At 40.3% G+C, this 69,025-nt stretch overlaps 1 protein-coding gene across 1 annotated transcript; it reads right to left on the bottom strand.

The window, feature by feature from the left end:
- Positions 1–12,556: 12,556 nt before the first annotated feature.
- Positions 12,557–34,565, bottom strand: TGS1 (trimethylguanosine synthase 1). Its single transcript, XM_066331168.1, has 13 exons — positions 34,429–34,565; positions 33,694–33,758; positions 32,116–32,288; positions 29,406–30,258; positions 28,508–28,631; positions 27,446–27,532; positions 26,456–26,627; positions 24,645–24,993; positions 23,612–23,785; positions 22,526–22,669; positions 21,319–21,535; positions 20,040–20,118; positions 12,557–12,826 (listed from the first exon to the last, which is right to left on the bottom strand). Exons 1-13 carry the CDS (start codon positions 34,524–34,526, stop codon positions 12,710–12,712), a joined length of 2,652 nt encoding a protein of 883 aa, XP_066187265.1. The 5' UTR covers positions 34,527–34,565; the 3' UTR covers positions 12,557–12,709.
- Between the last annotated feature and the right edge of the window lie 34,460 nt (positions 34,566–69,025).

Genomic DNA, 69,025 nt, shown 5'->3' with positions numbered 1-69,025 from the left:
GGTCTGAGTTCATCACATCTACAATGTGGCCCCTAGCAGAAACCAAGGCAGGAGCAGTGTTTTGAACTCACTTTTATGATTTGGTTGTTGTTCGCTTTATTAATACATTCAATTACCTCATAAAAGATTGTATTGATTGTATGCAGTAAGTGGATCATTGATAGGTTAGGTTGGGAATCTGTCTCATAGTGTTGATGGAAACACTTGCTACAAATAGACCTGCTAGATATCAAAGAAATGTTCTAGAAAAAGGAGAACTTGTATATTTTTTCCTTGAAATAAACACACTATGTTCTAACCCTTGATATGATTAAAGGAAGAGTCCTTTTGGCTCTTCCTGCTTCTTTAGTAAAGCCACATACCAGTTCACAGCAGTGGAACGCCAGCTGGAGCAAGATGTCCTGTGTGCCAGCACACATAGGTGGCCATCAACAGGCCTGGTTCTGTCCTCCCAGAAGGACAGAAGGTTCTGAGCTCCCAGAGGGCCATTTTGTCTCTCCTCACACTGCCAGTTCCATGGAGGATGTGTTTGCTATGGGAGCAATTTAGGTTATTGCACAGAGAGTGAACCCTCTATCAGTGCTGAGAATAAGAGAGGCTTTGTAATGGGCCTGGAAGGTGAAGGCACTTGGCTGATGGCAAACATAAGGTGTGAAGTGAGCATCATAATGGATATCCACCAGCAGCTCCTTTATGTTCATACTGGAAGAAAATGAGCTGAGATGTTTCATTTGGCAATAGGAGAGAACCAAATGTCTGGGTGAGAAGGTAATCAGGGAAGTGAATGACATGCAAGTATGCTCTAGTGAGGAGCAAAACAGTTTATCTGATTAGACAGAGCTGGTTATGCCACAGTTTCTGGGCTCTACTTAACTTCCAATCATTAAAAAAGGCAGATTTAGATTTTCTCTGAGAAAATGATATTCAGCAGACAGGAAGTGGACCATAAAATATACACAGTCTCCTAAACAAGGCTTCAAAGAAAATTCAGCCATTTCTATTAGATAACGTAGCCCTTTTTCCCCCACTTTAATGCAAGTCCTTGTGGACCATTTTACAAGGTTTCATGTGGTCTGGATTTTGTTTTTTCTTTCCTTGGTTTGTCCTTCCTTTGCAATGCTCCTTCTCTAAAGGTAGAGCTCTGTCCTGTGGAATACCATAACATTTTCAGGAAAACATTTTTTTCTGGTATAATAACTTACATTTAAGCTTTATTGCATGCAGTAGTGCCATACTATTGAATGCCCCCCCTCTCTTTGCTCTGACTGACTTGCTCTACTACTTTTTTTTCTTTATAGGTCAGACTCAGATATATTTTCTAAGGCAGGTTTTAAAAGCAAGGTTTTTCTCAGCTCTACCCACTGCTCACCAGCTTTGTTTTCAGCTAGATGGGCATGCACAGCATTTTTAGGCTGCTCCAGACCGTAGCCTGGCAATGGTCAGCAGTGTCCCCTCCCAGGGCTGGGAAATGCGTGCACAACTGGCAGGAAACACGAGAGCAGCCCAGGAGAAGATAATGTGGGAGCTGTTCATTCAGGAAGCTTGAAAGAAATGTGCTCTACAGCAACATGTCATGGGACAGCTATTGCTAAGGGATTGCACTTTTATTTCGGACAAAAAGATTAATTTTTTTTGAAGGATACATCTTTTAATGGGAGAGAAACTCTAAAGAAATAACAGGAATGAGCTATGGAAAAGCCAGAGGTAGGAAAGACAGTCTTTGGGACATGGAGAGTTAAAACTTTAAGGTTGTAATTTATTTATGGAAAAGAGCTAAGATCTTTGTGGATATGGTAACCAGTCCCAGCTCCTGGAGCCATCGAGGTGGCAGAATCAAACTCAGAACTCTAATTAGTGTAACTGAAGAATGAGTGTTATTATCTGATATAAAGCAATTTTAGACCCTCCCACAGTTTAGAAATAATAGTAATAACAGTAATTGAAAACATGAACTGACAAGTCACTAACAACCCATTATATCATGGCAGTGTGGAGGCACCTTGTACCTTCACAAAGCACCTTTCTGTCGATCTCTGACACAAACACACACCCAACATTGTCTCAAGAGCTGCTGCACAGAAGATGTTAAAATATGTTACAGACCAACACCCAAATTGTGGTGTTTCTGCAAGGTCTTTTTGTTTCTGGAATAAGGTGGAACTCAGAAAAACTTATCAGTAGCTGGCTTCAAAAATATTTACTAGTTTGTCTAAGCAGGTTTGTTTCTTGGTGTAAATTAAATCAACTCTCCTGAGCTATCTGTTTTTGCTTGGATCAAGACAGATGTCTCAGCCTTCTCTTATTTGGGCTCATATGAGATAAGAAAAAAACTAAAGGACATGTGAAGCTGAAAGACAGGCCAAATTTATCACACAGAGCAGTGATTCAGTGTGTTGGACAGAGGCTCGTTGCTTAAGCTGGAAGTCTCAGGTAAGAACCCTCTCCCCAGGGAGCTGCAGCTCACCCTTGCCCACCTGTGTGCAGAGCTGAGGCAGGCCAGACAGGGGAGGAGGCACGAGTCCCATGTTGATATTTCCTCAGCCTGCCTTGAGAAGGGAAAAAAAGACAAAAAGTTTTCTGAAGAAGAAAGAAATTTAGTTAAATACAGACTGCATGCTGTAGAAAAAACAATACAAAACAAAACCAAAACCAAAACCAAAAATAAATAAAGAAAAAGCTTTCTTTTCTTCCAGTCATTCTTGTCTTCATTTCATGGAATTCCATTTTTGGGAGTAGTAGCATGATGCAACTGAGAAAACAGCTACATAAAAATTCCCCCTCCCTATTCCACATTGGCATTCAGCTGCTCTAGGATACCTTATCCTGTGGCTGACGAGGGAGAGTGACTAGCAAAGGAGGCTGGGGGCAGAAAAGGGAACATACTTGCATTCCTTGTGCTTTCTCATTTTGTAATTTTATTCTGTCTGCTGCACAGACAGGTTTATAGAGAGAGAAATGCAGCAGATTATAATCCAGACCCTAATTAGCTCCAGAACTAATGAGCTGTCAATCAGTTTGTCTTCCTTCAGCCCTTCTGTGTGCCCTGCACCAAGACCAGCTCGGCCACATCTAGGCTTGCATTTCCTGCAGATCTGTGCAACCTCAGAGGATGAGATTGATCCGGACTGTCGTCCTGAATTTTCAGTTTCTCAGAGGAGTCTGGGGAGTTGGGGTCTGCCTTTGTCAATGCTCCTCCAGCTCTGCCCAGGGCTGTGATTTGCACATTTCCATCTGTGGACAGCCCCAGTGTGCTCACTGCCATGCACACTGCAGTCATGCTGTGCTGTCTCCTTGTGCCTTTCCGGATGTCTGCCATCTGGCAGACCCCACTCCCATTTGCAGCACTCTCCGAAGAGGGTGATGGATTTGCCTGCCACCAGGCACACAAACACACACATTGTCCGGGGCTGGCTGTGTGCCCTGCTCCTCCCAGCTGAGTGCAGCCCACCCACTCCGTACATCTCAACCTGGATGCATAACCAGCTTAGTGTGCAACAACAGTTATTTCCTATTTCAAAACAGTCTTGCCATATTTGGTACTATGTCATTAATCTCTAAGAGTTGCATCATTTTTTCTGAGTTACACCCAGTAGCTCCCCTTCTACCTTGCAGCCTTGCAGCTCCAGAACTGTGTTATCCCAAGCATCCACGGGTGTAAGGACACCCAGCATCCACCAGCATTTGGGGCATCACAAGATGGAGACAAATGGGAAAGAGGAGGAGGCAGGGTGTGAGATAACCTATCTAGATAACTGTGGTGTTTACATAGCAGCATCTGGTATTTTAGGAAAACCCATGGTAGGTATGTAATTAACAGAATAATATTTATTAGCAAAATCGTCTCTGTGCCAGCACCTGTAAGGATATCTGCAGCTCTCACATGAGGTGACACATGGAGAGGAGAGGAGAGGAGAGGAGAGGAGAGGAGAGGAGAGGAGAGGAGAGGAGAGGAGAGGAGAGGAGAGGAGAGGAGAGGAGAGGAGAGGAGAGGAGAGGAGAGGAGAGGAGAGGAGAGGAGAGGAGAGGAGAGGAGAGGAGAGGAGAGGAGAGGAGAGGAGAGGAGAGGAGAGGAGAGGAGAGGAGAGGAGAGGAGAGGAGAGGAGAGGAGAGGAGAGGATTATAATTTTGGAGGCAGCCACGATTTGGGTCTTCCCTGTCCTGGGCTTCACCAGCATTACTCCAGTTCCCAGTTGCCTTTTTCTGCTTCAAACCAGCCCTCACAGCTTGGAGCAGGATGTCCTGCATCCACATTGGCCATGCCAGCAGCTGGTGGCCCTCACTTGCACAGTCCCATTTGGGACTGCTGCTCCCTAGAGAATGAGATACTGGTAGCTTGCCAGCCAGCCTGACATCAGCCACCTCAAACTGAAACAAATTTTTAGTGAAAGAAAAGTGAAATTATATTGATATGCAAAATAGAAGTGTTCAGTTGCTGCCTGTAGAGACAGACAGACACAGAAATATGGAGGACAGATAGCTAGCAGTGATTTTCTTCATTTTTTAAGATGCAGTTGGCCCTCCAGTTCTCCCAGCTAGAAAGTGTCAGGACATTGAGCTGGGTGGGGTTCAGTCACCCATAAGACACTGAATTAAGGCACTGGGCAAGGCACCTGTTATCTCTAATATCTCCAGGCTGGTAGTTTAATTTGGATCACAAACACATTTTTAAAATAATTTTGTGTTTTCCCCCCTTACTGTGAATCCGAGTGCAGCACAGTCCCTGGAGCATGCATTCTGGATTTCTGCCAGGGGAAACTTAGATCACTCCAACCATCAACACACATGTGAGCCACAGGACCAAGTTACAGCTGGTCAGTGATAAAACCTCAGAGATGTGTTGCTGTGTGGGTCTCTGCACTGGCTGTTCTCCCCTGCAGGATCCTTTCCCAGGGTGCTGCATGACCTGCTTTTATGAACCTAGCTGTAGTAACTTCTCCAGCATGGCTGAACATTGATTTTGGGATTGGAATCTGTGCTGCCCTCATAGGAAGGCAATATGACAGGGAGAAGACTGAGAATCTGCCCGTGGCTACAAGGAAGGGATTTGGGGCTCACACCATCCATAGTACCAAGTAAGCATACAACTAGAATAACCAAGTAACAGCAAGAGAAGTCATGAATTCAAAAGTTGTTACACATTTCTTATTTACTACACAATTGTTTACTTGCAGCTCTTTTGTGTTAACCCCTCCATGCCCTTGGCAAATCCATTTTATAGTGCAACCAGCAAACTGCAGCATTGCTATTTTCTCCTGTGGTCAGAAGATTAAGTTCTCACACCTCAGAAGGTAAGTGCTATCTTATAAATCCCAGACATATTTTGACCAGTTTTTAATGAAGATCTAACCAGGAAAGGACAGTGCAGGTGCCAGCCTGCCTAGATGGGGGCTGGCCACTCATTCCATTGCCTGCCTCCTTCGCCTGGCTTTTTTTCAGGACCCATGGGGAGCTTGAAGCATTTCAGGTGCTTTAAAGAGGGTACCTGGTACTACCCTGCTGCCTGTTCTGGTTACATTGGCCAGTTATTCTTTATCCCCAGCATGGGACAGCTGGCTCCCAGGCCTACCAGTTGAAGCATCTGTGGCATTTTTCTTTGAAATGCAATTTGCCTGGTGTGCTACAGGGATTGAGAGTCCTGCTGTGGCCAGCACAGAGCAGCTTGTGTGCTTACTTCCTCAGCAATAAGCTGTGGAAATTGATAGTGCTGGTGGAGATCCTAGCATTGCCACTCAGCATGTGGTCTCAAAAACATGACTTGATAGCTGTCACCAAGGTCATCTGATTCCTTTTCTTGAGTAAATGAAAAATAAAGATCCCTTCAAAGCCCAAAAGGCAACACAAAGCTCTTATTACAGATGAAGAGAGGAAAGGAAGTGGCAGTGTTTGCTTAACACAACCTGAACTCCAGCAGGAATTGGATCTTTCCTTAATTCTGCTTTATCTAAATTACTGCAAATTGCCATGGATTTTTGCCATTCCTCTTTGCTGATGATAGTCCTGCAGAGGTGCAGGGCAGCAGCACCTTTAACAAAAGCAAAAACTGTGCAGTAATCCAGATCTGCTCCCAGGCAATCCCTCGAGCACCTGCAGTAGCCTGGGCACGACAATCTGCTGCTTCTTTCTCTTTTAAAACTCATGAAACTTTTTGCAGGACTAGATAAACTGTGATCTGTAAATTCTCGCTCCTTTTATTGCTCACCCAAACAGGTGACTGCCAAGGTGGGACCCACTGCTCCTTGGAACTTCTTCTCCTGGAAGTTTTCCCAGGTCCCTAATACCTGTCACTCATCATGTCTGTCAATATGCTCTGAGCTGGCCAGATACTCACGTTCACTTCCCTCATGGTTCACAGCTGTCCAACAGCTGCCCTTTGCTGGTTCCTTTTCTGGGCTGAGTTGAGATCATGAAGCTTCTAGGCATTTTTGCATCTTCAGTGCTAGAATGGCTCTTTTTCTTTTCTTTAGCTCTCTGGACTGTTGATTTTGCCAATTGGATTCTTCTTGGCAGACTTTGATTCTGCAGCCTCTGCATCCATTTTTGAAATGCTCTTCTACCTGTAAAGCAACTAAATTATTTCTCCATTTTGAATTTTTTTCAAGAAGTGATAATAATTTGGATTAGGTCATTCTTCTCATTAACAGAGAAAATAAACATGCAAGAAGTCAGACTGTTTCCAACTTCAACTTGCTTGTACTAAATGCTTTGATCTTTTAACAAAGCTGATAAATTGGAGCAGCAGCAGGGACAAGCAGCGTGGTCAATCCAAAATGCTGAAAAGACATGTCAGCTGCTATCTCTATGCCTCAGGCCAAAACATGAGGTGAACCTGCCTACAAAGCAATTTAAAATCAGTTCCACTTTGGACAGTCTTATCTGATCTCTGAACTATTGTAATGCAACCAGGTCTTGTTTTTATGTCAGCTGTTTTATTGGGATTTTTTTTGGTTTGGATTTTTTTTCTTTTAACTGCAAGGACTACGGATTTATTTTTAGATGAAGGTTGAGTGGTTTGTTGTTTTTTTTTTTTTTTTTTTTTTTTAAAACAATGCTCTTTACAAGCTGCAGCAAAAAAAATAAATCAAAAGACTGCCAGCAAAGTCACAAAATTTGGCATTAAGAAGCAAAAAGTGCTCACAAGCAGTGTGTCTTGTAGAAGCCACAACCCAGGCACTATGGCATTCAGCTCCGTGGGGGCCCTGTGGGCCCTTCGCTCTGTCCTGCTCCCAGTACTCGGCTCACTCACTCTTTGAGCCATCAGGAGCCCCTGCATGTTGGTGTCCCACTCTGCATTACAATGACCACAAGGGTTATTCTCAAACCTGACTCTACCAGCAGCACCTCTGCCTGGCAGGGTCAAGGAATACCTTGGTGGGTAATTTCTGTGTAAGGTGTAGAACTCCCACAAGGCTCATTATTCTTGTGAAACCTGTCCTTCTGTGTCAAAACCCCCTACTAAACACTTCCTGGAGCGTGTTTCCTTCTGCAGGAGGAGCCCAGAGTTCCCCATGCAGCTGCTTCCTGGGGAACTCCAGCTTCTGTTGTGGGGACCACTTTCCAGAAGTAGAGATGTGAACTTGAGCTCCAGATAGCATTGCATCTGCTGGGAACATCCAATCCTTCTGACATCTGAGGGAATCCCGTAGACAAGCTCAGCTGCAGCCTGCACCCATGAAAAGCATTCCCACACCAGCACAGACGTTTGGCACAGGCAGTGCCCCACAGGTGACCCTCTGGGGCCATGGGCTCTGCCAGTCTGGAGTTCCCCTAAACAAAGCTGTCTGTGTTTAACCCTCCCAGGCAGACTTGCAGATTAAGTTCGCGCATACCGGGAAAGCAGAGCGTACAATTCGCTCCCCTGTTTGACATAATCATAGGCTGTCCCACTGCCTGGAACAATTTAATGAATACCTTAGGACAGGTTTTGCTGTCAGATCACAATACTACCTTTCACAAAAGCTCTTGCCACTGTTACCATCACTGTATCCAACACTGTGACAACTGAAAGACCCCCTAGAGGTCTAGGTAGGAGTGCAGTGGTGCGACAAAAGTGTTTGTTCAACCTGTACCAACCTCTGGTGACTATGCAGAGGCATATCCTCTCTGATGTTCATTCTTTGGCCGTATGCTTAGGATAAAATCCTGGGGGAAGGCATTTCATTAGTTCCAAAACTCTGAAGGTGTTCTGTAAGCCCCTGTACTCATATTTACACAGCAGCTCTGCTGCTGCCATTGCACTCCTCTAATAAACCACAGCAGTTTCACAAGGGGTTGAAGCACAGCCTTGAGAAAAAGGAAGAGAATGAGCAAAGGCACAGAGAGACAGGAGGAATTGCGCTGTCATCAGCTCAGACTGCCTCCAACAGCATAATTTTTTCCTCAGCAGCCTGAGAACTCAGAGACCCAGAGCAATGCTTTGGGTTTTCAGTAAAGCTTGTAGGGAAGCATCTTGAAACTTGCTTTGGTTTTGGAACTTTGCAAGGTGGCAGGCCAAGACCTCAGAGATGTGTGGAAAGCAAGAGCTCAGAAAATACATTTGCACAAGACTTGAAGAAGGGTCCACAAGGACCTGGCAGCAAAATGACACTCTCTGACACTGTTGTGACACATGCTAAAAGACACTGATCCTTAGGTCTTTTAGGGTCCAGGGCTGGCCCCTTAGGGACGTTGCAGGGAGTGTTTTGCAGAGCTGTGTGCACAGCTTGACTGGGAATTCCCCTGGGTGAGGAAAGCCTTGGGCAGAGCCCAGTGCTGCCAGGGCTCCCAGGTGGGCTGCTGCTCTCCCTGCCTCCACCCTGGCCAGTAGCCTTGCTCTCAGCATCAACAGGCACCATCAAAACCTTGAGAGACACCACAGGACCATGCTGAGTAGAGGTAGAAACCAAGCCCTGCAGGGGACAAGCCCTGTTTGCAGACTCCTGCCTCCTACCCACGTGTGCAGCTCAGATCTTCAGAGCCTGGGTGAATCTCCAGCCTCACTAGGTTCAGCCACCCAGCTGGCTTTACCTAATCCTATTGCTTCCTTTCAGCTACTAATGGCTTCTGCAGCCTCCCAGGTCATGTCTTTTTGGCATTTTTTATGCTTTTGGATGGTTGTTTTTGTTGTTGTTGCTGGGTGGATTTTTTTTTTTTGTATGAATTGATTTTTGTGTTTGGGAGATGTGTGTGAATCAAAAGAGCATCACTCTTACAAGTACTTCACTGGACTGTAGATATTCCTAATACTCCATCCAGATGGACCAGGCTGAACCACTCCACAGCTTCATATGACAGCTGAAACAGGACAGGGTCTGAATTAATTTCAAGCCTGGTTTTAGAGTATTTATTCCTCTGCTGATGCAACACACACTTAAAAAGGTATCTCTACTGCCTTCAGAAAGAAATCTGAAATTTCTTCACCACTGAAAAATCAGCTTTTTATAAGTATTCTGGACCCCACAAAGATATTCAAGTGGCAGGAATACTAAGATGCCTGTGTTGGAAAGGCTACACTAGAAACAGTAAATCACTAAGTGATAGGAAACCCCTCATTCTTGGTATTTGGAGATGGGAAGGTTTGTGTACAAGGGGAGGACATTTAAAGCAAAGAGTGACTATGAGACATATGAAAGCTGAGAGAGCAAACCAAGTGAAAATAACCCAATTTTCAACTGATGTGTTCAATGAGTTATTGCAAGTAATTTTTTCCTTCTGCTATTTACGGGGTTTCCCTCTGCTAAATGTTACCATGGTCACTGTGGTGTAACATTAATTTGCTTATATAACCTCTGAGTTGCACATATAGACCCAGATGTTATTTCAGCAACATTACACTTGGGGAAGCTTACCTAAAACCTGTTCATGAAAACTTCATGGAACAGTTAATTTTTTCTCTTAACAGTAAAGGGACCTCATTCAGAGAAGGGCACAGTGATGTCCTACCATGGAGAGAGTTGCTCAGCCCAGCTGATGCTCTGCTCTGGAGCCCCTGAACCTGCAATTAAGCTTCAGCCTTGCAATGCATCTAACTTCATCTTCCATCACTTCTCTTCATGCTATGCAACAGAAAAAGAAATGAATGGGCTTGATTTAACGTTGGATTTAATTAAGATGAACCTAAGGAGATTAGGGGCTCAACAGTGTACTGGAAAGTAGAACTCAGTATGCATTTAATGCACTTAGTCCTTAGAAAACAGGAATTTTTCCCGAAGCTTATTTTGTGTTTTAAAATGGGTAAAGGATCAAACTTCTCTGAGTATTTACCGTAGCAATGTAACTTCTTTGTTGCCAAATGTATCATTTACAAAATACTACCTAAATTCAGAAAGGGTATTAAAACAGTAGCCATGAGCTGTCCAAAAATTTAACAGTGTCTCAGCCCACGACAACTTTTTTCTCCAACATAAAGCAAAACAACAGTTTATAGCAAGTCATGATTGAAGCTCTCCTCCATGAAGGGTTTGTTGGTTGGAATTATTAACAAAAAACTAAAAATACTCACAGATGTATCTGAGGCTTAACAGATTGGTAGATTCAAAGCCCTGGGGAACTTCAGAACTAAACTTCTGTGCAAGTGGGAAGCAAGAGCAAACATTTATCACAGCCCAGCAGAGTGTATTCTGACTTAAAGTTGTAATTAAAAAAAAACAAACCAAACCAGAAAACCCGCTTTTGTCCTTCTTGGTTATAGAGAGGAACAGCTATGAAAAAAGATATTCTTCTGCTTTTGATACTGCATAAAAATACACATCTGATACACATCTCCATGTGCTTGCAAAGCTCAGCAGAGACCTTTGAGAAATTGTTCCATTTCACTATTAAGTTCATTATGGAGGAAGTAAAAATTCAAATGGGCAAATGTTGTACCTTTTATATTTTAGCTTCCACGCTTTGTATACTGAACAAAATCTAACTACTTTCCAGGGGGTAAAAGTAAATTCACAGGCATTTCACCGTCAGAGCTTCCTTTTATAGAAGTAGCATCAGCAAGATCTCAAAATGCTTCTAAAGTGTCTTCCTTTAAGGAGGAAAAAAGGACCAAGTAATAAGACAAGGGTATTTGTACAAGCAGCAATAAGTTAAATATAGCAAAACTTAAGTGTACAGAGTACTGTGACATATACACTATAATGAATTTATTCTTCATTCAGGCTCATGGACTTGGATTTTTGTTTGTAGCTTGTAGTGAAAATCTAACAGCATTAATGCATTCACATGCCACTGCCACAGTAGATTTAGAGCTCCTGTAGTATTAGCATTCTTGCCAAACTCCCCTACGACCTAATAGGAAACTTCTAAGAAATATTATTTCCTTAATAATTCCCTTTAAATACTGATGCAGAGCCAGCACAAAACTTCTTCCTTGCTGTAGCACTGTGGCTAAGTGCAGTGATCCAAATTAGCTAAAGTATCTCCATAAAACACTTTGCATGAAGCACAAATGCAACAATAACAGCTCAACACTTGTCTGGTTCTGGAGAGACAGCAAAGCTAGAAAAAAGCTATTTCCCAAGGGCTGTTTTACTGCACTGCAAAGTTGCACTGAGTCATAACAATCCATGCATACACCAACACTTTGGTCGCTTGAATTGTTTTGAAGAGTTGGATTTCATTCCTTAATGGGGAAAATAGATCCTCTTATTTGACTATTCTACAGTAATTCTAGTTTTCTTGGATAGCACTAATGTTTAGTGCTTAGTTTCTGCTGCCTTCAGCTGCACTCAAAGTAGAGAAGCAGCAGCATTAACTTATCTTAGAAATTATTACTCCTACACTTTTACCTCAAAAACAAGCTCAACATTGATGTTGATGAACTTAACGTACAAGTACTATCAGTGAGAGCACCACAGCTATGCCCTAGTCCTTTCTCACCTGCCTTCTCTTCTGCTTGGAGAACTGCACAAACGCCACTCTTCCCCTTCAAACTACAAGTGGGAGCAGAGAGCTCTCATCAGGAAAAGCTGGTTTATTTCTGCTCTCCCTGAAGCCTGTGTGAGGATTCCAAAGGCCTAGAAAAGATAGGGGACAGAAACGCCTCTGCTTACTGTTACAAACCTCCAGGCAGAAGGTTTCTTCTAATATCTTTGCAATGAAGAGCAAAGGCAGGGAGATAAAAAAAAAAAACCAAAATGACAATACCGAGAGGGTAGAGTCCCACCTCCAGAGACAAACACATCCATCTCTATCTTTGAGCTGCAACAAGCCAGACCACTCACTAGAATTAACGTGTGAACCATCATCCTGCAAAGAAAACCTGGAAAGGCTTCTCACTGAGCATGGAGCAAGAGAGGTAGACTGGGGTTAACCTCTCACAGTGCATCTGACCCTCCAGTTCCACCTGCTGTTCAGATGCATTTTCTTCTCAAGCACAAACAGCACCTCTTGTGCTTTTCAGGCTATTTTTCTTGACCCTCTGGGTGCTCAAAACCAGAGCAAGCACAAGAAGTAGCACATGTGAGAGTTACAAAGAAATCCTGAAACCTCACTTCCACAGGTTGGGCTCGAACCCTGCAAAAGTGCATTTTATAATGATCTTTTTTCACACATTCACAGCTTTTCTATATTTATAGCTTTGTCAAAATTATTATAAAACATTTATTGACAGTAGTAATAAACAGAACAAATTTCTGTAAACAGAAATTAAAGTGGAAAATGGTTTTAAGTAATTTTTGACCAGCCAGCTGTACAAAAGCAGCAGTCAGGGAGGCTGGGTTTGGAAGAATCCACACGGAGTTCAGGAGATGTCATGCCTTATTAGATCACCAAAATAAGCTGTTATTGTCTTCAGTTTGTTATTGAGAAAATTTTGCTCTATTTCAACTTTCCCTCCTGGCCCTGCTAAGGAAGCCACCTGAAAAACAGAACAAAATGTAAACAAATCAATGCACAGGAGAAGAGGCAAACCCCCAAGCCTTCTAATGCACAAACAATCAGAAAAAAAAGTATCTCTGCTGTTAATACTGGTGGAAAACATTCCTTGGCAGCTAATGCCTCCGATCCTCTTTATGTCTCCTTTTACTCACAGAAGCCATTTGTGGCTTGTGACTGAAAACCCCCCCCTCACCCAAATCACGAAAACGAGGACTTAGAAGCAAAGAGAAATACTCAGAACTTGACATGCTGTGCTGAGGCAAGAGATGCTAAACTCTGGTTTGCAGGGTGTTTGGCATTTGAGACACCCAGGTGTAGCAAAACAGCAAGCTGTAAGCTGTGCTTCAAAGATGTCACATCCCAAATTTTGGGGGAACAGTAAAACCAATTTTAGTAATTAGAATTAGGAAGCATAAAGGTTGTACTGAAGAGTGGCAGGGTGGAGGGGAACTACCCAAAAAAATCCAAGCCGCAAACACGCAGAGAAACTCACAAAAAAACCCAGTCACAGTTAATTGTTGGTGCTATTGCAACCAAAAAAAAAAAAAAAAGCTGTTGTATGCACTGGAGTTACAGGCAGTGCTGAGGGCAAGGCTGGAGCAGCAGTGCCTCTGCAGGCTGGGGGAGCCTGTCAGGCAGCACTGGTCCCAGCTTTGTGTTTATGATCACTGGAGTGAGAATTTCACCATTCATGCTCCGTTGGACTGAGCCCAGTGCACACCTTTAACGCTTAATGGTTACAGACAGACAACATTTCACAGCGGACTTTGCATTTTGGACTGGAGCATGCAATACTGTCCCCTCTCCTGCTCCTACTCAGGATGCCCCTGAGGGATAACAGCTTACAGGCTATCAATTCCTCATCAGGAGAGACCACACAGTCAGAAGAATAAACACCAAAACTGAACATTGTCTGTTTTTTTTCTCCTCCACTCTGGACCCTGAGGACCTGTCCTGGGTTGGGGGGGGATGTCCATGCTCCACAGCCAGTTCTGCTTTGTGCTGCCATTCTCCCAGGCTGCTGCAGGAAAATTGTTTCTATAGTTCCCCATGCAGGGGAACTTCCCAGGCAGAAATAAAGTTATCAGGGTTTACAAGCCTGCAGTAGATTTTAACTGATCTTTAAGCTGAGATGATGTTAGCAGCTGCAACTTTAGGTTCAAGCTGTGTTATTAACACTTCTAAAGCCCCTTGAGACGTGACTCTATCGTGCAGGTTTAAATATAAACATGCTGAACTTCCTCTATTTCACTGCAAGTGAAAAATCAGCCTACTATCAATAGAAAAGAACAGATTAATTTAAATTACACTTTGAACCTTTATTCACTTGTCCAGAAAACTGCCACACTTATCTAAATCAACCATTTACTTTTCTGTTTTGATGTTCTCCTTTTTAATTTTTTTGTTTTTGCAGAAAAAAAGTGTGAGCAGTTTCTTTATCCTTCAACTTCTGGTGATAGGAAAAAAAACGCTCTGCGTTCTTGTAAGAGAGGAACCTGCCACTTAAGTAGAAAACCAGAGGCTGGCTGACTTATAAATAGCACAAGAATCTGAAATTGGCAAGTGATCAGGAATGTTAATTTTACAACTTATCTGTTCTTACTTGAAATCCACAAAGCACTGTGGGATGATCCATAGTTTTTCTAGCAAGATGTTAACTTCTAATTTTTTACAAACAGAAGCTGGAATGTCCCTTCCAAAAAGCATTAAGAGGCTTTGCACTTTATAGCTGATGTCACTTAAGTATTCTAAAATATTAATTGGATTAGTCAACTTAATATAGGAATACTGAAATTAGTGTCTTGGGGTTATGCACTCCTGCTTTCTGGATATGGTTTGTGTCACTAGCATATCTAAGTATGACTAATGCATTGATACTAAACACTAGTGTTTACTAAACATTCCTCTTAGAGGACCAAGTAAAACAAGATGCCCCTACACTGATGGGTGGTGTCCACCAAGGGACAGCTGAAAATTTACATATGCTGTGTCTGGTCTCTAACTGTTAAATCCAGGATAACTATGATTTATTTCAAACAACAATTAAAGGTATTTGACAAACCTGAAGGTGAAAAAAAAAATTAAATAAACACATGGGAATAAGCCCTGCTGTGACAGATCTGGTACTGTACGCTCTTTAACCCACCCGATATTCAGAGGAGAGAAATGCAAATCCTCTGTGACAATGCTTAGCTGTAAATTGCTGGAGGCTGCAAATTTAATTACATAGGAGTTGCCAAGTTTTTCTCGGCAGGGCTCAGTCAAGCCTGACAAGTGTAGTGAGGATGGGCTGCCACACACCAAGCTTCAGAAGGGTGCTGGCCTGGCAGAGGGACACCCTCTAAAAATAACAGGAGATTGAGGAACGATGCTTTGAGAAAAACAAAGGTGCTCAGCTATTTTTAGACATACCGACAAACATCTCCTGTTTTTGCAGCGCACTACAACGGTGAATACAGAAAGACTTCTTAATTTCTTTTAAAAACTTGACTAGTTCAAAATTTCTTTGTTTTGAACTTTCCTGTGTGCATTCAATGATTCCCTGCTGGCAATTCTCCTTAACCTGGTTTATTCTTTAGCCCATTGCTTGGAGGGACAGATATTGCCTCCTTTGCTGTGCTGCTGTTCCTAGGCAGAGGTAAAAAAGGTTGCACCTTTAGTTAATACCTCCCTTCATCTCTGTCACCTCCATCCTTCCATTCAGTGACTCCCACTAAAAGAAGTCCACAGCTACAGCCACAACACATCAAAAAGTAGCCAACAGGTTTGAAAAGCAGACATCAGAAAAGATGAAAATATGAAAGGGGAAACAAACATAGCAGATTATTTCAGGAGCACAAGTTGCTTGAGGTATAAACTTCCCTTACATTCTTCAGGTGTACTTTTCAACTTGAAGGTTTTCCTATTGGTCTTCATGTGTTTTTTAGATTTTCTTAATCATACTGAAACTCTTTTAGTAAAGTAACTTTCTATCTGTGCCAGCCACAAACTAACATAACCATGGACAAAAAATTTACCATATTTTTTTCTCCCCTCCTAGAAACTTTTCTGACGTATGAGAAATACAAGCTTTTTGACTTGACATGCAGTCATACAAGGACACTGTGAATAAATTAATTTTATAGAATACTACTAAAATGAAGAATCCCCTCCCCTTGCATATAACCTAAAAGCTAAGGGGAACAAAACCCAACCCACTTGAAAAAGAAGGCAATGGCATTCTTTACACTGAACATAATAAAATAAAATGCTCTCAGGCAGCATTTTTAAAAATGTACAGGTATGCATGTGAATTATGACACTGTCGCAGTGGTGCTGCCACCCTTTAACAAGCCAGACATTTGTTTATTTTTTTCTTAACTTCACACAGGCAAACTACAATTCAGTCTGCAAGCACAATGAGCTTTAGGAAGACTGAAGTCCAGAAGTATCACTCTGGCTTGGTGCATGCTGGGGGGAACTTGTGGCTTTCTCTTTTATCAAGGACAAAGAACACACATGAGTTTAGATGCGGGCTGCTTAAAAGCTGTTATTAACACAATAGTCACAGCTGATGTGTATGCAATTACATTCACATAGAAATTATCAGCCTGCAAAACACATCAACCCACAGTCTTTTACCTGCCAACTCCCCTAATACCCAAGCATCTTAAAAATACTATCAAATCAAACTCTGTTCATTTCCTGGCCTCTCACTCCTTGCTTTGCTCATTGTTCTATTTACTCCTAAATAAAGATGACTCTGCTTGGCGAGTCCTATTTGGCTAGGTCTCCATAGCTAAAAGAGAGAATTCAAATAAATAAATGGGGTTTACTCATCTTTTACACTCCCTTCATTGAGTAGTCATTTTTAACAACTGGACCCTCACAAACAGAAAACACTGCAAACATTTTTCCATCCAGGCAGTAGTACTGCAGACAGAACAAGCCCTCTGTGTCTAACCCGAATGATTCATGGAGACGAGGTGGGAACAAAAACAAGAAAAAAAGAAAAGTACCGGCATCATGCGTATGTTTTGTAGGACTATCAAGGTTCAGAACACTGCTTAATTCTAGGCTCATAGAACCACTCTACACTAGACAAGAAACAAAAAGCCATTCCTGTATTGTGGCAGTATTTGAAATATAAGCCAGGTATGAGACATCAATATTTAGGACAGCAAAAGCTCCAACAGAACAATTTAACAAAATGAGACATAGTTACCACAAACAACAGTATGCCTGTCTTCAAAGAATGGTGATGTTTTAAACAACCACTAAGGCACAATCCAGTATCTGAGCTGCTAACCATGCACAGGCAGGGTAAGTAATAAACTCCCAATTATTTATTACTCCATCCCCCAAACCTGGCTAGGCTGATAAAGATGCTAATGTGGTTATCTGTCTCACAACAGACCAGGTCACCAACATTTCAGGCTCACCAGTTCATTGGGGGGAGCCATCATGCATCCTGACAACATTCTGACCACCAGTGAGACCAACAGTAACTGAGTACAACTTCTACAATGGGATGAAAAGCACAGATCCCACCATTAGCAAGAAGGTCCTACAGCAACAAACTGCAGGTTCCTCCTTATTTGCTGCAAATATTAACATGCAGAAGTATTTTCTGGTACAGAAAAGAGTCTGTGAAAGAGATTGGACTACCTGGAATGACTCCATTTCCCAGAGGTGAGTACACACTTCTCACTCTGCCCAATGAGGCAGAGCACAGCTAGATAAACACTTCATAAATTACACTTATCAACAGGCAGTAATAAACATACGTATTTTTCAATGTACATGCACACACATAATGATTATTCCTAGCCAGAAAGAATATTGTTAAAGATTAATTCAACCTAAAAACAGACCTGCATATATTACAAAATTTTCTGACATGTTTGTAAACAAGGAGATTTGATGCAATTCAGGGAAACATTTTTACATTTCTTGTAGAGGAACCCATGGTCTTGTACTGGTTCGCTGCTCCCTCTTGAGGTAGAAGTCCCAAAGTTCACTTCTCTTTGACCTAAATAAACTGTTGATTATTTTAAGGGAATTCAAAGAATCCCATTTCTCTCTACCAGACCTACTCTACACAGAAGTGGCCGTCCCGGCAGAAGTAGTAAGTGCTGTTTTTGCAATAAAATCATGTGGAACAAGGCTGGATATCTTGTCCACCAAGGCAACCAACACCGAGTCCTCTGACACAGCTAGGTCGAGGTCAGCTACCACACTACTTTCACTCCAGCAGCAGGATCCCAATATCCCTATCTTATGTTTGCTATCTAACAGTGATCTGATAGCCATCTTCCATAAAAATTACATATTTTCCACTAAATTTGAACCATTTTAACTAATGGTTAAACAGTATTTTTTTCACAATGTTGCTTCTAACTGCTGGGCTTTTTTTTTAAATTTAATTTTGTTTTGTTTTGCTGGAGATTCACAGCCCTGGAAGTGTAGTGGCAGTAAATCCAGAAACTTCACTCTTAAATACTGCCAGGGATTTTGGCAGGCAAACCCATAACAGCCTTCTGTGGACCACAGTATTCACCAAGGTCAGGTTTCAAACAGTCATATTTGACAAACCTTTGTCCACACAGGATTAAGACACTTCCTTAAACAGTGGGCTTGATTAACATTCTCTTTCCCCCTCTCAGATCATCAACCTTTTGGTTTTTTGTTTGTTTGTTTTTTTTTTGTTCTTATACTGCCACTATTTCTAAAGAAAGGCATAAGGAGCTGATTTCTTTTCCTGAGATTAGCCCATAGCCTGGAACACTGAACTGAACTGAACCCAGGACCTCAGCCATGAACTTTTAACAACTGAGCCATGGTTTTGAGCAACAGTTGTTACTCTGCAGCCATCTGTGTTAAGCCAAACCCATGGATGTAATCACCATCACTCAGAGCCAATTGCACCAAGATGTAGAGATGTCAGGACACCTGGCCCAATCACTCAGAAGAGAGCTCTTCTGTTGGAAAAGGTGCAGGCCTGTGAGGAATACTCCTGGATACTTTTGTGGGAACACAAAAGTGAAATGTAGATGCCTTTGGCCACTTAGAAATCCAGTGAAAAGTGCTCATGAGCAGAGGAGAAAACTCTAAGGTTACTCGTCATGGGAATGAAATATTTGATAAAATGCAGTGGTAAGACATTGTAATTAGAGAAACTACCTAAAATTAAGGTCCTTCTTTGAAGATTCATAGGCCACTTTGACATTTCACCAGCCTGAAATGCAAAAAGGAATTGAATCATCACCTGCCAAAGCGATGGTGCTGTACACAGCATGGGCTTAGAGTCTGCTAATACTCAGGCCAGGTGAATTTCAGCCTTTTTCTCAAGCCAGCTGTTTGCCACCAACAATTCCACAAGTCACCATATGGCTTGACACCCTGCCTGCTCTAAGTCAGACACAGTTTTTGGAAAAGCAGGAAAAAGTCCTGGGAAGTCCTGTGGCATCTTGCAGGTGAGAACTGCCCCCTTCTTTGCAAAAAGCTACAAGACATAATTAACATAGAAAATACACAGAGGAAACTAAACCAGACACTCAGGGGAATTGTTGGTCATGTAACTGCTTGAAAAAAACCCCTTCTATCAGAAATCTTTAGTACAGAAAACCCCACACCAGTGCTACAAATTCTGTGTTTATCACAAATCACTTCAATGCAAGCAGCCTATACGCAACCACACACTTGTGCGGACACCAACAGTACCACCAGGATGTTTGTGTCTAATCTACTCATCAGTGAGAGCAGTGACTGGAGGCTGGAATTTCCTGCCACTCCTTCATAAACTGACAGCCATGAAAGTCTAGGGCTCACTAACTTATCAGATAGTGAGAGCTGGTTAAAATATAGTGGGGTCTGATATTTTTATAATGACGTATGTGCCTTGCAATTGGCTTTGGCACTTCTACAAGAAACCCCATTCTGCTGCTTTAAGAAGAAACTGTCAAAACTATGGAAATAATCTTATAGTCCCATTTCTAAATATATCAAAATTACTGCAAACACTTAACTGTTAGTTAACTAAACACTAACACATTAATTAAGAAATCACTCAACACAAGGGTCAACTTAAAAAATCCGAAATACCCCACAATCAGCTGAACAGACTTAAAAGTCTTATGTATGTGCTTATAATACTTATGTTTTAAGTCAGCTGAGCATTTTATTCCCTACCAAGACCCCATGCAGTAACGCACCTGGTTAATATCAGCATTCCGAGGCAGAAAATACACAATATTGTTGGTGATCTTCTTGGAGAGCCTGAAAATTTCAAATGTAGAAGCCAGTAAAGGAAAAAACAAGAATGGGGAAGGAAAAGTTTCTTTGTATTCATTCATTTTGAAAGTATGCCTCAATTTAAGCTTTTATGCAATTAAATTGTAGTCATTCTTTTGAGTATGTGAGTAGGATTCTTCTCTGTCATGCAGAAACTCTATTTCAGCATTAGTGCCCTAATTGTAAAAAAAATCCCAACACTCACTTTTTATGAAAATTTAACTGAAATACAGGGAAGTATTTGAGAAATTTGAATGTAGTCTGTAGCTAATATATCTGGCCTACATTTCTTTTTAATCCATTTTGTGGAATCTCTCACACATGCATAGAAAGATTTTCTTACTCATACAAATATGGCTACATTTTAGCAAAAAAAGGGAACAAATTAAGATTATTCTGTGACAAAAGAAACCCCACACTTCATATATGACTAAACTATTATGTTAATACCTTCCCAGATGAATCAGTGCTCAGTATCACCGTTAACAAGCTAGAATGAAATTCTATATATTAATTAAAAGAGTTAATATTTAGCTTGCAATTTTCTGTGATTTCCGAAGTCACAGGCAGGTACTGTGACTAAGAACAGTTTTAGTAAGATATTTTAAGTAAGATATGCTCTTTATGAATCAATTAAAAAGTGGAATTAATGACAAGGTCATAGCTCACACAACTAGTTATTTTATATATATATATATATATACACACACACACCACATGGCTATTTGATTACTTTGGGGTACTGTAATAAAATAATTTAAAGGCGTTAAAATTGTCAAATGGATGTTTTAAGTTGCAAGCTACTCAACTCACTGACGGATTTTTTGCTTTCAGGAAAACCTCATCACTGTTGTTTTTGGTAATAAAAAATAAAAATATCTGAATGTAGGTGGGGAAGAGTACTAAACAAATAGTTTGCATCTGGAACTGCAGCTGCTGGCCATCTCATCCACAGTCAACGAGGGGAGGGGAAGGGAGGGGAAGGGAGGGGAAGGGAGGGGAAGGGAGGGGAAGGGAGGGGAAGGGAGGGGAAGGGAGGGGAAGGGAGGGGAAGGGAGGGGAAGGGAGGGGAAGGGAGGGGAAGGGAGGGGAAGGGAGGGGAAGGGAGGGGAAGGGAGGGGAAGGGAGGGGAAGGGAGGGGAAGGGAGGGGAAGGGAGGGGAAGGGAGCCCAACACAAGGTGTAACCTTGGAAAGGATATCCATCTGGGCAGATCATGGTCTGGATGTCGAAGATCTCGGCCGTGGCGTAGTCGGGCCCGCCCCAGGGCGGGCTCAGGAACACCACGTCGGCGCGCAGGCCGGCCGCCAGCGCCATGAAGTCCCCGCACAGGAAGTCGATGTGCTCGGCCACGCCGTACACCTCGGCGTTGTGCCGCGCCAGCCGCAGCTTCTCGGGGTCGATGTCGATGGCGATCACTGCCCACAAGAGATGGAAAACGCAGGGATTAACGGGAACCGGGAATGTCACACAACCATGGGGGCAGGTCACCGCGGTGAGGCTGTGACAACCCTGCACCTCGGCTCAAGGACTGGACACGGCACTGTCTGCCTAGGGTAGGAAGTCCTTCTTGCCTCAGGACAACCTCAATGAAGTCCATTAGAAACTGACTCTTCTCCTTTGTTTAAGACAAACATTTATCTGTGGCTGGACACATAGTTCTGAAAATTGAGTTTGAAAAGCCCCAACCAACACAGCCCAAGAAAGATGGATGATACAAGAATAGTACATAATCACAGAAATCTAAATTTATCCAGGAAATATAAAAAGCCAAGCGAGACGTATAAATCGGATCATAGCCTACCAAATTTAGCACAGTAGAAACTATCATTTATTTTGCTCAAACATTAGTCAGAAGAGTCAGATGAACTGATATGAGCATCTAGCAGAAAATGTTTTTATAAAAGTACTCTCAATATTTCACTACCATTTCATTAACAGGCATTAAACTAACCTGAAGTTATCATCCCTTTTTCTCTACTTGGCTCTGCAGAATCTGCAGGTGATTCCATTCAAGTGCTTTAAGTACTATTCACATGGAACCCATTTTTGAGTACACAGACTTCCAGTAACAACTGGGAAAAGCAGCAGCTTTGACAGAAGTCCACTTTTTCCAGTGATCTCCGGAGTATTTGATAGATAAGATACTATACCACACAAAAACAGTGCTGACTAGCACAACACAAATCCAACTCTGACTTAAAATAGAAAAGCAGTTTTATTGGTCCTTTTTGAAAACAGAGAGGTCATATTGTGAGTCTGATGAAGTAAAACAGCTGCTGTTGCTACAGAAGCATCAAAAAAGAAAATAAATCAACAAAACAGAGCACATATCCAAACAGCGTCAGGAAAAAGACTGAAGAAACAAAACTAATGCGCTGTATACGACCTGTATAACACCTACTTACCTCTTTTTGAGGTCAATGCAAACTGAATGGCATTTCCTCCGACCCCACAGAACGCATCCACTATGATGTCGCAGTTGAATGACTGACTGACGCGGACAGCAATATGCTCAGCTATTTTCTCAGGAGTAACAGAAAACCAGCCCTCTGCAGAGAAAGGGGAAGAAATGTATTTCTTGTTTCAAGGTCACCTAATTTAAAAACAACCAACCAACAACTCACATAAAACTGAAGGTTTAGCGTTAATACCAAAAATTTCAGCTTAGTGCATTCCACCAGGAAATACTGGCTTTGAAGACAATAAACTCTGCTCAGTCCAGAGATTTATTAAGTAAACAAAGTCTCACTGAAGCAAACTGATATGCCTCGATCTCAGTAGACATTTTGTTGACCTTGGTGCTGAGGATTCTAGTATATCAAGGAGAAATCCACAGGCACAGCTATAAAATACTTTATACATCATGATTAAGCTCTATAGCAAATAAAACTAGAAATATATTCTGTCTTATTCAACATTTTATTTTCTTCACCACAGTGTCTGGTCTGCCAATTAATCTGCAAGTTTTTGAGAGAAAGCACTATATATGGAAGGCTTATAAATCCAACAAAAAAAAAATCTGGTAATCCTAATTCCTCTTTCACCTATAAATTTATGATTTGAAGTGGTTTGCAAGTAAACATGGAAAAAAAATCGCTTTGCAAGTGACTGCTGCAAGTCAGAACAGAATGAAACTAGATCCATCAGCATACTTGGAGGTTTCATGAAATTATTTTACAAAATATAGAAATAGAAAAATATCAACGAGTTTTTGAACAAGTCCTGGCAAAGTATAATTTTGGTTGAGAAACATCTTCAGCAAATCTCAGGACTAATGCAGACAAGGATGTCCCACACTAAAAGCACTTCTCAAGTCCAAGACTTCTATTCACGTGTCTGCTGGGAGGGGAAGAAATTTATCCATGGGTGCAAACACACATTCAGCAGTGTCCCTCCTTTAAGAAAATTAGTAATAAACTGCAAGAAGGACCACAGATTTGAATACATCCTTGGATATACCACCAAATCAGCACACTTAGTGCTGAACATACCTCTGTCTAGTTTAATTCCTTCATCAAACCGAGAGAAGAGCCGGTAGCGCTGTGCCCAGTACTTGATGAGCTCTGGATCAGCAGCAATCTCAGGAGGTATAGTTCTCAGTGCATTTTTATTCCTCCTCCTTCTTTTCGTCTCCTTCTTCTTCACAGTAATTTTTTCATCTACAGCTGGAAGACACTGCAAAAGTTAACAGTCACTGTTCTTGTAGGCTAGGGAATGTAATTGGTAGGTGAGTGTTAAGATTTAAAAATGCTGCTGAATGTTCTTTATTGCTGTTTGCCAGATTATAAAGATTAAAGGCTCTAAATTAAAAAATAGCATCCTGTATTTCAAAGGATTAGTCACAGTCCTAAAAATCATCACTGTCCATCCATTATTTAAGAGCCTTAATCTTCATCTGGAGACAAACTCTATGTAATGAGCAAACAAGTGGATCAGAGACCAGTTAAATGCCCTTTTATCAGTTAAGAATAAAAACCAATCTAGACAAGAGTTTTACAGTAGGGATCTAACATAATAAAACTACTGTAGGAAGGATTAAATTATATATAAAACCCTGAAAAATCCTGTTTTCCTTTGTTTCATGTAAAACAGAAAAGTCCCTAATTCTGATTTTTTTAAATCCTAGAAAATAATTTTAGCAACACACATTCCCCAGAGCTCAACAATGTGCACTTGAACCTAAAATTTGATGTTCTGTGCAGCTACCTGATGTTTAATCACCCTCATCCTTGCAGAGAAAAAAAAAGAACATGAACTGCAAACTTGTTAGACCATTTTGAGGATAAACAATGACTGTTCATCTATAAAGAAACACTGTCACCATTAAAGACAACTGGGATTCTGGCATTCCAGACATAAGCTAATTCCACCACCACAGCTCTCAATTGCTTTTGTTACCTCTTAGACCTACTGAGTTTCACTGAATTAACAAAAGAAGTAAGTAGTGCATGACACAGTAACTTGAGAAGGCAGTTTTAAGTCCACTGCCAACTCATTTAATCAGTTTGCAGGGCACTGATTTACCTTGGCTGACGTCCTCAATCTCTGGCTGGAGATAATCAGGAATATCCAGAGGGACAAGCTGCCGCCCACCGCCATGCTCGGGCCTCTCTGCCCCCTGCTCATCGCAGCCACTCGCAGCAGCATCCTGCACCTCCCCCTCAAGCTGACTCCCTCCAGTTTCTGTGCAGGCTGCACTGGAAGACTCCTGGATTTCAGCATTCAGTGTCATACTCTGTGAGGCAGAAACGCCTTCCTGACCCTCTGAGTCGTTGCTGCTCGCAGAGAACACCTCTGCTTTACCCTCAGGGGTGGCTGTCTGGGATGTGTCTTCCTCCTCAGGTTTGCTGACCTGCTTCAGGAACATTTCCACCTGCAATTGTCAAATAGCACAGATGATCTGTTATCCAGAGCACAGCTTAAAAGCCTTACAGTTCAAAAGCACTTGACACTGCAGGCACTCTCTACCACGTGTATTTTGGAAACAGTAAAATATCCAGACTCAAAACATTGAAGAAGTCCTTAACCACGCCCCCTTTTAAAAGTACTTGGAAACAAGTTGTCTTGGGGAACTACATGCCCGCTACCTCCAAAAGAGAAACAAAAAAACAGCCAACCAACCAAAAGATCAGCAGATAAATACAGTAAATAATTCTCATATAATATCTAAATAGTCACACTTGACATAGCCCAGGTGACCAAGTCTACTACTTCACAACTACTTTTCTCTAATCTGCATCCAGAGATATACTCTGCCTCTTAGGAAAGAGTTTTTTAGCATAAACAGGTAACATTACCTTCACACATAAATTGCCTCACCTTCAAGATGTACCAAATGGTGCAGGTGGTAAAGGGTTCTGCTGCACAGCAGAGAGCTCGACATAAGCTCCTAACCAACGCACAGACACCACTCCAACTCCACAAAGGCACATGCAGATGCTCTTAACATTATTGCTGTTCTGAGTGGCTCTAGACCTGGAGTAGTTCCTTACCTGAAAGTCTGAGGAAATTTACAACTTTTTTTTTCTTTACATAATTAAAGTTGCCATCAAACTATACTGGCCCCAGGCACAAAATCAAAAACGAATCAGAAATTATAGCAGTGTGACTGGAGTTCAATAAAACATGTATGGCCACCACCAGAAAACAGTGCTTTTTACTTGGGTTTTGGGAATACCAAGCATCCCAGAAGAAGAGATGAAGAATGAAATAACATTAAAATCTGCCCCCTCAGATTTTCAAGAAGACTTAACTAAGTAAAATCCCCAGTGAACAAGTGTTTCTACTTCTTATCAATTTCTGAGTAAAAAAAAAAAAAAAAAAGGCATGATGTTATAGATGAAAATAAATGCAGGTAGAGGTATAAGCAAAACCCTTTCAAAGTTACTAAAAACATGAAGTTAAATGAAATACACTCATCTACACAAAGATCTTCTGTTACTGTTGTAATGCCAGCTTTAACAACTGGCCTCATACGCAATTTATAATCAAAGATACTTTTAGTAACAACAGAAACCTACACACACCTGTAAAGCTGTCTGCATCCAAATGTCAGGAATGACTTTCAGATAACTTGGCCATTTAAGCTCACATTCCTCTTGACAGGGTCCACCAATGCCTTTCCATAGCTATCCGAATCTAAATACTCTTACACTGGTGGAAGGCAGGGAGGAGGGGAGAAAACAAGAAAAAAAAAAAAAATAGGAGCAGTGCACTGGCATTTCAAAATGCCACCTACTCTGGGCAATTGATTTTCTTTTCATTTTCATAACACAACAACAGCTAGGGCAGCAGCTAAACCTATGAATTACAACAGTGGTAACAACGAAACATACCTTCTTCAAAGTTTTGCTTTTTTTGCATGTCATTTCAGACTCCTCTGTATAGAAGATGTGTGTGTTTTTGCTTTTCCTTGGTTTACGCATATCCAAGAATCTGGACTTCAGTTTTGCTTTTTTCTCCAAGTACTGCACACTTCGATGGGTGAAATCTGGAATTCCACCATATCTGAAAACAGACAGACAGACAGATACATACATAAGGACATTTAATTTCCAGTTTAGAAGCTTTAACATGAATGTTGATGTCTACAAAAAAGTGACTTAAATATTTTTTATTGCTCCATTTAAAATACGTCACTGAGTGCAGCTGCAAAACAACATACCTTCATGAAGATGTTAAAAATTTTTATTAGAAAATGTTTAACCTGATTAGTTTTACATGTTTTTTTCCTAATAATTGTATAACTTTAGATGAAAACAATTTCCCAGGCCAGCCTAAGAATAGGAAATGAAAAAAATATCTTGATTAGCAGAATAAAGGATTTTCTTGGTGGCTGTCAAGAATCTCCAAAATAGCTACTTTTACCTTCTGGCAAATGCAACCAAAAAAAATTCACTGGCTAACACATGGCAACACTTTGCTAGTATGGCAACATTTCACTAGTATAAAGGGACTTTTCACTCCAATAAGAAACAGTTAAAAATCATGATCTCAGCTCACAGGACTCCAAATGGAGAGGACCATTCATTATCAGAGCTTTTAAGCTCTAATTCAAGTAGCTGACCAGCCATTAAACATTTACACAACTGAAAGTACGTTACGTGTTGCGCTTCTTCAAATCACTTTTCCTTAATTATTCTCTTTAACTCTGCATCTCTCTCTCTCTAGTCCAATGATGACAGTTTTATTAAGAGCAGAGACTAACTCTGGGAATCAGCTTCAAAAGTTAAACAAAAAGGAAATGGAGATGAATGGTCTATTTCCATAATAATAAGAGAGCTGACTTGCTATGAAAAGCCCCACAGTTCCTCATAAGTAATTACTTTTGTCCTGTGCCACACTTGAAACCCAACACAGAGCAGGTTTCCTCAGGATCTTCCACTGGGTTTTCATCCACATCCAGCTCATGGCTAGGGAAAAACACAGATGACAAAGTTACTTACTGTGAAGAAACCAATCATTTTACTATAGCTACATATATATTACCTACACCACTAAAAATCTTGCCAATTGGAAACATTTAAATATGGGCTTCAAGTAAGTTCCTCCACACACTGCTGAAACCAAACCAAGCAAATAACACCACTCCATTCTTGTGCATTAATTTTTGGGTTGGGTTGGGTTTTTTACCCAATTCTATGGACAAATGCCCTTCTACTGGGGTTATAATATTCCAGCTATACTGAATGACCTCTTAAAATACTTAATGGCAAGCCCTACATGACGAAGACAGTGTTTGCTCGCCCCATTTCCAAATTACCCTAATCATCTATCATATCATCTATATTATTATCTGTTATTAATGCTGTGGCAACAGCAAAATACTGGGAAAAAAACACAAAACAAAGCTACACAATTAGCAGGTAACATTTCCACCCACTCCTTCACATTTGAGTCTGCAAATTTATTAGAGGAAGAGCCCTCTCACCACCTTTGAGACTACATTTTTAGAGAAGAAAGGTAAAAAACCTGCAACAAGGCAGATACTGTCTATTTTATGACTGCCATAGCTCTGAGCCTTTTACTGGCAGCATTCAATGCAGTTACACAAGATTATTTACTGTTGTTCTGGTATTGTCTATACTAATCAGACCTAAATAAGCAAGCTGCCCTATGCAATTTAACAATCTTGTACACTTCAGTGGCACAAGTACTATTACCTTCAACAGTCATCAAGGCAATACACCGTTTTCATAAAGCACTGGGAGAAAGGAAATATCCACTGCTTGTTGTGAGGCAAAGCAATAAGCAGTGATGGAAGACTACGTGGCTTTGTACTGACATTTTAACTCATACCCTCAATCAAAGGTATAGTTAGTATAAATCAGAAGGCTCCTGGACCTGGACTTTATGAGAAGAAAGCTAATGTAAATTTCATGACTTGCCTTCTCTTGACTTTGACATGTCTGTATTCAGGAGGCTCTTCATCCTCATCTTCATCTTGGTCATGAAGCAGCAACTGCTTTTCCTCATTTGAATTCGAATTCGAGCTACATGACTCCTGCACACCTGAAAAAAGATACATCATATTTTCCTTCTGCATAAATCAATTCCTTATCTTCCTGTCCCCAAAGCACTCCTGCAGCTAGAGCTGATTAGTGTGCCAAACACCCATTTTTACCTGTCTTTGTTTGGGAGACAACATACTAATAAAGCTTCCAGCATTACACTTTAGTGATAATAATCTTATGCAGGACCAATTTCAAATTATCTCTCCAAGAAAAATAAAATGTCTACAAGATACAAAATTTGAAACAGTCTCTTCCTTGTGTGTAAAATTTTGTTTCCATCTCATTAGCTATGCAAAGATATTCACACAGATTTAATAGGAGGAGATTTAAACACTCCTCTCATTTCTATTTTGGAAAGGAGATTTTCTTTTCACCTCTTCCATTCCAGCTCTACTGCAGGATCAAGATGGGACCACACCTGCTTCTTCTTCTCTTAGAAAGTCACCAGCAGCAGAGTCAAGTCTCAACTGCAATATCAAGACTATGATAAATAATTAAATATGCACTAACAGTGATCTCTCACCAACTTCTGTAGTACATTTGAAGATTTATGAAGTACATGTTCTGTTAAAACCATTTCTGGCAGAAGAACACATTCAATATACAGGTTAGAGATGAGAAATCATCCAAAGAAGCAGAGGCAAGAAAAAGGAATCATTCCACAAAATACCTAATTGACTTTTTAAAAATGGCATAATAAAGACATGCCCTCATTTCATACATAAAAGCACCTACAAAATTCTGATAATCAACTTTATCTGACTTGTATTACCTGACTGGTTAACGCTTTTATTTTCACAGGATGGTCTCCTTTTCCTGCTTCCTCCATCACAGGGCTCCTTCTGGCTTCCACTGTCAGATGAACTGTGTTCTTCAGGATCTTTGTGGGCTACTGTTAGAGCTGCACTGCTCTGCTCCACTTCCTCCAAATTCAGACTTAAATTACAAATACCAGAGATTATTTCACTGTGGGGCTCAGCACTTGAAGGGAGTGTTTCCTCACTTCTGGTGTTGAAGGGAGACAGCTCCAAGCTCAGCACTTCACTGTGCTCAGGTCCTGGACTAACCAAGCCCATTTCTCCTGAAAAACCAGTCTCCTGTATAACTCCATTAATTTCCACCTTGTCACCATGTGAGCTCTCAGTAGTCCATCCTTGACTTGTCCAGTACTGAAACTGTTCCCAGTAATACCAGTACAGTTCACTATAATGCTGCTCCCATTCTTCCTTAGTATCTGGATTATTCCAAGGCTCAGAGCCTGTGGTGGCGTCAGATGATGAGACCTCTTGGTGCTTTTCCAACCAACTTTGCCAAAGAAGGTCTTCTCCATACTCGTTCCAGTACTTCTCCCATTTTTCCTTAAGTTCACTGGGTAAAGCTTCACTTGCAAGGCTTTCTGAACTTTCACAGTTCCCCTCAATTATAGCCTGAGGTTTGCTGCTCATCTCACATTGTTCTGTAGGTAGGGCCAGCTCCCCAGAAACGGGCTGGATACAACCACCAGAAGCTTCGTCCTGGCATTCCTGCCCCATTTTATCCTTGTGTTTTTGCTGTAACTCTTTTTTCTTCCTCTTTTTCTTTTTCATAATCTTCACATTATTTTTATTTCTGTAATTTTCTGTTGCCTAAAAGATAATGGAAAAGTTAGAAGTCTACAATATATATACAATCTTGTCCTCTCTCCAATCACATTTCTGTTTCCATTGGAACCCTCCTTCTCAGGGCAACCCTGCTGATAGCTTTCTCCCCAAAAAGGCTGTAGAGTTTCTGGGTCTGATAGGGCCCTGCTTCATAACCTCATCTAACACATCTGAGGAAGCTGTGAGGAAGAGCTGCAAGAAAGTCTGTAGAAACACACACACACAAAAAAAGCAGAATGAGACAGACGCGGGGCTGCTGAGTTGGAAGTCATTAGTAGCTCAAACATGCAGAAGGAGATTCATCAACGAGAAATGCTGTAAAATCCTAAAGGGAAGTTTGTCAGGGATTGAAGGGCGACAAGTTTGAACTCAACAGCAAAACAGTATCTTGGAAACATCAAGGATCTGTTTTATGGGGATATGATGACTGATCCTTACTTTTACGTGGTATCTGCCTGACCAGCAAACACTGTTCAGTGTCTTATTAGGGTGGCAAATATAATGTTCAACCTCATAGAACGTTAAATCCTTGCTATCTTTGGATGCTGTACACAAAAACCCCATCATTTTGTACTCAAAAGACTCAATAAATCCTGCAGCTGAATCACTATGTGCCTTGAAGAGAGTGACCGAAAAGAGGGCAGCAATATCTTTTCCATCTCATAATAATCTGCAAGTTGGCTAACAGAAATACAAGGAAACACACCCAAACAGGTGGCTAGCCCTTTCACATGTGCAATACCATATTTCACTTGTTACAACAAACTCAGCTACTACAGTTACCGGTTGGAACAGAAGACAGAAACCTGTTCCTGAAAGGAGCACTAAGGTAACTTGTTGGTTTCACCAATTACAGCTCCACTTGTTTCAGAGGGGCATCCTGTGATGACAAAACTCATGGATAAAGGACTGCAAATGTACACCCCATCAGCTGCAATCTTTAATTTTGTTACATTGATAAAAGTGTAAGGTGGACTATAAAGAAGTTAAAACTGAAGAACTGAGATTGATCTTTCATCCACATCCCATATGTTAGTCCAAAGCACAATGCTTAGCAGTAATCTAATAAGAAAATGTGTTGTTTTCCCATTCAACTTATTTGCATATTACTACATAGCAACAAAAACTTTACATATACTTGGGGCTTGATGTTAGATTTCCTGTATGGACTATTTACAAGTTTTCAATCAAAATCACATAAAAGTTTCTCCTATTTATTTACAAATTAATCAAGTCAGAACCATGCAGGGCTCTGTACAAAAGTACTGTCTCACTGTCCAGTTGGTCTGTATTCCATAAAGTGGACATTGTGAGTATTGCACTGTCTTTTTCTCATCTGTGAAAACTTCAGGCCCCTTCTAAAGCCCAAATGCTCCCTATGGGAAGCAGAGCACCAAAGCCTCACTCCTGCCTTTTGGAACAGCCTGGCTTTATCAGCTGCAGGAAGGATTTGAAAACCTAGCTGTTTAAAGTACTATCAAAAGCTAAATGGCTAAAGCAGACAGTGTGAAAACACACGCTCAGACTGAAGTGTACTAGCTGTCCTGATGTGCAACATCAGCTTTATCACAGCTGTTTTAAATCAGATTTCTCTAGTCAAGAGAGCAGTATAGACATGGAAGTATAAAGAACATCCTTGACCTTGTTTAGTCCAACTGGCAGGGGGGTTTTACAACCCGGACAGACCAAAGTGCTGTGTGCTGTTACCAGGATGCAATGCAGGCAGCTTAAAGGCAGCTCAGACACATTTCCATGAACTGCTGTCCCAGAAATAAGTGAGGGGAGGCACTAGGTCTGGAAACACAACACAAACAGCATAAATAAAGCAAAAAAAGGATTTACCACAAAGTCCCTGTGGGCTGACTGCCCACCAAACTGAAGAGGCAATCCCATGCTCTTCATAAGCTCAGCTTCTGAGTCTAATTCAACTTCTTCCAGGTCCAGGGCATGATTAGTATCCACTTTTAATCTCACACTGGGACAATGGTTCTCCTCTTCAGATGCTTGTTCTTCTGCTGTTAACAAATTATATTCATTAATATAATCTGGTTCTGACACCTCAGTGCCACAGCATGGCACACAAAAAACAGCAGAACTGCCTCTTATGCTTTCTTTCTCATTTAAAAATCTTCTTCATAAATGGCTCAATTTCTGATTAACTATCAGCAGGAATCAAAATGTAACCTCAACAGCTAAAGCACTGGACTGGGCCTGGGTGGAAAGGAGTTAACATTCTCCATAGCAGCCTCTATGGCACTGTGTTCAGGATTTGTGGCTGAAACAGTGTGGATGGCACACTGATGATTTGGCCTCTGCTGAGCAGTACTCATACAGCCTCATAACCTGCTCTTTGCCTTACTGTGCCTCCCCCAGCAAGCTTGCACTTCCATCAAATTGTTAAGCAAAAACATATGTATATAAAATTCAAAATATTATTGAGAAAGTAGGAGCCATATAGGGATGGAAATTATGAAATCAAAAGCTCTTGACTCAGTTGATAATACTGAAAATACAAAAAGTTTTTGGCTTGGTTGTTCAGGTTATTCAGGTAATTAGTGCCAAATTATCACATAACATGAGATTTTTCAATTTTTAACTGATTATTCTCATCACAAATTACTCATACATGTACAAAAACACAGTTCACAATCTCCTCCTTCTCTCACATTGCCTCAATCTAATCTGTGCTATTAATTATCAGCTTCTATTTCTGCTCAGACTTCCTTTCAAATCAAGCTGTTATGCTGCTGCATCTAACAACACAGCGATGATAAAAACAGATACCAAAAGAATTATGTTCAGGTAGGCAACCATCCCATGAAGAATTCAGGAGATGGAGTAAGGGAATGGTGTTGAATTTGTTAAGAGAATACACCATGATAATTCCTAGATTACAAGCATGCCAAGTGAGAGACTTACTTTTCTGGTCCTCCTTATATGATTCATTGTATATATGTGAATCATAATTTTCCCCATCAGTGCTATAGCTTCTTCTCTGCTTCTGGCTCAGCAGATTAACTAGCAACAGCTAATGTCCTAGGCTGGGGTAGAGACAGCAGGAAACAAACGGCCCGGATTCACAGACCCTCCATTATGCAATCAATTTTGAATTAAGTTGAAATTATGATTTAAGATCAGGGATGCGTGATGTAATCTGTTCCATGCACTAGGTGAATATTATGTGAGGTGGTAAAGTTTATTTGGACAGGAATAAGCGCTGCACTTGGTTTCACACAAACTTCTACACCAAGATTATTGTACACTGAAAGCTATGTAAGTTCCAAGTTATTATTCACTTCTGTCGCCATAGCAAAAGTACAAAAAAACAACACAGACATAGGAACAACTTAAATAACCACACATAACTTACTTTAAGACTGCTTAAAAGTATACATTGCACAGTATACTTTATTACCTTACCTGTACTGTCATTGTCATCTTTGACATAAAATCCTTTTAATCCCAGTTTATATAATTTTCGATCTCTGTAAAAATAAAGACAGACACAAATGCAGAAAGTCACCACTGAAATAATCTTTTTTCACAGTAAAAGCAATCATTCAGTGGAAAAAACCTCCCCAGGGATGCAATAAAATCCCCACCACTGGACGTTTCAAGATGATACTGGATGGGGTACCAGGCTTTTCTAGGCTCCGCTCCCATGAAAGGCTGGACCAAGTGACCTTTCCAGGTCCCTTCCCACGCGGGCTGCCCTGTGACTCCAGACACGCGAGACGAATAAAAAGAAACAACATCTGGAAAAGGCAACACTTAAATTACAGCCTGACGGGAAAGCCCATGGGAGCGACGTTGAGGAAACGCTGCAGCTACGCAGTACAGTCCGGAATTACATTTCTGGGGCTCCTCTCGTTGAGGAACCTGCTCTCCTGAAGACGGGGAGCCTGAAGCCGGAGGAGAGCGCGGGCTCCGGCAGCGGGATCGGCGGCTGGAGGCTCCTCTCACCCTTCTCTGCTCCCCTTCCCCAGCCATAAACACGATAAACATATCGGGGGGGCTTTCGTGCACAGCCCCGCAAAACCCCGCTCCGCTTGCATCCCCCGGCCGCGGCAGCGCGGCCCTTCCCGCCCGTGTCCCGCGGGACGCTGCCCCAGCCGCGGGGACGGGCCCCCGCGGGCCGCGCCCGGCGCTACTCACTCGACGAAGGCGCGGGAGCAGAGGCACAGGATACCGCCGGCCTCCCCCGCCCGCAGCAGCAGCTCGGCCACCAGCCTCGGGCCCGGCTCCTGCACCATGGCCGCGGGCAGCTCCGCACGCCGGGCCGCCCCGCCGCCTTCCGCCGGAAGTGCCGCCCGCCCCGCCCCGCCGCCTTCCGCCGGAAGTGCCGCCCGCCCCGCCGCGGCCGCGAGGGCGGCCCGGGCCGGGGAGTGCCCGCGATTGAGGGGCGGCTCGTCGGGATACGGGCGTGATGGTGGGCTTCAGAGCGGGGGAAATAGCGGGGGAAGGGGCATCCCAGCTAAAGTCTGCGATAAAAGACGCAGCAGTCGAAATCCGGTAAAACCGAGATTGGGAAACAGAAGTGAGCGAGGCATTTTTGGAGCAGTGACTGGAGCAGAATCACAGAATGGTTTGGGTTGGAGGGGACCTTAAAATCACTTTGTGCCAATCTTTCTGCAATGGTCAGGGACACTTTCCACTAAACCAGGTTGTTCAAATCTTCATCCAGCCTGGCCTGGAGCACTTCCAGGGATGGGGCTTCCACAGCTCTGGGAAATCTCGGTGCCTCGCCACTCACCCAGTTAGGAATTAACAGCGAAACTTGGCACGGTGATAGAGTGGGGACAGCATGGGCAGAGGGAGTCAGAACGAAAACAAGGCCTGGTGAGAAAAGGGGCTTGGGAGGAGGCAGGGTGAGGCAGGAAGGTCGGAATGAGGCTGTGCAGGCAGAGGTTGGGCAGGGAGGGAGGCAACCATTGGGAAGCAGCCTTGTGTGATAGGGTACAGTGATGCAGGTAACCATGTTTTGCTCAGATACTTCTTTACTGTGGGGTCTTGCTTCAGGCAATAGCTCAAGATATAACCTGGGAAAACGCCATTGAGAGACCTGATGACTTGAGAGAGTTGGAGGATGTTTAGAATAAGAGGTTGGTTGGAGACAAGGGAAGGTACAGTGATGAGCAGACCACAGGATCCTGCCCAGTACAATCAGATCCTATTGTTTTATCTCCTGTAGAGATTTTGTATGATGGTGCACTAGGTTTGAGAGATTTCCTGCATGAAACATTGAGTGATGGACTGTTCAGTTCTATTTAAATTACTCAGTTTATCTATAAGATGCATGGAATTCATGTCTCTAAAGACCCTTACAAAGCCTACCTTGACATCACTGGGACAGGCTTTCTCAGATAAAAGTTACGGACTTTGGGATCTCTTCTTACCTGCTAGCCTGCTTCATCGCCAGTGAAAGAGTATGAGAAAGAAATGCAGCCTTCATATCTGCCCTACTTTTAGGTCCTGTCCTAGTTTCTACCAGGACAGAGTTAGATTTTTGCAGTAGTACTAAAATGGAGGATATCATTCTTAAACCACAACAGGCCCTCTGGAACGTGTGTGTTTCTGACAAGCTGAGATATTGGCTTTAGTTACCTGCATTCAATGCATGATAAGCTGTGCAATTTGTCTGCTGTGCTGTCTCATTCTGTTTGTCTCAGTGTATTTTAGGTAACAAGGCTGTACAGCCTCATGAGGGTGCAAGATGTCCTCAGGATTTATAAGACATTTCAAATAGAAAATGTGCAAAGAGGAGTTTGGAGGTAGAAGGATGTTGAGGTGTCAGGTGGGTGATTCAGGATACAATTAAGATTTTTTTTGTAAATTGATGGAATTTACAAAAAAAAATCTTAATTGTATCCTGAATCACCCACCATCTGATATAAACAAAAATATTAAATGCCAACGTTAGTCAGGGCTTGAATATGTCTATCACTACAGTAATTAAGTACTTTAGAAACACAGGGAAAAATTGCACCAGTTCTAGCATCTGTGTCGGTATAACTGAGTCTGCAATTAGGATGATATATCACCTTCATATTTGAAGAGTGAAGATGCAGTAAAATGAAAACCTTTCAACACAAACTGTTTAGCAACAGCCAAATGCTGTGCATTAAAGTTGAATTGTGAATTAAAAAATATTTTGAGAATTATGATACTCCTTAAGGAAACAATGCTACATTTTTAGTGAAATGCAGAGAATCGCACTATTGTATAAGAACGAGATGCCTCTTCTTTTATAACATTGCAGCCCAATATCCTGCAGGAGCAGCCACCATCAGGTAAGGCTAAACCTATGTGGGAATACCCCCTAATACTCTCCCATTCCCCAGCCACCTGCAGCTGATGGCATGTTTTCTGCCTGTTTAGTAAGACAGTGGATTTCTTCTCATGATACTGGTCCAGTTTACCCCACAGCTGTTACATAAGAAGGAACCTTTTCCATTTTGGACATGGTTCTCTCAGCTTCAGCTGATGCTTCCCTTACAAGAGTAAGTGAGCAATTGATCCATACTCAGCTACTGTGCTGGTGGATTTTATAGATAGCGGTCATATTCCTTATAATCTCTTCCAAGATGACAAACCCTGGCGTATCCAATGTCCTTCCTCTGGGAGCTGGGCTATACCTCTGGTTTTTTTACTCCCTTTTCTTGATGTACTACACCCTACTAGAGATAACCCCTGCTCTGATAGGGCTGACCTAGGCAGGGCAATGCGCTTGGGCTGCCATTCCTAGCACAAATAGCTTTAATATGTGACACTTAAACTAGCAGAAAGATGTGTGTGACAGAACTTGTTTCACTTTAGGTTGCATTGGCAAATAGCATGTTTAAATTAAAGTAAAATAAGCCATCCTTAAAAATTTTCCACTGATGAGATTCTACTGATTTAGAAAGTCCTATGTAATGAAATTAGTAAAAGTTTGCTATTAACAAGGAGCCTGTTTTATAGGAAGATAATGGACTGCTTCACACTGAGTTGGTACAGGGTTGGTATGTCCCTCCACTAGAACCAGACATGATTTACCTGTCGTGGATGACACCAAATCAATCTGCATTGCTGTAACCTGTTCCCCAGGCCACCTGCCCTTCCCTGCCCACCCTTGCTTTCTTCTGGTACATTCTGTTCTGAAATGCTTCTTCTCTACTCCCCCACCTCTTTCTGTTTCTTGCTCTTTGCTCTCACACACAGTCATGGAGCTGAACTTCAAAGCCATATTCTTGAACCTATCTGTTGTTATTTTTTTTATTTTTGTGTCTTAGGTAATAGTGAAGATCTCCCCTTTGCAGTGATCCTGGCTTTGCTTCTTTTATCTGTGCTTTTCAGAAGGTGACCTTGCCTCACAACTGGCTTTAAAGCTTTTCATTATTTCCTTTTTAAATCCCTTTTCAAAGCTAACTTCCGTGACAAATACTGACCAAATAATGATAATATGAAGAATATTCCCAGAATAACATCCTCAGCTATTAAAAAGAAAACAACAGCAAATACATGCAATGTTTATAAAATAGAACATATTCTCACCGTACTTCTTACCTGTTCAAGAAATTCTGAGCTCCGCCCTTACATTCACATTCCCTTACCATGTAAGAATAGTGCTGGACAAATAAGGCAGGTATTTCTAAGACAAGATGAAGCTTTTTATATGTTTATGTATGAACTCTCAGAAAAAAAGCATTCACTGTTTCTTTGAAGGAAATTATTGGATTAAATATGTATCTGAAAATAATAAAAAAATCAAATAGTTTATCAACATCTCCCTTTATAAGCAGATGATAAGATTAAAAAAATTAAGAACATTATTTAAACAGAGTAAAATTTCCTAATTTACATGTTTCTAAAGACAAGTAATTCTGTCACCTCATTGTGGTGGATAAGCTGAGAGAAATATCTGAGGATGTTTAAGTCAGTGCATTGCATTCTCTCTTAGCAGGAAAGGATAGGTAAACCTGAATTCCCTACATAAGAATCTCTAATCTCTGTAATTCACATATTGAAAGAATTGATTCAGCTGAAATATCTGGACAACTTTCTGGAATTTGTGCCCTCATTCTGGCTGATCAAAATGCCAGTTATAATTTTCTTCATACTTGAATTTTTTTCTTCCTGGTGCTCTCTACCTTTTCAGTGTTTAGCTTCACACTTATAAGAGAAAGGATGGCTTGAAGGGACATTATTCCAATGAACTGTGGACCAGAAGGTGGCAAATGGTGACATCTGTGGAACTTGTATGGAAAATCATGGCAAGCTAAGTGAGGGTTTTTTCTTTTGGCTTAAAAATAGTGTCTAATAAAGTGGAGAAGATGGAGGACATGTCACTTCACCAATTGCAGATGTACACAGAAGGACGTACAATTGGATTAAGCTTCAGACACACACTAATCGTCTCAAAAGGTATTGGCCAATGTACAAGTAACCAAATACTCAAACACTATACATCACTTGCAGAATTAGAGGTCTCACAGTAATATCTCCTTTACACTTTTTTTAGTAAAGATGAGAGTCCACTAAGCAAATGCAAATCACAAGGTCAGAGTTGTTTGACAAATGATTTTGTGACCATCTATGAGAGACCTTTGATGCTTAGATATAACTGATCTGGTGCATGAGAAAGTAATTTTATGTGGCAATATTATCTCACTGGGAATTTAACTACCATCCTCCTGAAAACTGTGTGCTTGTAATTTTTTTTTCAGCTTTTGCTTTTGTTTCAAAATACATAGAATCATTTAGGTTGGAAAAGATCACTGAGCCGAGCTATTAACCTAACACTGCCAAGCCCACCACTAAACCGTGTCCTGTGTGCCACATCTGCAAGTCGTTGAAATACCTCCAGGCATGGTGACTCAACCACTTCTCTGGGAAGCCTGTTCCAATGTTTGGCAACTCTTTTAATGAAGAAATTTTTCCTAATATGCAACCTAGACCTCCCCTGATGCAACATGAGGCCATTTCCTCATGGAGGAAATCTCAGCTTGAACATGAAGCCATCCCAGATAGATAGGGTATTATTTTTAGATGGAAGATGTGCCAAACAAATGTTTAAAATGACACAGAGCAAACATGGTATCCAGACAGGTTATTTAAGTCTTTCTTACTACACAGTGCATTTTTGATCTCCTAATTGCCTTCTTGAAGATACCTGAAGTCTCAGCCTTCTAGTAATGGGCAGAATCCTCTAATTATGCTGTACTCAGATTGTGTCATTAGCCAGATCTGTGGGAGCTGAAGGTTCTTGTAATCATTGTGGTTGCCTTAGTTGTGATGGTATTAGTATTTGCAATTATAGTGAAACAATAATACTATTAAACAGTAATTACTTCACTTTCATAGAGCAAAACATAAGTGTTTTAGAGAAAATCTACTGGAAAAAAAAATAATGAAGGGTACATCAGCCACAGCTCCACATTCTGTGTTTCTAGGACAGAATATGAATTTTAATTGCTCTTATATAGTGAAGAGCTCTGGCCTTCTTTGTTGTTGGCTTGTTTGTTTTGTTTTAGTTTTTTTTTAATATGTATGCATTTTTTGTGGGTTTGGGTTTGGTTTTTGTTTTGTTTGTTCGTTTTAGTGATGTGTTCTGGGTTTTTTTCTGCACAAAGCAGGTCAAATAAACATATGTGATATTTTACCAGAGTGGACAAATTGCCACAGAGTAGATTAGTGGTTTGATGCAACACTGGGGATTCCCACCAGTTCTGGCTGGCATCTTTAATTCCTAGATAAGAATCTTCTAGCTCACACTTAGAGGCAAAAGCTAGAAATACTACAAAGCTAACAGAAGACTTTTTAATGCTTTTGCTCAAAGCACCTTTGAATCATGTGGGAACTGTAATTAATTGGAACAATACCTATTTGGTCTTGCCAGTTATCAGTTATTAGTCACTGTTAACCTAATACTTCTGTTTCTGCCTGGTGTAGTTTAACTTTTTTTTGTATGGTAGTTAATACAGTGAAATCATAGCTGGTTCCGTAGCTCTGGCTAGATAATGGGCCAGATCACTTATTTTACAAATGGCCACTATTCATTTGCACCTTTGGAAGCACTGCTGATGTAGTTTAAGCCAAAGAAGGCCACATAACAGGACTGTCAATCCATCAGGGGCATCTTAAAAATTAGTATGAAGGTGTGTAGCTTTTATTCTTCTTCATCATAAAGCATATTGATCGTGTAATTGGATTTTTATATATATTCCTATAAGTAAGTTTTATAGTGCTTTATTGGAGCTCTGTTTTCCAATATAGCTCTGAAAATGATGACTTCATGATTCTCTTGTTGATTGTTAACTTTTACTAGGGGATTTGTGGATTTTTTGGCATTGTGTGAGAGCCCTAATCATAAACCCATTATACTTAATAACATCTACGTCTAACATCTACTGAAAAGATTGTTTCTAATCTAAAAAGTGAACAGCAACTTTGCCTGAAGAACACAAGACTTTTTATGGTTTCAGGCTGAAAAATGGTGTCAAAGAAAGACAATTCAAAAGGATATGGCCATAGGCAAGTGTTTTGAGAAACCATACATTTTCACCTCAACAGCCACCACTAACCACAAAACAAGATCCTGCTGGTTTAAGGAACTGTAGGGTAACAAAACAAACGTAATGGATCTAACCTCCCAAGAAACAGGGTGGCAAATTAAGGATGTGGCCTTGCCTATCTGCAGTAAATCAGTTTAATGTCTAGTCCTTCCATAATCAGAAGGAGGTCTTCCATACAGGGATCTTCCTCTGAAACTGAGCTTGTTCTTGCTGAGGTCCTGATCTGCAGATGCAAGGATGTTCTTGGTGGGCTGGCCCCTTGCTAGAGCTTCTTTTTAGGTTAAAAACTGTAGGTGACCAGTAGCTTTATTATTTTCTTTCTGTTAAATTAATAACAATTATATGTGTATTTATTTTATGGGACATTTGAATTATATGTTTTAAATTTATTTGCCATGTTTCATGATTAATATTTTCAATAAAATTATAGGGGATGCGTTGTTTCTCTGGAAGTAATTGTTGAAGCCTCTTATTTTGAGCTCATACTTGAGGATCCAAAAGCTTTAGCTACATTTTAATTTTCAATGCTTTTGTTGAACAGGAAACTTTTATTTAATTCTGCTCTTTTTGCATTCTCTCAGCTCAACAGTTATTTTTAATTTCTTTAGTTCTAGCATGACAAGGATGAGAAATTAGAGACTGTTCATCTAGGAGGTATTTTCCCAGGTTTAGCATGGGGGCTGCAAATTACACCAATGCATGTGAAAAGAGACTACCTACTGAGACAATTTGGAAATAAGAAATTTCCTTTCTGTAATACAAGCTCCTATTATGGTGACAACATAAAGAGAGGGATGGCACAGGAATGCACAAGACTGTAGCCAGCAACCATCTTTGCAATAATTAGATCATCAAGAAGAAGCATGTTAACCTCTAACTACATTTCTACTGGGAAATGAAATAGTCAATCATCCGAGTTAAAGACCTATTGTAACTTGAGTGCAATTCAGGGCTACTTAAGCTAATTGCTCATTGTGTTTTTAATAGCATATGACTTTTTAACACTAGGGACTGTGGCAGGCAAGACTTGCTTCACTTAAGTGGTTTAACTCAGATCAGGTCTAAGTGGTTTACTGATTTATTAACGACACATAATTAGCTGACACTCTGTGAACTTCACCTATTGGATCAATATCAACAGGCTGACAGATAAACCAGAGTGGAAAACACTTGCAGGATGTTGAAACACATCTATAAATTGCTAAGCTCCCTAATCTCCACCATTTCTAGTCCCACAGGAGCATAGTCAGGTGTGCACACTCCTCTATTAGAGGACAGGGGGTGACAAGTGCACCCCTCTCTTGTGGCCATGCACATTCTCCTGCTGGAGAGGGATTCCTGTATCTTTATGTGTACCAGTGCAGGTCTCTGCTGCCTGCCAGTCTGTGTGCTGGTGAGAAGGAACTCCGTGGGCTCCAAGCTGTGGGATCTTCTGCTCTTACACCTCATCCTGGCAGGATACAGGACACAACAGCAGCATCTTAGCCAGGGATCAAACTGCTGTGCTGAGTGCCTTCCACTCCCACATGTCACCCCACAGTCAAAAGTTTCCTTCCAGTTTTTATGCTTCTCAAGCTGATTCTTTTCTCAAAAGCCAGTTGGTAATCCCCTGGTTGCTGCTTTATCCAACGGATTCCTATTGTAAGCAAACATTGTCATTATTAATTTCCTGTTTTGGGGTAACCTTCTCTCAGGAAGTTTTGGGTGTCCTGTCTTTACATGCTGTTTCCACTCTCTTCATATAATGGGCTACTCTTCAAGACAGGTCTATCAGGAGGTTTTGTTACCTTCAAACTCAACTATATAAAATTACTATTCTAACATTTTGTGGTTTTGACAGGTGAGGAGCTTTGTGAGGGTGGAAGAAACACTAGATGGTCTATGGAGGCATCCTTGGTGACCTCTACTTCATTGCTGGTTTGCCCAGAGTGAGACGCAGGTTCTCTCACTTCATAGCTGATCATCTCTCAGTTAAAATGCCAGAGAAGTATTCTTTTTCTATGAGATTAAGTAAGAAGTATTTTAGATTAAAATATTTTTATGAAAATTACAGATAAATATATACTTACAGTAATTCTGGTAATAAAAAGTGACATAAAGGAACAAATCAAAGGGGGTGTTATCTCAGTCTCTTAAACCACCAGGGAGGCTGGCTGGGCAGGGAGGTCTTGTCAGGATCCCCAGTGCTGCTCCCCTAGACTTTGCAGCAGATGGTGCAAGAGGGCAGAGTGGAGGATGGAAGGATCTGAGCAGAAACACCCTCAACTCAGGGTGTTACCAGCCTTGAAGGGGGAACATCTCCTTGCTGGCCTCTTGGCCTCTCCCTCCTTTCTGAGGCTCAGCTTCAGGGTATGAGAGGACTCTGAGAAAGGGATGGGAATGGGAGGATTTCTGGGAAAAACAAGGGGCTGTGGCACTTAGGCACACAACAGACAGCTTCAAATGCATAAATAAGGGACTATAAAGTAGAGGAAAGGTCTGAGCCAAAAGGAGAATCTTTCACACCATGTGCAAGTACTATGGGATGCTCTGGGCGAGGTATCTTTTAAATCTATGTTATCAGGTAATGCGAGTGATACCTTTATGAATCAGGGACGTGCAATAGCTGATATAAAAGCCTGCAAGTGACATCCTGCTTATCTACAGGGATTCCTATGTAAGTGATGAGAGATTAGACCACCAAAGTGATTTTTAAAATGAAAATAAATCAGACATGAGCATGCTATTCCGGAAACACCACCCTTGCAGCATTTCAATAGATTTTGCAACAAGTCTTGTAACGCTAAGACCAGAATAAGAAGAGATATAAAGCTGGCATCAGATAAATAACATAGCAGTTCTGATTTTTTTTTCCTTTCAAAGCAGTTCTGTGCATAAAGGTGCTTCACTTTCTGCTCTTAAAAATCCTAGAAAGTGATTTTTCACTGTGCATTTCACTCAGGTCCCTTGCAGTTGTCAATGGGATTAGGGCTGTCTGTACTAGGGCACTGGTACCTTGTGAGCCTTTCCAAGCAGGAGGGGTTTTGCCAATGACTTTCAAAGGTCTTTTCTGATAGTGGAATAATATTAGGTGTTACCCCAGTGACTGCAGGGAGATGATCATAGTTTGTGCTGCTTATCTGTTCCCAGTAGGATTCATTTACCTCAGCTCCTTTTACCTGTCAAAGCCTTAGCCATGTCCTTTTCTTGCCTCCTTTTTTTTTCACCTAACACTTCTTCATACCTGTGCCTTAGCACAGTAAATCCTGCTATTTATTAATGACATTCTTAGTTGTAATAGCCGACCTCCTTACCACAATACTTTTGACTTCATTCATTTTGAGAAAGCACTTGCAGGAGAACTGTGCAGCTTTGAACTTAGTATTCAAAAGTTAAAAAAGAAAGAAAGCTTACGGTGTACTCGGCTGTAACCTGCTGCATGACAGACTTCTTCAGAACATCCCTTTGGTTATGTTAGCAGAGTGCCTTTAAAATAATTTTGACTTGGAATTTCCAAATTAATATTAGTGCAGGTTTATTGTAAACATATGCATTTTCATACTTATTTCAAATGACAGCAGGTCAGAAAATACGCTTTCATTTTTGAAGGAACAGCTATGTAAATGTTCTTTCAAATCACTGCTATTTAAATTGTTAAGCAAAATGTAATGAGTGATTACGACTTGTTTTAAAATAGCTTTGCTATTTAAGAATAAAAAACATTTCCTGATCTTTATGGTTGTTTTTTTAATAGGAATTAAATATATCTGGTGACAGATTCTTTTATACAAAAGGAAAGGGATGGTCTGGTATCATGTAGTTATTACTCTTCTTCCAAGGGTGTTGTGTGTTAGGTATTTTTCTGGAAAAATTATTTCTTCGAGCTGGCCAAAGCCTCTGCACCTGTGATATGTTGTTAAAATGTTGCCAAATACAAGACAATTTAACAATCTAAGGCAGACTGTAACTGTTCAGATTTTTTTGTAAGCTTCAGAAGGTGCTGTAGAAGTCTCTGAGAATTCTTGAGTTTTTGAGCTGAAAATGGAAATGCAATCTTGCCTGAGGCTTTAGGTCACAGTGCTTCCTAGAAAACAAAGGAACTGTCCGTAAGTATATTGTCATTTTTCTTAATAAAGAATTTTCAAATTGTGTGTGTGTTTTGCTTTTAAAATTGCTCCTTTATTAGAAGTCTTCCTTTACCATTTCTGAATTAAATGTAAATTTTTGGCCACCTTCCTCTGTGGATATGAATGTGCAATGCATCATTCTTTTTAATAATGATGACCAGAGGAAAAAACCCACGCATTTTAATACCTCTAATAGGAAGTAGCTTCCTGCACGTGATTGCGTTGTATGCAGAAATACTGTGTTGTGCATAGAACAAGAAAGAAAGAAAGTCCCAGGTGCAGAATTCTTAAGCAGCTTCTTTGCAAAGTGTAATGAAAATTTTGATCACAAGAATGAGTAACTGTGTCACTAGGACAATCTCTTGTGCTCAGTCTGTGACAATTTCATATTCTCAGTTTTCTGACTTCAGAATTATTCTTACTTGCTTCATGTGCTTGTTTATGTTGGTGTTATTTTTAAGTGTGAATTTAAATTCCAGATAGCATGGTGCATGTATTCATGTATTCATAAGTTACACAAACTGGTGCTAAAAAAGCTGTTATTGAATTGGCTTGTAATAACTCCAGAAGTGTCACAGAAGCACTATAATCAACAAATTTTAGGCCTTTGTAATAAAATGAACACTACACAAGCAAAGCGTGCCATATGCTATGCTCTTAGTTTTTCTTCACAGAATTTTGACCATGTTGGCATTCTAAAATATTTGAGTGCCAAGGCTCAATGATAATTGTGAAAATATTTAATTCTTGACTGCCCACTGAATCTTGACTAATGTGTATTTTCAGTTACTATGTGCTCAGCATGTTATGAGGAGTTGCACTGTAGGATGCCTTGCCTAATGCTATGATTTGAAGTTCTGCATTCTGAGCACCTGACCATTTATGAACAGGACCATGCAGAAACCACACTGGAGGGACATTTGCTTATTGCTTATAACCATGATGCTGTTCTTAGAGATTATGGCTGATTTCTACATTAACACAGCCTGCCTCAGCCACTCAGCAACTGCTCACTTTATCCACAGGATACTAGGTAAATACTTCTGTGGTGAATAAGGTGTTTAGAGCTTAAATTTGTATTTTTACTTCAGATACCAGCCTTCATACCACAATATGCAGGATGAATTTCCTGTTTTTCTGTTTGGTATTTCATTTATGCTTGATTTAGACACAGACTTGTCAGCTGGGAGAATTAATTACTTAATTATTTTTACAATTCATTTGATGTCCGATTTGCAAGGAAAGGTGTGCACCATTTTAAATAACCTTTTGCATCAGCATGACAAATGGATTTCATATACAGTAATTAAATCATGCTACACTGCTGTTTACAAGCAGAAAAGGCAAATACAGGCCTGTGCAAAGGAACAGGGGACAGTGTAGCCTTGGCAGAAGAAAGGAGTTCAGAGACAACTTGAAGAATGGCACAGATAGGAGAAGTAACTCTGCCCAAGGATTCAGGTTCAGGCTCTCTGACCTTGAGTCCAGTTTGGTGCATTACATTGGTGACGTAGAGCTTTGAGAAGATTATTTTTGAGCTGCAAGACCTGAGCAATAGCCACGTGAGATGAGAAAAGTAATAAGCCAGGCAAAGTGTAATTATTGAGGTGGTAATTGCTAGTAACTGAACAACAGAAAATAGCAAGAAAATACTAGGGAATTGAAAGAAAATGGTGAGCAACAGTGTTGTATGGTAGTCCCAGCTATTCATGCTTTTTGTTAAGCAGTAAATAATTGCTGTGTATTTTTTGAGCTGTATACATACTGTTCCTAAAATCTCTGTAAATGATGAAATATGATCAAACCTAAAGAGTGAAAGGCAGTGAGGGTCTCACTATAATCTGCTGTATGTACGTGAGACAGTCTCTCATCCATCTGAGTGGCTGGATTGGTTGGAAAGCTGTGTGAATTCTGCCTTCTGCCTTGTGATTCCTCAAGGGAGCAAAACAGACTTTTACAGAATGAGCATATGTCTGCATGACATCTGTATTTGCCCTTTGCAAATAGATGTCATCTTAGAACCATGCCATGCCTGTACATGAAATAAACTGTTGGTTTAAAATCCTGTGAGCCCACTTCTCTGTAGGATTACAGGGGACTTTTTTTATTTTTGCAAATGAACTGGGTTCACAATGCACATTTTTGGCACTGTGCCACTAATCTGTGTCAATTTTGTATGTTTTGTTCTTTATCAGCCTGCTCATCAGATATGTGATTGGACTGCTGTTTCAGGATGAGGCATAGATAATCTAGTAATAATGAATTTTATATGTATCTGCATCTCAGATTGTTACAACTGACATGTCCATCATCTCTGCAGTTCTGCCCTAGGACCAAAACTAGGTTTTGTTTGGGTTTTTTTCCTTTCTTTATCCATTCTTCTATGAATGTATCTCAAGTAATCTAGTATCTAATGCTTATAGTATACAGCTATCAAGTATATCTCATTTACATATATAGTATAATATATTATAGATTCACTCAGTTTCAATCAATATCTCTAAAAAATAGACCAATCAATTTATGTTATCTTACACACAAAGATTTTCTTTAATACCAGGAAGGGAAATTGTACTTATTAACATCTAGCAAGTGCATCCAGAAGAGGGCATAAACAATGTTTTTTCTTAAGAATATTAGATATTCTATACTGCAATAGACCAGAAATTCCAGTTAACCCAATATGCTCTGAGAGAGGCAATAGCAGATGCTATTCAGGAAGACCATGTGAATCTGGCCATTTTCTCTTTTACCTGTGTGTTTCTGCAGCATACAGAAATATTAGGAGTGTTATGGGGTTCATTTCTGCCTGTCCTGTTTAAAGACCAGTTATTCATGACTTTGTCTAAACCCTTTCTGAACCCATTGATAACCTCTGCCTTTATGAGCTTCTTTTGTAGGGAATTCCAGAAGTCTGGTGTCTGCTGCATAATCAAGTATTTCCATTTATCTTTGTTAAACCAATCTCCTAGTTTCATTGAGCTTACCTTAGTTCTAGTGCTGTGGGGTTGATGAAGAGTTCTCTGTTCACCTTTCCTGCTGCCTTTATGACACAATAAACCCCAACCACATTCCTCTCTGCCTTCTCTTCTGAAGCAGTACTCTCAGAGGTTTTATGTCTTCTCAAAAGACAGATGTTTCATTGTTTTCATCGTTTTAGTTGCCTTTCCCTATGCCCTTTCTAACTTGACTGTGCCCTTGTGAAATATGACTACCTGAACTACAAAAATTACTCAAGATCTGGGTGCATCATACTTTTGCACCAGCACAAAATAACAGTATCTACCTGGTTGTCTGAATGTCAGTAAACATTCAGCTGCTGGTTTCAAGCAACCATCCATGTTAATGCCAGGATCTCTTTTTTGAATTGTGACTCAATTGTAACTTCCTTCAAAAAGCATTTTTGCAACTGATCACAAACAATTTTTCAGTTGTTCTAATTTATCAGTTAAGAAAGCTGTGTGATTACTTAATCTCTGTGAATTATTCAAGGAATTGGTTCTAGAACTGATGTAGAACTTCTTTATTCCAAAACTTTGAGAAATTGATACAGAGAATAAAACAAAACAGGACAGAAGTTACCAGAAGAAAAAGGATCTCCTTAATGATGTTTCAAAATTTCACTGACAGATAGGAATCTTGGTACTAGAAATGTATACATTCTAGGTTGTTAAGAAACACACACAGGAGGCTGGTCTCTTAGGGATAAGAGACAAGATACACATTGCCTAAACTTCAAAATAATATGGTGCAGGTCTCATTGCACCTCTAGGTGGGAGTACCAGGATAAACACAGGGTCAGGGAGCTGTGCCTCAAAGACAAGCCTTTCCCTTATAATCCTATTATTAAAATGAAACTCCATTAAAACCAGAGAAGGTAGGTATGCATAGCTCGTCACATCCTGTCTTAGCAATCAGATCTAATTTTCATTTTGTTGTGCTGTGGTTGCCTAAACCAGCCTAATGTTGCACCCTGTAGCCACTTCTACCAGAGCTAAGAAGTCCAGCGTTTCTACACTTCTTGGTTACAGCCATTTCCTTTGGTTTTCTCTACTTTAAACTTGTGATTTAACCTAGACAGAAACAATACATAGTGTAATCTGCCCTACTAAAATGTCTATTTCTGTTATTATTTGCCCTGCTGCTTTCTCTGAGAATGTCTTCCACTTGCTCTCTGGATTACGTGCAGAACTTTTTGTGATTATCTGGTACTTACCATAACTGGTTCACACAGTTCTGTGCTTTTAAATGCTTATTGGGTCTTACACCTGAGGTAAAACATACCCTGAAGAAGAGAGGGAACACGGAGAGAGCACAGAACACACCACTAGTGAGTAGCATCAGGTAAGAGTGGAAGAGTTGCTGGGAAAGAATCAGGTGAGATTTTATCTTGCTTTCAAGAAAAATGTTCTGACCAAATATAGACCTAGTTGCCCCAAAATCTGCCCTGAGATAAACAGGCATATTGATAATAAAAATGAACTACCAATATACAGGTCGAACTGAATGTTGCAGCCAGATTGGTTATCACCAGAGATGCTGAGATAAAACAGAAAGGACGGTGAGGAATTGAATTTCATCAACTTAAAATAAAAGAAAAAGAACCCCCATCACACAGAAAGCATAAAGAAGATTTGTTTCAGTTAAAAGGTAGTGTTGTCACAAGATAAAATGCATATCTTGGTAGTAAATACATGTAATTTGGAAACAGTATCAGAAAACACGGTTGTGGAATAATGTCCTGAATGTGAAAAACCTAAAGTATTTTAAAACTGAGTTTGAAACATTTGGAAAGATTTTATAGAAAATTCTCAGGGAGAAAATTAATTACATGTATTACTGCTTCTGAACAAGTAAGAAAAAGGGACTTTTATTTACAATTCTCTAAGGGAATTCAAACATTATATTGATCTATGTGTCAGTTTCTGCTTCTTGTCTTTGGAGCAGAACAAAAGGCTCTTCCTGCCTCTCTCCTAATCTTTCCCCCTCTTTCCTAACCCTGAGCTTGCAGGACAAAATGTCTTTGTGTTTCTATTGACATTAAAACTTCCAGGTGTATTTCTAGTGTATACTCATACATGCACTTTGGCTGGAATGGCAGTCAACAGAGAATCTTTCCCTAAATCAGTCTGGCAGGGACAACAGGTTTTCCCTACTATCTGTGAGTTTTCTTTAACAAATTCCTTCTTGTTGCAGATAACTTTGTCATTGACAACTCCCTTAACGTGTCCTGTTCTAATCCTGTGACACTTAATTACTATGACTCTTGACCTCTTATTAAAATTCTTAAGCTAGCTGATGTGGAAGCATCATGTGCCACTGCAGGTAGAGTAGATGCTTCATGGGCTTCTTCAGTAGCTGTCTGCATGTTCCAGAGTTTTCTGGAGACTGGATTCATACAGATCTTTTCAGTTCTGTGTTTTTATATTGCAAATGGGAGTTGAGTAGCTTCTTCTTATTAGAGTTATTCTGCACACTAATAGCTCTTTTTTCCCCAGGAAAGTACAAATTTTGTCTCTGCTGAACCCCATGGAAATGGAACAGAAAGACAGCAATATTTTTCCCATCTAATTTAATGAGTTTAGATTTGTTTGATCCAACTCTCCCTGACAAAACAGACTGAGAAAACTTAATCACTAGGAAGGCTTGGGGGAGAGATGTTGCAACAAAGCAAGTTTGATTTGGACATACAGCATACCTTTTGGACATCTTGCATTTCTCAAGAAAGATGTCACCTAGTGAACCAACCATACTTGATTACTGACTCACCTCCTGCTTGAATTAGCTACCAGTATCCACAAAGCTGTGAACTACTATTCTGAATCCCTCAAAATACTTGGACAATCAAATGGGAGATATTTGAAAACAAAATTAGGAGAAAAGTAGTTAATCAGGGGTTAGCCAGGAAAAGATAATGGAATTTTAAAGGAGTTGATATTTTGAATAAGAGAAATAGAGGTGAAATTACAGTGTGTATCTACTTTATCCCTCTAGCTTTTCAACTCTTCAATACAGATAAAATTCTGATGTTTTTTCAATGAAGTACACAATTTGGCTAAAATTTGAATAAAATTGAGTTTGAATAAGAGAATGTTACAGTGCTAAGGGGCTGTCAAAGAGATGCATACTCTGGACTAGCTGTAAAATATTTTTCTCATCTGAATAAGTTTGGATGAGATAAAAATATTCTATCAGAGACATTTCTATCCTTGCCTGGCTAAGGAAAACCATTAGCTGTAGTTCTGGATCTCTGTGCTCTGTGGCAAAGATGACCATGGGTCCCCTGTGGACAGGAGGCATTGGACTTTGAAGCAGTTCTGAGGAATCAGGCAGCCTCCTGTCTCTTGCAGTTTCTCTATAGACCAAGGAATAGTATAAAAAGAAAGCCACCGAGGAAGAATCACCCAGCTTACATATATTCTTTGAGAAGGAAAAAAATCGGCCAGATCAGTTTTTTTGCCAAAGGTTAAAAATCCCACTTTTTAAAAAAGGAAAATGATTTCTTAGTAGGTTTTATTTTTATTTGCATTTATTTATTCAAAACTCTGATGTGGTTTTTTGATACGACAGATGTAGTGACACTTATTTGTACTCCTAAGTTGTCTGTTTGCTTTTACTAAGAAATTAATCTTCAATTCTATTTAATGAGAAGAAAAAATGACAAAAAGTACTTAGCATTAAATTCATTACCATTAAGTTACAAGAAAGAGAGAAACAAAATTAAAACAGTGTTCTTCAAGCAGGAAAGCAAAAGAAGGTGGAGCAGCATATGAAGACCTCACATAATACCAACATAAGAAATTTTGAATACAGAACTTAAAATATATTTTCAGTATAAGTTGATCTTTTTCCTGCACTTAACTTCTAAAGAAACAACAATAGTGTGAGAAGTGAAGATGTGAATTTATAGAAGATTAAAATAAAAAAGTTCTAGAATTGTATTTCATTAAAACCAGCTAACAATGCATTCCAGATTTAGTTTGTGAAAACTTACTAAGGGAACTATGTTCATACGTCTCATAAGAAATCGTGTGTTGGAGAAGAAATATCCTTGCAAAGTGCAACCATTTACTTGGTTTCTCTTCTACTGGCATATCAAAAAGAGTGTAAGGTCAGTCCATCAATTGTTTTTTATCACAGCCCTTGCTTGACAACCTGCCAGCATTTCAGGATGATCTCAAAAATCTCACAGTCTCAAAAATACTTTAAGCAATAGTGTATTAAATGTAATATTGTAGCCTTCCACAAAATATATTTGGAGACCTATTCTCTTAGAGAGCATATGTTGTCCCTCTTGCAAAGTCTGGTGCCACTTACGTTTTGGAGTAATTTTTACTTTCTAGGAACACAAGATCTGAGATCAGTGTCTTGACACTTAGTGGAGCTGCATGAAGGTCCATGAAGACACCCATGGAGGCTTCATGAACATGTACCTCCAGAAGTCAATACTATCTATCCAAAATGCCTTAGACAAAACAGTTGAAGTCACAAAGAGTACTGGGGAAAAAGTTCTCCGAATTAGAAATCAGTAATACAGTTTTGGGGAAGAGAAGTAAAGAAAACAACTTTGTGTTATGACTATACAATTAATTAGGAAACTACTAATCTTGCCAGAAAAATCTGTGAACTCATCACAGAACTGGTGGTCAAAGAGCAACTTTAAAATATGCTTTTACAAATTCAAGCCAGATATGTTTAGGTGAGATTTTGCCAGCCAAGGTGCTGATACTGAAGAACTACAGAAGTTTTCTTGCAAGCAAGGTAATATAGGGAAATACTTTCAGTTAATGGGTTCTAGTAGCAGACCCTGGGTCTAACAGGGGAACACATGGGGTTGAATCCTGATCCCTCTGGACTGCATGTGGAATGACTCTCTTGCAGAGACATGAGAAATGGCTGAACTTCCTTTAGAGCAGGGATAGACAAGATGATCTCTCAGGTCTCTGCACTGTATTTTTATAATTTTATATATCTCAGGTTGTTTGTTTTTGTGTTTTTGTGTTTTTTGTTTGGTTTTTTTTACAAGATTTCCACTGGATTTTATGTCAACCTGCTCATAATTTGGATATGATGTGATAACTTGGGAGGACAATAATAGGGTGGATAGTGGGATATCTGTGATATCAGGATGCTATGAGTCTCAGCAGGGCTTTTTCAAAGTTTCAGACCACCTGGCTATTTTTTTTTCAAAATCTTGATGATCCTTTTGTGGCTATGAGGTATACATTTTCAGAGATGAAAAAGACATTCTAGCCCCCAAAATGAAGAACTGTTTTCATAACTGATTGGGGAAAGAGGCAGTTATGCATATGCATAACTTTTGGAAATGCCTGAGGGACTCCTATGAATTTTACACAGTAATAGTAGCATGTCAATAGAACACAATTTTCTAACCTAACAGATGTCCAGTATGATAATGAATTTTATTCAAACCACCTCTAACTTCCCTCAAAATCTCCATTTATGCTGGGAGCAACCCCCTTACTAGATTTTTCCAGCTCTAGATGTAAGTCAGGCTACCTTTGCTGCATCTGATGCCAAGCACAAGTAATTTATGCAAACAAGAGCTAAAGAGAAAGAATGTTAAGATTTGCTGATGTAATATCACAAGTTGCCAGTCCCAGGCTCAATACTACAACATTAGCTGATCTCATTTGTAGAGGAACAAGGCATAATCTTCCTTTCATAGGGTTCACATATTAGTTGGTACAAGTGGGTGCAGATGCATCAAGACATAAAGAAACTAAAAATCCTTTTTACATCATTGTTATTCCAAAAACTTCTTTTTAAATAGGATTTTTATGAAACTCTTCTTAGAAAAGGACCAACCCCCAAACCCTCAGTCTGTATCTAGACATATAAAATATATAAAGAAAAATTTTGATGCAGAAAGGCTTGATATAATGTCAACTGTTATGCAAGATTATTTACAATCACTTGTTTACCCAGGATGATTAATAATATTATTTCCACATCTGGGTGGTGTTAATGCAAGAGTTAATTATTTGTTATAACTTTGATGAAACTGTTTATGAAGTTGGACTTTAATATCTGCTCTTTGACTTACAGTATCTAGGTAAATTACACTTTTATTGGTTATAAAATTGATCTTGTCTCACAGATGTGAAATCAATTGGTGGTTTGTTTGATCCTGGTCAGTTCTGAGCAGGATAAAAAGGGATCTTGAATCTCAAAGAACTCCCTGACTTCAAGGAATTTCTCATACTGACCACATTTGTGAAGGTCAGGAGATGTTTTTTCTCTGAGGCATCACTGCATGGAGGCACACCACTGAGGCAAGAAAACCAAGAAATCAAATATTGTTTTTTTTTTTTTCTTGTTGACTACTTTCAGGTGTACATTTAGCAGGACTGCTTTATTGGGTGAATGATTCAAAGACACTGTACTGAAAGCTCTACAGGGTGTAGTAGACAAATGCTTTGTTAGGGGTCTTTGGACTTTATTACTAGAAGACAGAACTTCTGAAAGTCCTGTTAACTGAGTAGACTAACAATTTACCTATAGCTCATGATGTTATAGAAAACATCAATGTTATGACAGCTGCACTTAACTGCACACATCCTCAGTAAATATCCTCTATTTTAAAAATGACCTTTACAAGGACATATTTTTTTCAGGTACTGTTTAACTCATTAATTCAACCACATATTTGCAAATAAAAATGGTAAAAATTTCAGTAGTTTCCTGACGACAACAGGAGTAAGAACCTCTTACCAGGAGTAATGGTATTTTGTTTGAAATTTCAGTTTTTAGGTTTGGAGTTATATAATGGAAAAGCAGTATCCCTGATGGCTGGAAACAAGAACAATCTCAGCTGGGGGACTTAGTCATGTAACACACAGGCAGTCACAAAGCCTGGGGTAGCAGATGAAAGAGAACATTAATTCAAGATTAAATCTGTAATTGCCGTGACCAAATCATGAGGGAGTGCACTTGCCTCTTACCTAACAATCAGAGGTAATAACAGAGCATTTAAAAACATATAGATATTTTTATAATCTCCCACCAGAATTAATTATTTGACTCCTTAGGGATTAACAAACTTCCTTTGCTGTCCAAGGTCAGTAGGCCAAGATGATTTCTGACATGAGGAAGTCCTGAATCTGTTCTGTATCAAAGCTTCTGCTGCATTAAGAACTAGCCAGACTGTGCCAACTGTTAGGTATTCTGAGCAGCAAAGCAACTGGAGTATTGAAGGTGTGTGATCCAAGTTTGCATACTGGCATGCCCAGCCTGCAGAGCTTGGAGAATTTTCACTCTTTAGGTGTATCAATTGTGCTCTACCCTGCTCCCACCATGTCTGCTGCATGAGTTTGTGGGATGGAAAATGTCTGGCATCAACCAGGCTCTCTCCTGATGCCAAAATCCTAGAATCCAGATTCTTAGCAGATTCTGAAAAAGAAGGGGAAAATGGCAAGAAACAAATATCCATAAAGGCGATGCACTTTCAAGGTCTGCAGCTGGGACTAGTCACTCTCTCTTTTAACTTCATGTGGCTGGGGGACTTTCAGGAGTTGTTCACAGTTGCTGAGTTATGTGTTTCATAATCCTGGAGACAAATAAGGAATGTGTAAGGCTTTATCCCTAGAGTAAGTCCTTTTGGAGGGCTCAGTAGTGGCAAGGTAGTGAGATGCAGTATGGATGCAGTTACAGAAAGTTACAGAGGAGACATGGGCCTTGTCAGAATGGCAGTATATCCTCAGAATACTGAGGCCACAGATACAGCTTGAGCACTGGTGGTGCGGGCTGTGATAACAGAGTGCATTTCTGTCCACCTCAGCAGTGTCACAATAGGCCTTGATGCAAGCTGTTCCGTAGTTACACTCTGCTTGGGAAAAAATAGTGTTCCAGAGGGAAAAAAGAGATGGCTTTCTTGGTATCTGCAGCATAAGCGTCAGTCTCAGAGTTGCAAGGTTTAGGAAGGAGCACAGGTAATTTCTCTGATTAAATTTTAATATCTGAGAATAATTTGTCTCAAAGGTACCCAACCAAAAAAAGAATACTACATTTTGAAGAAGCAGCCACACTGGTCTTGATCTCTTCCAACCCCATGGAAACTGTTATCACTGAGAAAAACACCTTCCTGAGAACACGTAATGATGAATACATTTCCAGGGGCTCAATAGGTGAGTATAGGAAGGCTGCAAGTATTGACATCAAGCCTTTACTAAGCAATAGTGTTTTGCAGATGGGAAAAAGTTGACCAATCTCTTTAAACAGTTGTGTGTAATTTGACATGGAAATATTGAAATATAGAAATTCCAACCAGTGGTCTAAATCAATTACCAGATTAGCTACCAAATGATGCAGTTCTTGACTAACCCAAAAATATTGTAGACTCCTTCAATTGTAACTGAGAGTTCAGAATGATTAAAAATCACCAGGTAGAAAGATAATCGAATCTATATCCAGAAATATCTTCCAGGAAAGCACTTCATGAACTCTGGAAAAAACCCTCTTGTTATCCAGAGAGAGAAAGGAAACTAGTTCAAACAACAAAAAGCAGTAATTATTACAAAATACCCTCAGAAGAAATTAGGAGAAGGATTTTTGTGATTCAGATTATTTGATCTGAGGTGGTCAGGCATAGGCCCATTCACATATTGGGCATGGGAATTAATATATATGAAAATAATGCATATTTTCAAAATTAACTGCATCTAAAGTGAAGTTAATGCCTGCATTACATGAAGGGCATTTTAAATATAAACTACATCTTTTTGGAAAACCTTACTTTAGATCCTAAGACTGTAAAGAAGCCCTAGAGATATATGAATAATAAGAAGATTTTTCAGGTGTCCTCACTCTGCTAGAGCAGTATAAAAAGAGCTCAAATGTGGATGAGAACCAAGGATCCCACTCTGTTGAATCAGCAGCATTCCTAACTATGTCTCTGGTACAGTGAGTGAAGTAAAATGAATGTGGTTTAACACATTGTAGTGGATCTAGTAAATGCAGATTTTATTCTGAAACGTGTAAAAGATGGTATTTTTTCCTTCTTGGATGACTCTATTTCACAATCATGTTGATTATTTTTTTTAACAGAGTTAAAAACTTGGGGTTTTAACAAGTTTTTATTAGTGGCCACTGCAGTTACAAATGTGTTCTGGTTTTGGCTGGGATAAAGTTCATTTTCTCCCTAGTAGCTGGTACAGTTTTGTGTTTTGGGGTTAGTATGCAAATGATGTTGATAACACACTGATGGTTTAGTTGTTGCTAAGCAGGGCTCACCACCAAGCCAAGGACTTTCCAGTTTCCCATGCTCTGCTGGTGAGCAGGTGCACAAGAAGCCAGGAGGGAGAATGGCTGGGACAGCTGACCTGAACCGGCCCAAGGGATGTTCCATAGCATAGAGTGTCATGTTCAGGGTATGAACTGGGGGGAGTTGGCTGGAAGGGGCCAGCCCCAGCTTAGGGATGGGCTGGATATCAGTCAGCAGCTGGTGAGCAATTGTAGTGAGCTTCACTTGTCTATCTTGGGTTTTATTCCTCTATCTGTTCTTATTAAGTCCTGTTTCGTGGATGCTATTGTTGTCATTATTATTATTTAATTTATTTAAATTATTCAGCTATTCTTACCTCAACATGTTTTAGCTTTTCTCCTCTGCATCCTCACTGTAGACTGGGAAGTGGAGTCAACAGCCGCAGTGTGATGCTAATTTGCCATCTGGGGTTAAAACATGACACAATGTAACCTTAGATACCAGTAAATATAAGATAGAAAAAAAATCCCTGTGCTGTAAATCGGCTATTTAATTCATTACTAGTCATAGAGGCATTGAAAAATCCTTGTTTGATTTGGTACAAATTGTGTCTGATCACTGAAAATCTAGAAATTGAAAATCCAGAAAAAAAAGAGGTTCAAGAAGCATGTTGGTACTCTTCTTAGAAGGAAAAGAGGACTGAAAAACATGCGGGGGAGATAAAATGTTTAAGCCAGTCTAATTAAGAAAGTATGATGCTTTTGATTCACTTTCTTATTACTAAAATGTAAGCTTAAGATTTTCCCCCATTTTTTAGGTTTCTTTCAGCTAATAGCATTGACTTTGCAAAATTACTTGAAATCATAGTTTATTGTTGTTTAATTGTGAAGATTACTGTCTTTTACATGCTCCTGAAGAACCCCTAAATTTCTTCTTGTGTCATGTAATGAGCATTGAAAATTAAAACCAAAAAAATATGTATCTCTGATTACCACTAATTGTAATGGAATATTAAAGTGCTATAATTTATTGTCTTTTAGTCCTTTCCAACAAACAATCCTCTATCTCCTGAAATGCCTGTTTGTTTTACAGAAGACTCATAACAAAATAATAATACTATTAATTATGTTGGAGGGTTGTGGGGTAATATCTATCACTAGATTTTTTTTTTTAGACTGATACAGACAAACATCTGTGAAAACACAGACACAGAGAGCACTGCCATAAGCAAGGGGATGGATTTGATCCCTTCTTGAGGTGACCTAGTCCTTTCCAGTTCACTGAAGAGATGGTTCAAATGTCTTAGTGACACTGGACCAAGCATGTTATTGAGGCATTAATCTGTTGTACTTTCTACCATAAGGAAACCTGCCTCAGAAGGAAACATGACTACACCATGACTCCTTGTCACCTACAGGTGACCTTTGTCACATTTCAGGCTGAGTTTTCTGGTTTTATTTAAGAATATAACACATCCACAATCTGAAATGATGTTACAATATTTTCTCATTAGTCTTTAACTATTTTCCTCTATGAGAAGAACTGTGGTTTCTTTCAAAAACAAACAAAACCAACCCCAAAATCCCCCCCAAAAAACTGCAAAACAAAAAACTGAAATAGGTTTTAGCATTTTCTATCTGCTGCGCTTTGTCAAGATTATAATTCACATAACCTTTTTTTAATGATGCAGAAGAAAACATCTTAAATTTTTCATTTTAGGCATAATATTTGAAGTTACAGTTTCATAAATGTCCAAAACAAGTACTTTTCTCTTAAATTCCTGAAGCATAAAGTAGTCTCCACCCTAGACAGATCCATTCAGCAAAACCCATGTTCCAGTAAGGCTTTTTGACCTTCCAGCTCTTTAGGCCACCCTGTTTGGTGTGTACCTCCTGTGTTGGCAAGGTGAAAGGGTGTATAAGGGAGGCATGTCACCCACACTTGATATTACAGCTCATCTACTTCATTTTCATCCGTGCAAATTCTACCCACTCAGATAATTGCTACATATACACCCACTCAACTGCTTGCAATAGAAAGAATGCTATTATTACAGTATTTAACTGAAGTAATAACTAGAGCAAAGTCATCCTACCTCTTGACAATCCGGCCCTAAATTGTATTACAATGTTTATTTTGGGTTTTGTTGGAGAATGCTTATAATGCTTGAAGTGATGCACAGTCAGTCAGGAGAAATGGGACCATCAGACTGTTCTGAAGGGAAGACCTGAGTCCAGCCATGGGATGAGCCTTACAACCCTATGTAATGGAAAATGAGATCCTTAATGAGATAAGGCCATAGTCTACTGTATCTATGCACATGAGTTTAGAAAATAACCATGTATTCAGATGAATGCAATAGTTAATAGCCATATTACTGGTATTTGTGTCTCTCAGTAACAACAACACAGGGCAAGTACATTAAATACACTTCAGTCCTGCTAAAAGATGCACACTTATGGCCATCACTAGTGTTTTGACTGCTCACACCACACTGGTCTTGGGTCATTCTGCTCAGAATGGCACTGATTTATCAGAGAAACTATGTGTGCGTGGTTTTACTGAGGTACCGTGGGTGGTGCAGCCCCGGAAATAGCGTGCAACTACTGCAAACATTTCTCTGTTTGTATTTGGGATAAATTGTTTGTTCCTCCCTCTTCTCTGGTCTTGATGACAGCAGGTTGTGTGTGACTCAGTTGTTATGGTCTAGTGGCAAATTTTAAGTATTTCTCTCCTTTGACCATATGATGCTCTTGGTTACATTACCAACTGCTTATTTAGCCTTTGAGCCATTGACTCAAGGCTAAAGAGTCCACTGTGACACTGGACTGAATGGAGGGAAACCACCACATATATTTCTGACCTGCATCTAGGCTGACTTACTATGAACCATAAAAAATGCAGTGTGTTTCTGTTCAGAAAAGTGTCACTTTTTAATACCTAAATATCTAAATGGCAGGGGTGTTGTAACTAGATGATCTTTAGGGTCCCTAGGTTCCAACTCAAAACTTTCTATGATTCTGTGATCTGCAAGATTCTGTCCTGTCTATGCTGTATTTTTCTCAATATATAGCTTTAATCAGACCAAATCAGACTAAGATGATAATTAAACATGAAAACTCATCCTATTTCTCTTGCCTCTAGGCACATAAACAGCACAAGACTATCAGTCCAGGCAATGACATTTTATGGCAACTGCTGAATTCCATCAGACTGGAGGGAAAGAGAAGTGCAAGGGAGTAGTGAAGGTTGTGTGAAGGAAGGGTGGGAATTGTGAAACATCAGTGGGGTTTTACAGATACGGGAGTGGGAAAGAAGCTGGGGAGCAGCCTTTCTTTCAAACAAACCATGGTGTATAAAAATGCTGGGAATGACAATGGCATTTCCAGATAATGGGGCTGTGGAGATTCAATAGTTCAGAGTCAGTGAAAGGATGCTGGGAAAGTTACACCTAAACCATAGGTGACACTGGGATAAACTGGGCAAAGATATTTGGAACCTAGGTGATGGAGACAAGGCAGGGCTCATTCAATTGAGATGGATTAATGTTGAAAATAGAAGAGATGCAGAAGGAGAGGGAATCTCAGCCTAAGAACTGATGCTGGGAGAGAAATAGGGAGTAAGAATAATGCAGACTGAAATTAGGTAAGAAAGAAAGAGAAGGAAGAAAAATGATATGAACATCAGTAGAGTGCACATATATTGGAAAAGAATGCAGAGGACACTTTCAAAATATTAAAGTATATAGAAAAGAGAGATAACAATAACTGCTAGGGACTACTTTTTCTTATAAATTGGATGAGACCCAAAAATCCTGACGATTTGTCACATCTCTGCTATCAGCAAATGATGCTCTGCAAACCATGGATGACAAGAAGGCAGGATGCAAATTTGTGGTATAGTGAAGGGATACTCTTCTGCCAGGTGGCAACCTCCAGCTGCAGTGGCTAGAAGAAAGTCTCCAGCCCTGCAGGCTGACACCACTGTCCCTGCCAGCAGTTAGAAGCTGAATCTAGAGCCAGCTGAACACCGACAGCTGTAGAAGAGAAGAACTAATTTGAGGATATGAAAAAGAAATGGGGAGGCTTGTGCAGCAAAGTAGCCTTGGCTTTCATGATCTTGCATATGTAAGAGGGATGGCTTAAACAGATCCTTGATGAAGGAACTCTTCCTGGAGCTAGGAGTAAGCACTTTGTGTTGTTCCTCAGATTATCATCTTCTGCTTCAGGGCAAATGAACTGAGTTAGTTTTTAGACCACTACATTTTAATGTCAAGTGACTTTGTGTTGTCCTCCGGGACAGAAGCAATATTTGTAAGGACAGGATAAGGTTGAGCCTTGGCAGAATTTGGTTTGATTCTGCTGATTTTAAACAGGAAAAAACCAGAACAAGTTTTCACACTTGATGTCTGAATACCCCTGCCTGAGCAATATAGTTTCTTACACCATCTACAGTCAGCAAATTCCATCTATATAACAGCTTTCCAAGAATGTTATTGGGGGATGTTTCCTTCAGGATCTAAAGGAAAAGCTCATTTTCTTCATCATCAGTGAAGCATCTCTCCAAGAAGATAAAAACCAATTATTCTTTGTCTTGGCAGTTACCTCTAAAGCTTCCAAGCTTGCCTGCAAATAATCCCACCTCTGTGGTACTATCCTGATTCTCACATTTTAGCATCAGTTTAGTGATATGTTTAGAAGATCAATGCTAAAAAAAGAAAAAAAAAAGGTGTTCAAGTTCAGTTTAGTGAGACCCCCAAGACAATCATCTCTTTCCATCACTCTGCAACATTACTGCCTGAAATAGGATCCAGTCCTAAGAACCCACAGAGACTGCCTTTGCTCCAGAATGGGGTTAGTAGCAATTGCTAATCCTGTCTAGGTTCTGGCATATATGCTCAAGCAAGTATTAAGAGACAGGAGGCAAGACCAAGGCAAAATTTTAGAAGCAAGTAATCAGTTTCTTTCAGTAAGAAACTTTATAACCAACAAACACAAGTTGTCATTTTATGTTAAGCATAGAATCACAATAATTTAGGGCAGAAGAAACCTTTATGATCTAGTCCAAGCATTAGCCTAAGACCACCATGTCCACCACTGAACCATGTCCCTGTGCACCACATTTACTTGCCTTTTAAATACCTCCAGCATTTCTCCAGGGATGGTGACTCTACCACTGCCCTGGGCAGCCTGTTCCAATGCCTGGCAAACCTTTTCAGTGAAGAAATTTTTCCTAATATCTAATTTAAACCTCCCCTGACACAGCTTGGCATGGTTTCATCTTGCTTATTGCTTTGGAGAAGAGAGATCACAGGACCCAAGGTGTGGCTTCACCAGTGCTGAGTACAGGGGACAATACCTGCCCTGGTCCTGCTGGCCACACTATTGCTGGTGCAGGCCAGGATGCCACTGGCCCTCTTGGCCACCTGGGCACACTGCTGGCTCCTGTTCAGCTGCTGCTGACCCGCACCCCCAGGTGTTTTAGCACAGGGCGTCTTTCCAGCCACTCTGCTCCCAGCCTGTAGAGCTGCAATGGGGTTGTTGTGACCCAGAGGTGGGACCCAGCACTTGGCTTTCTCAAACCTCATAAAATCAGCCTCAGGCCATCGATCCAGCCAGTCTAGATCTCTCTACGGAGCCTTCCAACTATCCAGCAGATCAACACTCCTGCCCAATTTAATGTTGTCTATGAACTGACTGGAGGTGCACTCAATCCCCTCATCCCAGTCATCTGTGAATTTATTAAAAAGGACAGGCCCCAATACTGAGCCCTGGTGAACACCACTTGTGATCAGCTACTAACAGGATTAATCATTCCATGTTCTACTTGAATCATCCTTGATGAAGGGTAGCCAGCTCCCAGCACAACTCACCTGCAGTGTCATGCAAGCCACACCGGACCAGGACTGCCAAATTCTGTAACCTATTTATTTTCAATTTTCAAATAGCAGTAGAAACTCTTACTTCTCTTGTAAACAGATTCATAACTTCAGTTTTTCTTGCTGGAAAACTTACTGGAGTATAAAATGTGTTGAAGTTATACTGCCATTAACTCTCATTTATTTTGTGCTTTCACTGAACTTTAACTGAGTTACTTTTTTTTTTTTTTTTTTTCTGAGACCTTCTTACTCCCAAAATTACTTACAGCAACAGGTATATCGTGTTTTAAGTTTAATTTTGATAGGTTACAAAAAGCCACATGCCTCTGCCTCATTCTTTGGACTGTTTTCTGTTCTTGTTTCCATCTAAATTGATCTATGTAAAAAAGGAATAGAATTAAATAAAATATTTCAGAGAGGATCTCAGCCATGCCTTCAATGTTAGCTGTAACACTTCAGTAATCCTACCCGGAACTTTGTGAGATAAGCCCTAAGGTTATATTTACCCTTCCCATAGCTTCATGCCATTGGCAGGACTGCCTGGCAACATTACAATTACAAAAAGAAAAGAGTTTACCATTTCTCCACATATTGAACTCCTGTTTTCTTAACACTTACTGGTCTGAAACACACTGGAGTGCAGAAGAGAGGTGACTCCAAATTATTCTTAATTTATCAAATATGAGTGTTAAATTTACTGTTCTTGGTCACATGGTATTCTAAACTCCACAAAACTACTAGAATCTCCTTACTACTGGGACTGGAATTAAATCTCATAGGCACTGTTCTTGCATAGATTGAGAAAAAAAAACAAAAGTGGTTCTATTCTTACCATGTCTGAACTTTTATTTTTTCATTCCAGTTTTATTATTTCTTCTCCTTCATCTTTATGATCAATCTGCCAATTCTCCATCTCATTACTTTAATTCAAAATGAGAACAAAGTACTTTTTCAGCCCTATTAATTTTTTATATTTATCTCACCTTGGTTGCTACTTTTTATTTTTAGCTGAAATTTAACATATGCTTCTGATTCACACGGCACAGTTTAGTATACCAATCAGTTCCTTTTGCTCTAGTTCTTATAGAATCTTTTTAGTCATGATAATATACATTGTACACTAGGTACCTGTAGGAATTTTGGAAACGTTCTAAAATGTTTGATGATTATTTGACTTAAAAATTCCAGGCTGTTGAAATTTGTGTCTCTTAATTAAATTTTCCCACTCCTTGAGATCCAAATACTTAAATTTTGATTTCATGTGATGGATTCCTCAAAGTGGTTTTGTCTATCATTAGAAGTCTCTCTTCATATGCAAATATGCTGATAGAAGCCCATATCAGATTCCTAAAAATACTCGGAAAAAAAAGCCTCATACCACTTTTTCTTCAAGATGATTCTCAAGGAAAAAAAATGAGATGAAACAGTAAAGATAGTAATGCATTTTTTTTCTTCACACAAGGTTATTCAGTACTTTATATTTCAATGTATTTTTCAATATCCATATTGTCATGTTTCTGTTTCATTCTAGCTGTCCTTCAATAGTAGTTTTAGTTCTTGCATTTCCATCTAGACTCTTTGATGATAGTTCACCATCATGCAAACACAAGGAAACAAAACACATGTGAACAAAAGAAAATAATTTCAGCTACATTTGGTGTCAGCAGTTAAGTGTTATGCACAACATTTTTTCTCTCTGCAGTGATCATCCGAATGTACTTTAGTCTCCTAAATACTTTCTATCTGCATTCTATCAAACTCTGTACTAGCATAACCACTTTTCCAATTATATGCTGTTTCATGCTAGGCAAGGAATATCAAGTTTTTTGTTCTCTTACAAGAAAGCCTGTTATTGAACAAATCTGTCTTGTGCCATAAAAACCAGAAGCCAACAGAAAAGCATCAGTGGTGGATGCTTTTTTTTGCAGGTTTGTGTCCCCTTCCCCTGGACCGCAGCTACAGCGTTGCATGTGTCTGGGAAGCAGTTTACTTGCAGTCATGCGTTTTACTTCATGGGAGCCAATTTCTTGTTCTGCATCAAATCAAATCAATGAAAATCAATCTCCTGTTTAAACAGGTTGGATCAACCATTTCCTGAACTTCAAAATTGATACCTATTGGTGGTTCTATCAATCTAAATAAAACTTCCATCATATAAGGAAGAGGGTGAACAACAGTAAAACATAAGGATATTTATTACATTTCAGGTTTCCTCTGCTGAATTTAGCCATATTAGCATGTTCTACCTGCGTTGTGCTTTAATTATATCCCACGTTTGTGTGACACCCAAGTCTCTTCACCTTTTTAAAGAGATTATTTCCTTTGCAAAACCAGTGCATATTCTCAACTTATCAGTCAATGACACTGCAGGAAAGTTTCCTTGATCAGTGTAGACACAAATTGACTGGAAGTCCGTCCCAGGAAGCCGCCTTTCTTCCAAGAAGGGAAAGGAGCAGAAGGCTCTGGGGGTCCCCTGCGATGGGAAGGGGCTCCTCCATCCCAGCACGCCCAGGCGGGGCTCCCGGTGCCCCTCCCGGGATTTTTTTATCATTGAAGAATTCCATGGAGATGTGGGCGCGGAGCCCGGCGCGTCTGGAAGGCGCAGCTCCTCCTCCTCGGCGCGGGTGCGGGGGTGGCGGTGCGCTTATCCCGGGACGGGCGGTGCGCGGGCTCCGGGACGGCGCCGCCGCCGCGGGCAGGTGAGCGGGGCGGGGGCCCGGGACGGGACGGGACGGAGGGCGGCGGGGGGAGCCTGTGCCGCCCCAAGGGGAGCCGGCACCGGGGGAAGGTCCGGCCGCCTTCCAGCGCTCTGGTGCTGCAGCAATGATCTGCTCTTAGGGACTCTTCGCGCCCGACATTGAGGAATCTCCCGAGTCTTCGCGGTGTTGACGTTTGGGGATGTTACATGACATTTCCAGGCGAAGAAAAGGGACAAATGTAGGTGTTGTATTTTACTTGTGCCTGAGCAGGACAGGTACCTGATCTGAATCCAGACACTGCTCCTTGTACACCCTCTCCATACACCCGACCACGTGTGCTCACAGGTCAGGAAAGCCAACCTGAGCTAGGTCCCAAGAAGTGTGGCCAGCAGGGTGAGGGAGGTGATTCTGCTCCTCTGCTCTGCTCCAGGTTTGAGCCATCATCTGGAGTGCTGATCCAGCTCTGGAGTTCTCAGCATAAAAAAAAACCATGGACCTGTTGGAACAGGTATAGGGAAGCATCACAGAGATGATCAGAGGACTCTCTTGCGAAGACAGGTGAGATTGTTCAGCCTGATGAAGAGAAAGCCCCAGGGAGATCTCATTTCAGCCTTTTAGTGTGTGAAAAGGACCTACAAGAGGGCTGTAGAGGGACTTTTTACACAGGCATGTAACCAGCAGGACAAGAGATAATTGCTTTGAACTGAAAGAGGGCAGTTCAGATGAAATGTCAGGAAGAAATTTACCATAAGAATGATGAGACACAGGACCAGGTTGCTCAAAGCAGTTGGGGATTCCCCATCATTGGCAATGTTGAAGGTCAGGTTGGATTGGGCTTTGAGCAACCTGGGCTAGTAGATGTCACTGCCCATGGGGGGTGGGTTGGAATCAGATGCTTTTTAAGGTCCCTTCCCAACCCAAACCACTCTATGATTCTATGATTTTATTATTCTTCCATCTCTTACCTGCCACATTTCTGGCAACCAAGCTGAGCAAGGATGCTCAGCTAGGGGTAGTGCCTAACATCCATATGCTCAACCAAACCAAGTGGGAATTCAGTTATTCATATTTGCTGAGGCTGTAAACGGGAAACAGTGTTCTGTGTTTGGTGTCATCAGTGTGTGAAAAAGCTAGAATGGCTGCAAAAACCTCGGGGACTGAGCACTTTAATTGCTGATAGTTTCCATCTAGTGGGGATAGACAGTTCATTTTTGGGATGGATGTGCTGAAGGTGGAGGAAGCTCTGCAAACACAGGGGAGTACAAGATGGGTGGATTTATGGATATAAATAAAGTGGGTGGTGTCAAGGTGAAACCAGCAAGAGAGTTATTTTTCATGGAACTGCCACAAAACATCCAGGAAATATAAAACTGAAATTTCATTTACATTGAAAAGCAAGAGGCAGAATTGTAACTTTTAGATTACTCCCCTCATGAAATAGAACAATTGAGTTTGAGCAAGGAGTAGAAGCCTGCCACAAGAAAGCAAGTGTCAAAAAATTCTCTCTCCAAGAGCCTGCAGTTATTTTACACTTGCTTCTGTGTAAAGCATCTTCTCACTATGCTCTGCTAAACTTAGTGCCAAGAGCAAACTAGTGAGCAGCAGGACCAAGATTATGACTCTTCAGTCATGACTGAAAGCCAGCTACAGGATTTTAATTTTAATGTAATGTCTCTTGTGACAGCTTTGTTCTTCCCTGGGATTATAGTGTTGGTAAGATTATCCTTATCAGCACATAATGCTTCAGCAAGACCTTAGCATCTGAATGACTTGTACTACAGGAGATTTTGTTGAAAGGGGAGCTCCTCTCTGAGTAGGGAGACAGTAGTTCTGTCTTCTCTGACATCACCTGTAATGTTACACTGTAGATAAAGTGATTACTCTGGAATTCGATATGCTTTATAGGTGGAGCCCACACAAATACTTTGCATGTCAACACACATGTTGTTCTCTATAAGAACAATGAAATCACTCACAACAATAGCTTCAAGTCCATCATTAGAGAAGATGAGAAAAATGTAGACAATTTAAAAAATATGTTTGGGGTTTTTTTTGTTAAATAATCGGACACTATAGTCACTTCTTAACCTTATAGAGGATATACAGTATTGAAGTACATTGAAGCTGCTTCTGGCTCAGATTTGATAAAAGCAGAAGAGAAATTTCTTTCTTAAATGACATTTGGGGCAAACTAAAGGCATTACAAGTAAATGTGTTTACTTTGTGGTAACACTCCTGCATTGTCTCCTAGTGCATAATCAAGGAGGTTGTTAGTAACAGACTTACAATAGGCCCTCATATAGTTGTAATAATTTCATATATGGTTTTTGATAGAAGGAATGCTTCAAAATTGTATTTGTGGTTTCGGCAGGGGACTGGTGAGACATAGCCAGTAGAACATGGAAAAATAGGAGTCGTGTCCTGTTGTAGCCCTTTGATGTTATATTGACAGTAGAGGGATGCATTTACCATGTTGGACTTGCATCATATGGTCGAAATACCAGAGTCTGGGTTTCAGTGATTGGAATTCATTCTTTTCTTATGAAATATTGGAGGGAGTGTGTAATTGAACTGTGAGAGCAGAAACTGAAACAAGATTGAGTACCCAATTTCCAGAAAAAGCCATGCTGCTAGTAGTTTTTCCTCAATCAGTCAATCATTTATTCTTTTTCTACCCTTGGATTCAGCTGGAATGATGTTGAATAAGCTTGTATCCCACTCATCCAGCTGACTGGCGGAAGGTGAACTCACCCTGTGTCTACACAACTGCTTTCAGATGTCTTTGGTCAAATCTGTACTGTTCAATCTGTTTTGTACATTAAAAAAATACAATTTTTCATATTGGTGCATTTTACTTTCTTTATAAAGCTTTTTTTTTTTTTCTGGTGTCTATATTGAACTCAAATCAGAAATTAATAAGACAAGATGTTAATTTATACTGTAGTCTGTGAGCTCACAAAGTTAAGGGTTGTGGTTTTCCAGCCAGCAAGTAATTTTCTGCTACATAAAAATTGGGTTGGAGGAAGAGGAATCAGTGGAATGTTACATTGTTAAAACTGATCAATGCAAACATCTAATTAATATAAGAAGAAAATTCTGAAAATGCTGTGTAATGCAGGACATGCATTGAGTTCTCATTTGGTATAGATTCCACCACTGATGGATATTTTGTCATCATGCTAGTCAATTGCACCATTCATTGCATATGTGCTCCATTTCAAAGAGATTTATTTTTTAATAAAAATATCAAGTGGCATTGGTAATATACTTGCATAATACCCATATGCCAAGTT

The sequence above is a fragment of the Sylvia atricapilla genome, chromosome 1, assembly GCF_009819655.1.
Source record: "Sylvia atricapilla isolate bSylAtr1 chromosome 1, bSylAtr1.pri, whole genome shotgun sequence".
NCBI classification, from domain to species: Eukaryota; Metazoa; Chordata; class Aves; order Passeriformes; family Sylviidae; genus Sylvia; species Sylvia atricapilla.
Note: the sequence above shows the minus strand (reverse complement) of the source record. Positions and strands in the feature narration are given on the sequence as shown.

Excerpts from the sequence above, each read along its gene's own strand:
- TGS1 (XM_066331168.1), bottom strand. The coding sequence starts at position 34,526 with ATGGTGCAGGAGCCGGGCCCGAGGCTGGTGGCCGAGCTGCTGCTGCGG. Across the intron at positions 24,994-26,455 it reads AAAGCAAAACTTTGAAGAAG|GTGGAAATGTTCCTGAAGCA; the intron begins GTATGTTTCGTT and ends TGACAATTGCAG. Across the intron at positions 23,786-24,644 it reads GATTGAGGACGTCAGCCAAG|CTGTAGATGAAAAAATTACT; the intron begins GTAAATCAGTGC and ends AGTGTCTTCCAG.